Here is a 72,089-nt window from a genome sequence, read left to right on the forward strand (position 1 = left end):
CTCTGTGTCAAAGTTCTAGAGGAACTAATAAGAACAACAAAAAGTTCTTGGGGGAAAAGAATATCTCTCTAACTATTACTCCACAGTTTATTTACTAATTACAAAAGAAAAACTATTTTTATAATGGAAAGCTGATAGCCATCACCTGTTAAATTCAGCATCATCAAGTGGGACTTGTGATGTGATACAGTAAGAGTATTTACTTACTGCTGCCTTTGTGGACTTGTTGCCAAAAATGTTTATCCTGAATCTACACATGAGGAAGTAAGACAATACATTAACAACTGGTAAATCAACATGAAGGTTATGTGGGTGTTCTTTCAGAATTAATACAGTTGATGAAAAAAACTCATTTAGGTTTTACAAGATTTCTATGTAGCACAGAAAAAAAAAAAAAAAAAAAGTGTGATATATGTTTAAGTGTAGACAAAATTAAAACAGAATTCTACCTGATCATCCACTGACCCAAAGCCATATCCCCTATGTGACCTTTATTTTGTCACAGCCATGAACAATATAGCTTTTTCCTGTCTCCATTAGGTCATGACACCATAAAGAAGTAAAAGGACAAAGTACAGCTGACAGAGCACGTCTACTGGCTCAGAAATAAATTAAGACCTAGACGTAAACTCAAAACTTTCAAAACTTGATCCTTCATTTTTAAAAGTTTTAAAGTCCCTTATACTTTTTGACTTGGGGTGGGAGGGGAAAACCTAGGGAAATTCTATTTGAAAAACTAACAGTATGCTCTCATTCTTTAAGGATCTATAATAATAAGACAAAAGCATTTATTACACAGAAAGAAATGAATTTAAATTTAAAAATCATGAACACAATGAAGAATAGCAGCATTTTTTGGTTTTCCTTTATTAAAAAACAGCAAGTCAAAACTTGTTTATATTTCATGTGTCTGAAAAACACTTATCCAGTTGTAGATTTAAGATATATCACAGAATTGTTTCATCTTTCCTAAAAATGTTTTCAGATCATATTTTACATTTTTTAATATCTGCATTCAAAGGAATAATAAAATGAAGAACAGTAGGCTAAATATTTGTTCATCCTACTAAAAAGGGTAATATCCACAGCAAAGGGCAAAATTAATAAAGAGTAATAAGCCTATTATTTATATTTTGTACAGAGGCAAGAATGCAGAGGTGGTTTTGGTCAAAGAGCCATACCATGCTGTGCCAAATAATTCTCAATACGTGCCAACCCCTCAATACTTCCAGATGGTAAAACCTATCAACTTCTTTGTTCTCATATGTATTAAAAGGATTTTAAGGGAAATACTAAACTAATTCTCCAAGAAAAATCATAACATCTAAAAGAAAAAAAATACCTAATTGAAAAGTTTGAAGGTAACTTGGAGGGACCTGCAATTGTCTTTGAAGGAATCCAAATAATTTCTCACTGTAGACTGCAGATTAAGAAACACTAGAAAACTTCTCAATAGCTCATACTAGTAAGAAGGGAAAGCAAGTAAAAAAAAAAAAAAGAAAGCAAGTACCCTGAAGAGTGTCTCAAAAATATGCTTCTTAGGATCCACTCTAGACTAGTCCTCTTAGAATTTGTGAAATCCAGATCCTGACATCAAAATTTCTTCAAGATTCCTGGCTGTTACACGCATTCAGGAATGGGAATCACTGACATAAAAATAAAGAAGGTAAAAGAGGAAAAGGAGAGAGGAAGCAAAAAGACCATCGGAAAGTAAGCACTATCCAAGAGTACCACTTCCTAAATTTAAAACTTCAGATTTTCCATTCAAACTATCTCATTAATTTCATATGCCCTCTACTGGTCAGGAGGGGAATGAATATGATTTCTACAACAAAGGAACAGAAATCTCCAACTTATACGTAAAAGTAAACATATCTAGAAATAATTAATTAGTGAATCTTTGTTGTTTCTATAATTTCATTGTTTATAAATAGAGCAATTGGCAAAGACAATTTTAAGTTTAATCTCAATAGCCAGAGCAAGAGAGATTTTTTTAAATGTACCATCTGATTTATCTCAAGTTTTGCCAACCTTGGCACTACTAACATTTTCAACTAAATAAATTTTGGTTGCAGAGAGTAAACAGTAGATGCAGAAAATTCTAGAATATTCACTGGTAATTTTTTTTAAAGACATAGAAGACTACTGTTTTAATAAAAATTGAGTTTTAAAGTCATTTCCCTAGTGTCTTCAGTTTGTTACATGATCATAAATTAATGTCCTATGCATTCTAGGATAGCTGTGTTCCCGGCTCCTACCCACTAGATGCCAGTAGCAACCCACCTAAAGTTGTGAGACCACAAATGTCTCTAAATATTGATGAATGTTTTAAATCAATAATTATTTAAAAGATTTTCTGAAAAAAACTAATCAAAACATATTTTAGAATTAGTGAAAAATGACCCATGCACTAATGTTCTAAAAATCTTTAATTTTTATATAGCAGGTTCATAAAGAATACTTTATAAGAAGAGTAATCATGGTGAAAATTGCTTAAAAAATTACATGAAATTTGTTCAGGGATGCATAACGTGTATAAAAATGAGTCTTACTTCCTTTTAAAGAGTGTTGTTTGCTCATATATCAAATACATATTAAATCCATGAAGTACATGAGTTCAATCTACATTTGCTGGTTACTTTAATTTTTCACTCAAAGACAAAATCAAAACCCCTGAAATTACGCTTTTCATCATAAAAGAATCTCATGGCTGTAATTCTAAAATACCATCAATGTAACAAATATTCTTCTCACAGACTATAATGAAACATGATAAATATCTTCTATACTCAATTTGAAGTGCTATCACTGAAATTAATTACAAATGTTTATTCTGAAAGATGTTGCTATGAAGTTGGTAGACTGAAATATTGATACTGGTTATTTTTAAAAATTAAACTTATGGAATATCGAGAAAGTAAGTTAAATTAGAACCTGTTGACAATTTATAATATTCCTGAAAAATAATTTTGAATGACAAATAATACTGTGGTTTTACTATAAATTAAGAACTTTAAAATCATCTTCCTTTAGTGCTTTCAACTGTCACACGGTCATAAATCAAAGACACGATAATTTCAAATAATCATGATACTATTTAGGCAGAATCTCATGTGTCAGTACTTTTAATATTGTATACATTGAATTATAACAAAATCCAACTATAACAAGATGTAGCCCCTCTGATCCATGAACAGCACACTATCTTACAGTAAACCAAGTTTATATTCCACCATTAAATGTGGTTCGCCCATTAGTTCACTTTGAGATGGATCTGAAAGCAAACAAAAACAAACATTTAAAAATGTTATCAAAAAAAGATAAATTCAATTATTTCACTCATGAAAATCAAGAACAGTCAAAACTAATTCAAAGTGACAGAAAACAGAACAGTGGTTGCCTGGGGTCAAGGTTCGGTGACTGACTGCAAAGGGACCAATGTAACTTTTTGGGGTAATGAAAACATTCTATAGCTTGATTGGGGGAACCTAGCTGTATGTACTTATTAAAATCCATAGGACTGTACACTTAAAAACAGGTGCATGTGATGGCATGTCAAGTACATCTCAATATAGCTTATTTTAAAAGAAAAAAAAAAAAAAACAGGTTGAAAAGTTCCCCTTTTTCAAGATTCTTAAAAAAGAATTGCCATTCAGTATAACCAATGTCGAAGTTTCCTTAGTGGACTACCTAAGAGACTGAAAATTATTGTATCACATCAGTTCAGCAGTCAATACTCTCCACAACCTGTCACGTCACAAAAGTAGCCTTAGTAACATCTGATAATGCCCAGATTATTAGTAATACACGGCTGTATACATAACAAGCATTCAAAATATAAAACTTTTAAAAAGATACCTGCACAAGAGTATAAAGCATAGTTTTGTGTTAATGAATGAGGAAAAAAATAAGAACCATATATAGGTGTGTTTGAGAGAGAGAAATACACAATATATATACTTCAAGATATACATAGTATGATACTAACTGTATTTAAAAAAGAAAAAAATATATAAACACAAAGCAATGCCAAGTATTTTCGGACTATATATTTCTAAGTAGACACCGGAAAAAACTCTAAAAGGATACAGTAACTAAAACAACAGGTAACTAAGGAATGAGGCAAAGAAATGAGATCTGGATAATCATGAAAAATCTGAGTTTCAGAGGAAAAGCTTTAAATTCCTGAGCAGAGAACATTCATTTATTTAACCACAACTTTCTTTTTTTTTTTTTTAAGTTCTATAAAAGTGTTAGTTCTTTTTTTTATTATTATTATTATTAGTTGTTCAAAACATTACATAGTTCTTGACATATCATATTTCATACATTTGATTCAAGTGGGTTATGAACTCCCATTTTTACCCTGTATACAGATTGCAGAATCACACCAGTTACACATCCATGTTTTTACATACTGCCATACTAGTGTCTGTTGTATTCTGTTGCCTTTCCTATCCTCTACTATCCCCCTCCCCTCCCCTCCCCTCCCTCCCATCCACAACTTTCTTTTAAACTTTACTTACTTTTAAACTTGTGACTTTCTTTACAAAGAATGAGCTATCACTTGCACACTATGAAAACAAGGTATACAAGGTGATTCTATGAGCTCACTTGTAAGTCTGAGGAAGGACCAAAACTCCCCATGAGCCTCAGTTTACTCATCTTAAAGTGAAAGGGACTAGAGTGAATGAAAGGCACTTTCTGGCACTAAGATAAAGCCTACTTTTGACTTTACTAGCACCCTCCTGATAAAATGTAGAGAATTTTCTTGGAGCATTTCACTGAGGAATAAACAAAAATTTCATCATCTCTAATACTCTAATAGACTTCACACAGTGCTTAGATTAACAAACTACTTCCTCATTGTAGACCTAAAACTATTCTAAGTCAGAATTGATGATGAGAATGTGGTGCATATGGAAGAGCTTTAAACACTTACTATGGAACAAGCACTTTACAAATAAAAAAGAAAAATATCAAGGAAGTACTATACAAATTATTAATATATGGTGAGATGACAAAGAGAATGGGGACACTTTAGGTAGTCAAGGAAAACCTCTCTGAAAAAGTGACATTAAAAATGAAAAAAAAATCTGAAAAATGAGGAGAAAAAAATATTCTAAGCAGAAGGAAGAGCTAATGCAAGGTTCTAAGTTCTAAGTTACCTGTATCTTATATAGTTACCCACAAAAGGGAACCACTCAAAGGGAAATGTAGTAGTCTTATTGTGCTAAAAATCATCTACCTCAATCAAGGAGGGATCTTTCCAGCTGAACATCTACCTTAGACAGATGCAAGGAATGAATTAAGTGAGATGCCCACCAGATAGTTAATGACCTTTTTAAACATGAAATTATATCACAATTCACCTCTGCTTAAAACCATTCAATGGCTTTGAGCTGCAATCTAAATAAACTCCAGACTTCTGTTTATGGTCTGTAGGCCTTGGCTTATCTGTTCCCTCTCTAGGTCAAAGACCTTGCCTTATTCCACTCTATTTTGCTCAAAAACACTTCAGTCATGAGATTCTTCTTACAGAGCTCTCAAATGTGCTAGGAAACAATTCTCAATTGGTCTCTTGCAACTCTACAATCCCTGGGAGCACAGATATTGCTCTGGACTCTTCAAGGCTGTTTCTACAGTGAAGCACAGGAGCACAGAGGAGCACAAAACGGGCAGATTTATTGTCCATTCTAAGATTCAAGTACTCTGAATATGGAGTTCTTCTCCAGAAATAAAATACACGATTTATATAGACTGCCTGACCCTCTCTTTTCATGTTTCCCTATGGGAAGTGGGAAACCAACAGAAATGCTGATACTCGGCTACCACTATTGCTATGAGTAATAAATTGTCCTTTGTTTCCAGGAGTCTGATGTATTCTGCCAGTGACCATGAAACCATGGCAGGCTAACTCTAAAAGGATACAGTAAATAATATGTCCAGGGTCTCTCTTCAGAGACCCTGGACATATTATTTCTTCTGTTTAAAGTCTTTCCTCTCCTTTTAACTCAACTAATCCATATATCTTTCAGAATTAACTTGTGTGTCATAGTCCCAGAATTTATCACAATTTCTAGTTATATGCCAGTTTTTTCTGCTTAACATTTGCTTCCTCCGTTAGAAAGAAGATATCTATTTGGTTCACCATTGTATATTGAGCATATAGCCCAATGCCTGACATATATTCAATTGACTGAATAAATCTTAAGTTCTTCTTCCTTTCTTTGTACACAATTACAGAAGCAGATTTTCAAATGAATATATTTTTGTAACTAAACAAAAGTTAATATACAGACCTACCACCATACTAGTTTCAAAGAGCTTAAGAATCCAGGTTTCCTGCATTCAAAAAGTTCCCTCGGGGAAGATTCTCAAAGAGGCTCACTAGACTTCTGTTGAGTCCACAGCATTTCCTTACCGGACATAAACAGCAAAGCAAAACTGTTTTTCTGTTTCTTCTGTACTGCTGGGGCTTAAAGAGCAGAGGCAGTACTGCACAAGATTCTATTTGTTTATCTTCCTCAGGACCAGAAAAAAATAGAGAATACTCCTCATACTGTTCTAGTTAAGTCATTAATCTCACTTGTAATACAATCATTTAGGAAATTTTGTTAAGAATGACACTCTCCTTACCACCTAATGAAACACAAACTAGTTACATCCCACAAATGCTATGAAAACTGAAACAACTATCATTGTTTAAGCCACCAAAGGATTACTGTATGACACAAACACAGCAGACTTGATTCTCAGGACACAGAATGTTTGACTGAAATGGTTATAACCACTATAATCACAAAATTCACGTGAATAATCTTCACTTTAAAACTATTTAAGGACAGTTATTACCATTAAATTTTAACTTCCTGCTGTGAATAAGAACAAGTGAATTCAACTGATGTAAACTCTATGAACATGAAGGATACTGTTTTGTTTGCTGTTGTCAGCTTGTATATTAAAGAGCTCCACAAAAAGATGCTGAATGACACTTACCATTAAGAATATCTTCAAATCCAATAGTCTCATCATTACCCCTCAAAATATCCAGAGAAAGATTTGAGCTTGAAAGAAATGGAAGACGCTGAACCTTTGGGAAAAGCAGGAAAGAGTAAAATTAGGAGAAAAACAAGGGAAAAAGCCAAAATGTATTATTTGATTTCATATTCTTCACTCTTTATTTGAAAAGTTCACAAAACTAAGTAGCAAATTTAATCAGTAAGGGTGGGAAAAAAAAAAAAAAAACACTTCATGTTTTAGTACAAACCAAGTTCTTAAAAATTCCTCAGAGCTCTTTTCAAAATATGTCAAGATATAGAAATTGTAGCTTATATTAACACTTTATCTCATCAGGTTTACACATTTTGAAGTTTGGTTAGTGTCCAGAAAAACTACAGCATGTCTGACAAGATAAGATGAAAAATCCCAGAGCTTAACACCTTGCCTTGTTCCTAATACATATGGGATGATCACATTCCTGAAAAATTCCAATTCAAAAAAATAATAATTTTATATTATATGAAATAATATAAAATGAATTCCAATTAATTTTATATTATTTCATATAAAATGAAATAATGCTAAATGAATTATTTCATTTTATGTTGTTTTGTACAACTCATAGTACAAATATTAGGTATATCCCTTTCAAATAGCGGTGGTAACCAGAAATGTCAACCAAAGTCATTTGTGAAGCCTTTCAAAATATGATGTCTTTCTGAACCAATGTGATCTCTTTTTTTCCAAGTATTAAATACATATACCATAGACTGGTACCTAAGTACAATATAATGGAGAAAGCACGGGGCTTGGAGGCAGAATGCCATTGATTCAAATTCTGATTTTATCACCTAAGCAATCATATAGCTTTGTGCAAGTTATCTGACCCATTCCAGCCTCAATTTTCTCATTCAAAACTTAACAAACTTTAATGTAGCCAAACCAAATTTTCAGTCTTTGTTCTTGTTAGTTGTCCAGCAATTGTAACTGATCAGTGCAGATATTTTTGGATATTGCCAAAAGACTACCAAAAGAGTAATAGGCACAACTTAGAATAAATAAATTTTTTTAAAAAGGCATAATAGGGGGCTGGGGTGGTGGCTCAGTGGTACAGCACCTGCCTAGCATGTGCAAGGAACTGGATTCGATTCTCAGCCCCATATATAAATAAAATAAAAGTCTACTGACAACTAAAAAAATATTTTTAAAAAATAGACAGTTAATGACTAATGACAGTAGGATTTTTAAAACAATTATACCTTCAGAATCTAAGGAGGCAGTTATAATCAGACTTTTCCTCCCAAAACATATATCCAGACTGAGGACATTAATGCTCCTCAATTACTAATGGCCTATAAAATCACTTAGGTCTTTATACTGTGGAAAAAAATTCTCTAGACTGTCAAACCAAAGATTAAAGGAAAGTGGGGAGAAAAGAGGAGGGAGAGGAAGAAGAAAGAGAAATGGGTGCCTATAAATTAAAACAAAGCATCTGGCAGGTAGTTAGAATAGAGGCAGAGTCCTGAGAAGGCATCAAAAAGAGGGATGAGTCATTATGTATCTTGATAAGCAGGAATTACAAAAGTATAGGGTTCAAAAAATAAAAATAAGTTGAAATTCTAGGAGAATATTTTGGATTAAATGGTCTTAAAAAACTTGGGCCCAAACATGAGCAATATGTAGTTGAAATCTGAGTAATATTAAACAAGAAAAGTGAAAAATTCTATGCCAAACATATGTTATTTCATTTAATCTTCAGAATAACCCAATATTATTCTTATTGCTCTCTCCATTTCACATTAAAAACTAATCCAAAAAAATCAAAGAACACTGGATTTACAAAAGGCCTCTAATTTACTTGAATTTTTAAGACTAGAAGGTAGCACCAAGATTCAGACCCAAATTAATTTGATTTAAAGCCTTGCTCTTTTTAGAGCTTTATTCTTGGTAGAAAGTATTCTAAGTAGCTTCAAGAATAACTTAACTGATACAATTGATGGCACTGACAAAATTTATTGAAAAGGACACAATTTTTGCTAGGTCTGAGAAAGGAATCTATATGAATAAGAAAACACATGCAAAAGCCAAAAGGTCAAAGAACATAATTAAGGAATTTCAAGTAGCTTAGGAGAGTGTGGACTATGGTTTGAAGAAGTCAATTCATGAACAAGTCACTGAGTTTTATTTTAAGGGCAAAGTAAGGGGAGTAACACAATCAAATTTGTTTTACAAAGCTTATTCTGGTTACAGTGTGAATATGTTTGAGGGCCAGCAGGATGAGTGTTACAGTACTCTGGATGAGGCACTGCAGATTAAGAGTTAGCACAAGAAGCTGGCACATAACTATAATTCCAGACTCAGGAGGCTGAAGCAGGAGAACAAGTTCAAAGCCAGCCTCAGCAACTTACGAGACCCCATCTCAAAATAAAACATAAAAAGGGATGGAGATGTGGCTCAGTGGTGAAGTGCCCCTGGTTTAAATCCCCAGTACCAAATAAACAACAAAAGAAATCAGCATAGTAGATATGGTGAGAAGATCATGCAATGCACTGGCTGTTTGGGGGAAGTGGGGGTAAAGGAGTTGGGGATGAGGTGCTGAGACAATCAAGGCTAATAGTTCAATTTCTGCCCTAGGCAGAAATCTATCCATGTGATAAGGAGTATCCAAGGAATAATGAGTTATTCTGTATTTATACATGTGAAATTTGAGGCACCTGTAGGATTTCCAATTGGAAAGGGGGGTAGGTTTATAGCTCATGAGAATTATAACTTGGGGAGCATTAGCATGTAAATAACTAAAGCAACAGGAATAGGTAGAAAATAGAGTGAAGAGAGGACCAAAGATGGGGTACTAATAAAATTGGCATTTCAGGGAACGGATAAAACAAAGGAATCTACAGAGAAACCTGAGAATGAGATTTCAGAGAAGGGAGGAACATCATGAAAATGTGGCATTCTTAAAAACCAAAAAGCCATGAGGTTCAAATACTACTGAGAGTGCAAATCAAATTACGGCAAAACAACATCCACAATGCTCAGGAACCAATTTTTCTAATGTAATGGAAGTCAGAATACAGTGGGTTGAATGAATAGGAGTTAAAAGGGCCACATACAGTTAACCTAGGCAACTTTTTCAAAAAATTCAATTTGCAGAAGCATAAGTTTCTATGAAGAAATGTGGTTCTGATATATTTTCTTTTATTTTAAAAGACAAAAGAGATTTTGAATACACGTAAATGCTGTTGATGAGACAGCAAGAAGAAAGAGAGGTTGCAGGCATCAACTACAGAAAGGGATTTCTCTGAAGTAGAATGACTTGATATAATCCAGAACATAAGTAGGGGGCAGTTCTTACACAATTGGAAGGAAGTAATTTTTTCCTTTTCAACAGTTATACCCTGCTATAAACTAACTGCATACTCAATACTATCAGTTGGATACTCCTCAGAATCTCAAATTCAACATAACCCATAAAAAGCAGAAAAACATGAACAGTAAATGCAGGTAAGTTTTCAGATACTGAGCCTGTAAGTTAAGGCAGTTTTCTGTTTAATGAACTCTTTTTTCCTTTATGATAGAGGAATTAAGTTTCTACCCTAAAAAAGGGGAAGCAGAATAAGTTATAAGGGAATAAGGAAAGTAATGCTTGCACTGCTATTGTGAAAACCAAGGAGTCTTTTGACTGGTGTCAACATGTCTTAGACAAAACATAACTAAGCTCCATAAACTCACCTGCTGCACTGCCTTAAATTCCATTTGTAATTTTAGAGGAGCAAATAGACCTTGGATGTTTCTCAGTGTGGAAAAATTCATTTTATCTTGGTTGAGCTGGAACTACAAAAAACAACATGTTACACTCAATACTCTGATTTCAAAACAGCATTGATACATATACAACATAACATTTTGAAGAAAGATTTTAATGTTCATAACTAAAATTAAAACAAAGTGCTTTAATTAGTTTCTTCTAATTTTGGAACATTTCTGAGTATCTTATCTAGCTTACAGGTAGTCTTCACCAGTGTAAAATTATTACCTAAATTTTAGATTTACAAAACTTATAAATTAAGCAATGTTTTTCACATTGCAAAAGGATACTTATAAGACATAATTATATTTCAGTACTTTTGATTAGGAGTATTGCAAAACTGGTAGAGCAAAGAAAATATGTAAATAAGCTTGAGATCCAGAAACTGTCACATACATGACAAACTTAATAGTGAATTTCTAAGCACGAAAGTATATTATTTCAAAGGATTTCAATAAAATAAATAATCACAAATTGTAAAATGTTGTTAATTAAACTTCAATATTTAAATTACGGGGGGGGGGGGGGGCAGAAAAGATGGTGGAATGAGATGAACATCATTACCCTAGGTAAGTGTATGACTGCTCATATGGTGCAACTCTGCATAGTGTACAATCAGAGAAATGAAAAGTTGTGCTCCATTTGTGTACAATGAGTCAAAATGCATTCTTCTGTCATGTATAACTAATTAGGACAAATTTAAAAAATAAATTCCACTGGGGTGTACCTCTAAAAGGCTATTCAATTTGTACTGGTTACTAATCAGCAATTTTATTTTTCCTAGAACTCTATTTTTAGTAAGCACTGATATTAAGAAAACTTGATCTTAATTTAATATGCCTCAGAAAAAATTAACATGACTCTGGATCTAAAACATGGTTTTCCAAAGTGGTTCTTAAGGATAGTGAATAAAATATGCAAACAGACTGCTGCAAAGTTCTGAATGCAATTATGAGACAAAGTGAATTCTTGTGATTGTTTTTTATTATACTATACTCACTTGGAAGATTTGTTTCTAATAATCATAAAAAAATCATATCCATCAAAAATCTATTGAGAGATCAGTGTTTATTTGGGGCATGACTGGGGGCCACAAATACGAAAATGTGAAAAATAAGGTATCTAACAATACTGTTTTAAATTATGTCAGATTGACAAAGCAAAATTTTCAGATGGTCCTTAGGGAAAGGGGTATTTTATGATATAATCTGGGGGTTTTCTTTAAAGTTACCCTCATGATAAATAAATATAATTTCATGAAAAAAAGAATTAACTTATATATATTCTGGTGAATGCATCCAACTTGTTATGTGATGTTAAAAAGCAATTATCAATAAGATATACTCCACGTATGTATTATATGTCAAAATATACTCATGTGTATCTAAAGAGAATAAAATTTTTAAAAATGTAATTATCAATCAACACATAAATAACAAGCATTTGCAAATTTAGGTTTTATGGTGATAACATAATAAAAAAGAAGACACCACTACTGACATCATGGGTCAAATAATTCTTTGTTTTAGGGACTGACCTATGCACTATAAAATATTTGGCAGCATCCCTGACCTCTACCCAACAGACACCAGTGTTAACAGTCCCCTACAGCCATGCCATCTATAAGGACAAAAAATATTTTCTGACATTACCATCTGAAACAAAGATGCAAAATCCCTCTATCCCTGAAAATCACTGGTAAAAACAATAAGGTGAATTATCACTATCATCACTGCAGCTCCAATTATGAAGAGCTGCTAGAGGATAACAATATGCCAAGGAAAAGACCATTCCTAACTCCCTTTTACAGATGAGGAGACCAAAACTTAAGAGTGATTAAGCAATTTGTCCAAGTTTGGTTAATAATGATGATGCCAATATAGTTCAACTACACAACCCATGCTAAAGAACTTCAACAGATAACAAGTACCAAAAAATTTCTAGAGAGAGGGGATGAAGAGAAGACAGTCAGTCATTAAATGGACAAGTGATTAAAGAAAAATACAAAGAGAGAAGACCTAAGCTGAGTCTCCAAAGACCTAAGAAGCTTCTAGACTCTTCACCATTTTGGCCAGTCTCATCATATTTGTCAAAGTGTCTCTTAACATGTATGTAACAGAACAGAAAGTGAGAGGAAAGTGAGAATATAATCTCCCTGAATTTGAGCCTTGTCTTATTATTAATAGCGGTCAGTAAAAATGTTCTTTTCACAACTAATGCGACCTGCTGGCTTATACTGAGCACATAGTCAATTAAAATTGTCAGGTTTTACACAATAATACAATAATATGTGTAAAACCCAAATGCAGAACTTTACACTCACCACTATAAATATTTTTCTTAAAGTTTTGGCCTAGCCTTTTGCTTTATTTTGCCTCCATGATACAATTCAATAATTCATCAAAATGAACTACCCATGTAAGCAATTTTTTTCCCCAAAAACCCAATTTACATGCTTTTTATGGCTACCTTCAAGTCTCTGTAAAATACTTAGCCTTCCTAAGTGTTCGCCAAACTACCTAAGATGCACATAAAGGACAACATCTCTACCAAAATGCTCCCTCTAAAATGATAATTCCTTAGTCATTGCAGTCTAGGTAGTTACCAACCAAAAACACTCACTCAGTCCATAATCTACCACCTTACCCTCAAGTTTATCCCAGGTAGGATAATTTGATTCTTTGATTGACCCACTTGGTAATTAAATTTAAAAAAATGAACAAAGATTAACTTGTTGTGAGTAATGATCACTGTTTACTGGATTAAATGTTCTCAGTTATCTACTAAACAATCTAGTTAAGAACAATGCCAGGGATCAATTTTGCCACAAACTACTTTTGATTAGATCTCTTAGAAAAGTGGAATATTTATCCATCTTTGGTCTACAGGCACTTTTCACTTCTCCACTATGATCCACTATGGTTTCATAATCATACTCACATGCTTTTAAGTCTACTCTGATTAAGATTTAGTAAAGCAATATAATAATGATAATTATATATGGACTATTAACTCTGAGCCTAAAACCTGACTGCATTAAAAGCAAATAGGAGTTCTATTTTCTCATATTTGAACCTCTATTTCATAATTCTATCAGGTGCTCAACTTTTTCTTATAATAAGATTTTTTCCCTTGCTAAAGAGGAAGAAGAGAAAAAGGAATAAATAATCTGTTACCTAGGTGACACTGTATCACATTCCCCAGTACTGAGATACAGTTTTCTTATCCTAAATGTATATTTAAAAACTCCTTAAGCTGCCTTTAGATCATTGTATATGCCATTCCCTCTTTGGGAGTGACCTTTTCCCATCCAAGTACCTGGTGAATACCAACCTAAACTGTTCAAAGGCCCCTATTATATAAAGCCTTCCAAAATCCCTAAGCAGAAGTGGTTGCATCCTGGCCCTCTCTAGAACTTTATGAAGCCTCCTAGCTACTGCTTATCTTCCCTATTAAATTTTAAGAAACTTAAGAATGGGGATTATGCCATAGCCATCTGTGTATACTGTGCCTCATGGATATGTCTCTCAGTAATTTGGAAATGCTAGGCTTGACAAAAAGGTTAAAACTAGAGAAAAGTACTCAGCAACAGCAAAAATGGCAAGGAAAAAATAGTTTTTTTCAAATGAGAAAATAATTATGAGAGGAATGGAAAAATGGACTACTCTTTAGATTTATTCATAAAATAAACAAAAGAGGATGTGTAGAAAGAGAGATTTAGTGAAGCAATATAATGATAATTCAGAAGTCTGTCCTAGAAGGAAAATTAAAAATAAAGATTCATTGTCAAATCCTCACCAGAACTGTAATAAATCTAACAGTAATATAGTAGAGGATAAAATTAAAGACATAGGTAACATACTTACATTTTTTTCTGATAATTCAAGAGGATGACTGGGCAAAAGTTCATTTTTCACACAAGAAAAACTGGAAGAAAAAAATATATTTAAAAGATTACTTCACTTACTACCCACTGTTCAAAAATGCATCTATCAAGGGTCTTACTATAACAGTATGCCAAATGGCTGGGGTGTAGCTCAGTCAGAGTGAGTACTTAGCATGCACAAGGCCCAGAGTTCGATCCCAAGGACGGACGGATACACACAGACACACAGACATACTGACAGACACACATATACACACAATAAAAGTATGTTATGAAAAAACCTGTCCTATATTTTGGTAATAGTTATGGGAATAGACGAATATGTTAAAATGACTGTACAATAAAAGTAAAAAAGTCAAACATTCTATATCATAATTATTTTAAACGTATTCACTATAGATATTGTTGGTGGAGACTTCAATCACTAGACGTAATTTTCCAAAATACGGTGCTAAATAATGCTATATGTCTAGAAAGAATGTAATAAATTGTTTTTATTATCACTACTATATCTTTTGTTACAAAATTATAAGAGATTATGTATGTCCCCAGACACAAGCTTAAGAATGCCATTCTACCATAATAGCAAAAACCTTAAGATCAGATTTTAAAAAATTTAAAAACACAGGATATTTATGGGGGGAGAAGGCATAACTCTATTTGGTTTAGCAGTAAAGTGAATTGCAAAGAAAAACAACTACCAGACACGTGTATCTAAACATATTTTAAATACACAGAAACATAAAGTGCAAAGGGACATAACTGTGAGTTAAAGCTAGGGGGAAAAAAAAACAGCAGCCAATGCTTACTGATTGCTTACTAAAGTTAGGTATTGTTTTAAGTACTTTTCAGGTATTAACTTATTTATCCTTCAAATATTGTTCAGGTATTAACATTTACTTTTCAAATTAAGATACAAACTATGATTAGCCTAGTGCATAGATGAGGACACTGGGACACAGAACAATTAAGTAACCTACCCAAAGGCATATATCCATTAAATAGCATAGTTGGGTTACAAATGTAGGTAATCTGAGTCTTCCATTCATCCTCTCAACTGCTATGTTCTAGCACGCCTCAAATAAAAGTGAATTACTCCAATAAAAAGATAAGAAGAAAAACTGCTCTCTAAGTTACAGTGAAAAAAAAAAAGAAAGAAAGAAAATTCTACCAAAGCATTAATGGATAACATACTAAGAGGATGCCTTATGCTAGGAAGCTACCCCAATAAGATGCTTCTTCAACTATAGGAAACATCTAAGCCTCTTCCCCTTCCCATCTATCTAAGGTATATTACTTGCTATCTCCCAATTTAAATATGCATTAATAACCTATCAAAATATTTAAAGAATTTTGTGGAAAATAATTCAGAGAAACATTTCATTACAACAAAGTTAAAGCCACAATTCCCTCATGTACCCTTTCCGAAGAAGATCATGACTTTCAAAAGGTCCACTTGCTGAAAGTTCTGAAACTGGAATACTGTCTTTTAGTTGAGATCCAAGTCCTCTGGCATTCTACAAGACAAATCAAAAACATCATTAAAGGCAAAATAATTTTTTTCACAGACAAAAAAGAATATGCCTTAAGCATTACAGTAGAGGAACATAGGAGGTAAATAAGTAATAACAAATTTGGGAAAGGACTCCTGACTTGATCTCTGAAGACTGACAGATTAGAAATCATTTCGTGAAAAAATAAGTTAACACTGCTAAAGGGATGGAAATATAAATGAACAAGCTACAAGCAGTTTGAGATGACTAGCTAAATATATATATGAGGCAGAACCAAAGGCTAGCAAAATTTAAAAATGGAAAGTCTTGCGTTGATTTTTACTCTCATATTCGTAGAGAGTCATTTACTCTAAAAATGATAGATCAGATTTGCTTTCACTGAAGAGATCCCTCTCTTAGGTTGCAATATTTTAACATACAATGAAAAAGTTGAGAACAGAATTCTGGAAAATATCATTCCTTAAGGACAAAGAACAAACAAATGGGATTAAAGACAGACAGTACAGCTAAAAAAAAAAAAAGTGGTCACAGAAGATAAAGGAAAAAGGGAATTTCAGAAAGTTTCTACAAGAACACATAACCTATTTTAAAATTTTAACTAATCAGGATAGTGTAAAACAAAAAATTAAAAAGAAAAAAAACAGTGCACTGGGAACTGATATATTGTCATCCTATATATTTGTACTATGAAACTTTTAATTACCAAATATTTTTTAGTATCTATTTGGGCCAGATACTGCGCTAGATGTTGAAGAAGCACAACTACCTCACAGGGCTTCATCTAATGAAGATATATTAACAAGAAAATAAAACATAGTAAATGTTACAGCAGGAAAAGCACAAGATGCTGACTTTAAATTACTGGTTGCTTATATTCCTGCAATTCTGCAGAAAAAAAATGCAAAACAGCTACAGGCAGTTTGGTATCTAATCTTTTCCTATATTAGGAGAAACTATTCTGAGAAACCAGCTTTCTGACTTTTTAATTCATTCGTATACTTGTTTGGTCAGATACTTTATCCTGTTTAGTGTTTTTCATTCTCCCACCCCTGTCCAGCCTCTCATAAGAGATGATTCCAACAGTACTCTACTGGCTCTTGCTACTTAGGCAAACCCATTTTCCAAATATGCGTAACAAGGTTTTCCTAACACACACAATTTGCCTTACCAAAACTGATTCAAACACACACAAAAAAAATTTATTGGTTCATCAATGTCTGAATAATAAAAGTCCAGAACTTAGCCTGGAATTCAAAACCTGCACAAGAGGTTCCCACTCTTCTACATACAGTTAGTCAAGGCAGATCAGGAAAAGAATATTGGAATCTAGTGTGAACCCTCACTAATCTACTTTGGGACTGCTAGCAAAGCACACACTTCTCTGGCCTTCACCACTAGGTAGCTGAACTCATTCCAGGACTAGAGTTGTAGGGTTGTAGCTTTAAAAATGTTAGCTTCTATTACTATCCTACATGAAGTTCTCCTACTACTAAACTGCTATATGGTAAGTGACTAAAGAAAAGTTCTTCTATATACAAAGAAAAGGAATTCTAATTTCTGGGTTCTACTGTTATCATTTTTTCCAATTTCCTACTTTAAAATATCAAGATTAATATTTAAGATTTCTAATAAAATAGCAGAGTAAAACAAATTGGTGAAAACCTAATAACCAGTTAAATCTGGGTGTGTTTATCAAACTTCTTTAATTAGCAATATTGACTAACACAAGCTTTCTAGATTTGGTTGAATGGTCTACCAGTACTGCTGATACCAGAGACAGTGGCAAAGGTGCTTCAGGAGTCTTTCCAAACATCACAACTTTTACACAGAAGAGAAAGAGAAAGTAAGAGATGAGAGAAAGAGGGAGCAAACAGGAGAGGCAAGAGCGGATTCTGATTCTTCCCTCCAACACAGGGAATACTACGAACTAGGAAAAACGTAAAGTAAGGCTGACTTGTCCAACTGCAACCTATAATTGTGGGTTGGTTATCAAGCAGTTAAAAGACAGGGAAGAGGAGGGATAGGTTGGAGGACTCTGGGCTCAAAGAGGTCATCCCTCAGGGAAAGGAATAGTCGGAGGTGACACGCCACTAAACGTTGCTCTTTCGGGTTTACCCTTTCCAACGATCGGAAAACTCAGAGGAGCAAGAGGAATACGATAAAGCCAAACCGCTGCTCGCGGGAAAAGCCTGAGCCCGGCAGCCCCAGACAGCCCCAGCCCGCCCCAATCCAGTGACTCGACAGATCCTGGCGCACGAGGCCGGCCTGGTCCCCAGGCCACAGCCGCCAGTCACGAACAGGCTGGGAGGTGGCGGCCTGTTCCTGCCGGGCCACGGGGCCGAGCCTGCCTGAAATTCGGGCGGCCGAGAGGCTCACTCACCATCTTCACACAGCTCAGGGAACTCCGCTCAGCCTCGTTACCGTCAGTCGGCCCTGCTGCTCACTTCCGTTTCCGGCCCCCCCACATCCGCCGGAAGTGCGTCCGTCCGGGCGAGGAAGGAAGGAGGGCGCGGGTCGTTGGAGGGAGCCGCGCGGTGCCGGGGCTCCCACGCTTGCAATCCCGAGGGGCCCAGGGCCAAGGGCGCAGTAAGGGTGTGGGCTCGGGGGAGAGCGGGGTGGGGACGGGACGTGCCGGAGGAGAGGGAGGACACGAACTCCGCTTTTTTAATAAACACGTACCGTTTGTACGGCATTTAAAGACGTGTCATGTGCTTTTGTAGATATGTCGCATTATTTTATACAAAATCTCTTACAAGTAGGCATCACCTCAGACTGTCTAGCTAGTAAGGCAAAGGCTGGACACAAGGCATTTGCTAATTTATTTTTAAAATCATATATCAAAGACCTGCAATGTTAGGAACTAGGTGCTGAGTCTAAGACCAGAAAAAGGACCAGACTGCATCCCTGGATTACAGGAGAAAGGGGACTTCAAGGTCTGGCCCAGGAAGCGTGAGGACTGACATCTTAGTAAATGTCATCATGATTGACACGCTGGGCTCGTGGAACCACATATCAGCACAATTCTAAGTGCCAAACAGGAATTATATCCTTTAATCTCTTCAACAGCCTTAGGAGATAGATAAACTGCTATTTACAGGTGAGGAAACCAAGACATAAAGAGATTTAAAAAGTATGCCCAAAGACCCAGACTGAGTCCGTAAGCCATGGTCACAAAACTGTTGCTTTCCAAATAAAATGAGATGAGAGGCCTTACACTTTGCTACCATGTAATGGAGATGACTTAAGGAATCCTTGGACTGATAGTCAAAAAACTAGACCAACTAGATTCAGGAGGCTAAGGGAGGAAGATCACAAGTTTGAGGCCAGCCTCAGCAACTTAGCAAGATCCTGTCTCAAAAAATAAAAAGAGCTGTGGGTGTCCAGCATCCCACCAAAAAAAAAAAAAAAAACTGACTAGTTTGGGGTGGTAGGGCATTCCTGGCAGAGTCACCTGTTTTTGTTTTGTTTGTTTGTTTGTTTTTTAATGAACTGGGAAAGAAGTTTTGTTTGGGTAAAGTTCAAAGAGTAAGGTAGAGAGTAGTATGAGATGAGATAAGTGGACAAAGGCAAGTTTTTAAAAGGCTTTTATAGGCCAGATTAGGGAGGGGGGCTTTGTCTTTAAAAAGCCGCTGAAAGATTTTATAGAAGGAGGTGATAAGGTCATAATATGTTTTATCCACTGTCATGATCACACAACTTCCAAAGTTCTAAGATAATCCACATGCTAAATACTTGGCACTGCTGCCTTTATGTGTCTTCCTTCTGGTCCCTCAAAATATCCATGTTTACTTTGAGATTTGAGCTTGAGAGCTCAAATTGGCATGTTTTTCTTCCTTTCAATCATTTCCAGCTAATGAGAAATTTTTTAAACTGTGACTTTAAAAAAAATCATTTTCATGTTTGTTGATTACTCACCATGAAGTCTATGAATCCATGATACTAGATAAAGAAACTGTAGAGAAGGGCCTTTCCCTATACATGAAATGCTCATATTTTCCTAGAGGAATAGACATTTAAATAGGTATTTAAAATACAATGTGGTAAATGCAGAATAAAGGAACTGGGTATGAAATAGCTGGAAACTAGAAGAAAGTGATTCAAGGAAGAGGAACTGGGAAATCAGGGATTTATGAAAGAACGTGTTATAATTTGTGCAATGGAGAACATCTCCATGTGGAACAAGATGAAAGGAGGTTGGAGCAATTGGGGGCAAAAGCAAGGGCCTGTGTGAAATGCTGAGGCATGGGAGTTTTTCTTGTAGGCAACAGAAAAACTTTATTCGACTTAAAAAAAAAAAAAAAAAGCCATCTGGTGGCAGCATGATGGGTGACCGGGGATTGATAAAAAGTAGAAACCGGGGCTGGGGATGTGGCTCAGGCGGTAGCGCGCTGGCATGCGTGCGGCCCGGGTTCGATCCTCAGCACCACATACAAACAAAGATGTTGTGTCTGCCGATAACTAAAAAATAAATAAAAAAAAAAAAGTAGAAACCAGATTATCATTTACACTATTGCAATAGTCCACCCCAAAGACAAAAGGTGTATGTTGGTAGAAAAGCATTTTAAAAAGGCTTTGGAAGGATGAAAAATTAGGGATGAACCAGAGAATGGATGTAATTCTAAAGGGAGCCAGAGAGGAGCCTGCCTGGAGAGGAAGAAATTGGTCAGGGAGGGGCTAGGGTTGTGGCTAGTGGTAGAGCACCTGCCGAGCATGTGTGAGGCACTGGGTTGAATTCTCAGCACTGCATGTAAATAAATAAAATAAAGGTCTATTGACAACTAAAAAATATTTCAGAAAAAAAGAAAGAACTTGGTCAGGGAGGAAGGAAGAAAACCAAACCAAAGTAATATCTTAGAATTTAAAGGGCAAGAAAGTATTAAGAGGTTGGAAAGTAGTTCAAAAGAAAGGTTAGAAAATAGTTCAAAAGTAGCTAAAAAGAGATCATGAAGTCCTGAAAAATGTGCCTTTGGTGATCACAGTGAAGACAGTTGTTTTAGTAGTATAGCAAGGAGAAAAAAGTACAACACACACACCAACATTTATATCCTATTTTAAAAGTTTTGTTGCAGCATTAACTAATACAGGGCATTTCTGGGTATGCTAAATAGTTAAGAGTTAAATTTGATGCCAGAATGACTTGATAGTTTCCGTATACTTTTTTTATATAGTTTGCAGGTTTGAATATTAATAATAACTTCTAAGGCCTGCATATGACAGGCCCTATACTATACTCAGTTCTATATACACATGGTTTAAGTCAATCCTCAGTTACCCAACGGGGTGGGCACTACTGTTATCCACATTTCACAGAAGAAACTGAGACTTGTGTGCATTGTATGAGAACAAGTACACTATTTTTATACTTTTTGTTGTCTTCCTTGGATTTACTGTTAAGCCAGTCTGATGACCTATGTAGGCCAACTGAGGACAAGTTCAGCTTTATTCAAAAACATCTGGCAATAATGTCCCTTCCCTGTTCTACCTCTTTTCTCATTTGTCACCTTTGGCTATCTCCCACTTGGGTCCTTTCCTGTACTTTTTATCTTGCCAACTGAATTTGGGTCTCCTGACTTAAATTTCGGTGCTCTCTAAAGACCTGGGATTACATTTACCTCATTTGGTTCTTTGAGCTCAGTCCTGGGTGCCCAAACTCTATTGTATCCTGCCTAGTTAGACCCCCTCCTGAAGGGTGTTTTGTCCTCTGACACAGTGTATACTTTAGAACCTTCTAGAACTTGGGAGACACTAGAAGAGGCATGAGAATGAGAGGTAAGAAAATGTTCAGAGCTAAGGAATTGTGTGGAGCCAAGGAAAATACAGTGTTAAGATAAACAAATGACTGATGATGTCAACTACAAAATCAATGGAGTTCTGCAAATGACATGTCACTTGTATGGTCCGGTGAGCAAATTGAGTAAAATTATGAGAGCAAAAAGCAAATTCCTAGGAATGATGAACTACAGTACTGTCTTTTATCTTCAGGAGATATGTTCTAAGAAACCAGGAGATATGTTCTAAAACCCAGTGGGTGCCTGAAACCTCAGACGGAACTGAACCTTTTTTGTACTATTTTTCTTTTTTACACAGACCTACAGTAAAGTTTAGTTTATAAATTAGGAACAGTAAGAGATGAATAACAATAGTAGAACAGTTGTTACAATATACTGTAGTAAAGGTTATGTGAATGAGGTCTCTCAAAGTATTGTACTGTAGATTTTAGCAACCTCAGCAGATGATTTTTCTTCTTTTCTCATTAAATCTAGAACTTTCATCTTTTCACTCAAAGGAAGCACTGTATGGCTCCTCTTTGGCATATCTGTCTAGCCAGCATGACTCTTCTTCTGCCTCATGGCCATCTTTAAGTAAAATAAAAGTTATGTGAACACAAGAACCAAAACTGATAAGCAAGATGCCTACTAAGTGACTAACGGGCCAGTGGTTTTCACTGGACAAAGGGATGACTCATGTCCTGGGAAGGATGGTGTGGAAAGGCGTAATATTTCATCATGCTGCTCAGAATGTAGCAAGTTAAAGCTTACAAATTGTTTATTTCTGAAGTTTTTCATTTAATATTTTCAGATTGATTAAGGGTAACTGGAATCATAGTAAGCAAAACTGGGGGTAATGGGGGACTACTGTAGTGATATAAAAATGGAAGGTCACAAAGTTTTGTGCCCCAATCTTTTCAGAAAGTTGTCAGTTTCAGAAAGAAGCAACAGGATTTGGGTTTTGAGTTTTGTTTCATGTGCATGGTGAGAGAGACCAAAGTTTATTAAGCAGATGTTAGAGTCAGTGAAGGGCAAGAATGACAATAGCCGGGAAGGAGAAACAGCCAAAATGACCCAGGTGATGACTTCTCAGATACCCAGAGCAAGTATGAGAAGGGGTCTGTGGCAGGGATGGAGTCCTGAGAAATAGGAAAATAGATGGGAAATATGATGAAGGAGAAGTCCTGAACTGTGGAGAAGGAATATCATGGGAACTATAATCTGATCACCACTGTTAATAGTGATGGGAGAGGAGCTGGTGGCGGCTTCACATTGAAAAGTCACCATGGAGAATATAGCGAGATCGGTAATAACAAAAACTGCTCAGACCATGAGGACATAAATGAGAGTGAGTGACATCGATTCATAAGCAGCAGTTTCACTGTTTTCTGCAGCAATTCTTAGCAACATGGAGTAAGAAGAGAGGGGTCATAAAGCAGACATCAGAAAGAGTAAGCAGGGCAGGCATTTTTGGAGATGATATGGTACCAGGGAGTCAGAAAGGAAAAGGAAAAGTGATTAGAAGGAGTGAAGTCCAGTGGGACCCCTCCCACAGCAACTGCTTCCTGGTCTTCTGATAACCCTTTTCATTGAAAGCCTTTCTACTTGCTTATTTCTCTGGACTGCAGGCTCCTTGAGGGTGGAGAATGATCTGTCTAGCTTTAAATATCCACTCCTTTGGCACAAGATTTTTCTTGAAGGCGTGTTCTGGAAAATAGAAGCTCCCTTACAGAGTGAAGACTGGTAATGAAACACAAGCAGGAGAATCAATGCAGCTGAGGATGGTTATAAAGAGAGGTAAAAGCACTCTAGATTGAAAAATTTCCATGGCTCGGGTTGACTCCTCATCCCCTCCAAAGTTGAGAAAGGGTGGTAAAAGCATCCACTTTGGAGGAAGTAGTGGTTGCATAATTAATGAGAAAGCAGTAATACTGAGGAACAAGAGCTTGGGTGGGCCCTTTTCTTGCCCTGGGAGTGAGGAAAATTAGGAAGAAGAGAAAACATCACTGGATCAACTTTTGAGGAAAGTGGCATCATTTATGAGAAAGCCAGATTTCAGTTAGGGCCAAAAGTCGAAAAAAAGAACTTGTGCAAAGTAAAAAATAAAATAAAATAAAAGAGAAATCTAATGGAAGGAACTAGTGAAGTGAAAGATAGAAATGAATAGTGGGTTCAGAGGCAGGGCAGATAACAGTAGCAGAGGAGTTGGTGGCATAGAAGTCAAGGTTCCTTTATGCCCCATGAACCCTACACACCATCACCTTTAACATTTGGTCACACTGACCTATTTCCATATCACTCTCTTCACTCCCATAACTCTTGAAGTCAGGACTATACCTTAACACTATCATATATAAACATTAGGAAGCACTTAACAAGTGTTTATTGAACCTGGATACTGACCCTCAAGCTTGGCACTACAAGCTGAGGCCTTGACTCTTTGCCTGATTCCAATGGTATCTCCTTCCCATGGATCTAGACTTAAGAGATGGCATCCCACCACAAAGTCCATAATTGTAACATACACTGGTATCAACAAGCACAGACGTATAAGTGATGGAATGAACCGTATTAAAGCATAAGTGAGCCTGACCTTTCCTGCTTCTTGCTGACAACTACTTCTCTCCAAGTCTGCTTGGTCTTTTACCCTCCCAGGCTTGGAGGACAGTTTTCTCAGCTGGATGGATTCCTTTGGGCTTTGGAAGCAGAATGGGATTTTGAAGAGGGATTGGCAGCAGGGACTGGTGATGGCATTCCTTCAGAGTTTAGGATATAAGAAGCATGAGAACTCCATTGTGGGAAAGAGATGGGAAAGGGAGATGATTAGTGTAAAACTTTTCTCTCCAAGGCAGGCACCTAATAATTAGAATGTTGCATGGTGGTGTTAAGTTTCAGAAATCATGCTCCCCTACAAGGTTGAGGAAAGGAGTTTATGTGAACAGTGTGGTACAAATCTTTCTTTTCTTGTGGTGCTGAGGATTTAACCCAGGGCCTTGTGCATGCAAGGCAAGCATTCTACCAACTGAGCTATATCCCCAGCCCCAAATCTTAACCAATAAGATAGTTACTGCTTCGGTGAACCTGAAAAGAATCTGTAAATTATAAATAATGTATCCAAATCTTCTTTAAACAACCTAAATTCTTGCAGTGTTGGGAAAGGTTCAATGTGCTTAATTTAATATCTATCATATTCACACATCTTTCTTTTCAAGTCCCTCCCTATGTGTTACATCAAGTTTATTTGACAGGCCCTTTTCCTTAACCCTAAGGGATGAGTGTTTCATATTTCTTCTGAAATTCTTTGCTGAATACGATTTTAGATGAAGCTGCTTTTAGAAGAGTGTCCTCTGATTACAAAAAGCTGGTTTTGAGACATAAGTACCAGAGTAGACTACTTTGAGTCCAGGTGTTTTGTTTTATTATTTCACATCTGCACTGCATTACACCCAGTCAAGTTTAGCATTCTGTTTTCCATGCTTTTGTGTAGTCCAATTTCAAGTTTGTCTGTACTTAAAGAGAGTGGTTTATATTTTCACTATAGTCTTCATTAGAGGACACAGTTCATAGATTATATGCAATGAATTTTAAATTATAGACCTGTTTATTTTACCATAGTTTCTCCCTTTGTTTGCCAACTGAAATGTAGGGGCTTATAATCATTTTAATATTAGCCCCAAATAATTCAACTCAGAAAGTTAGTCTCCCAAAAGCATCATGTGCAGTACCTTACAAAGCCTAATAGGTATGTATATGTGACTTCTCATGTCCCTCTGGTTTTTGAATACTCATGTCAGTATCCCTGTCCATTCGCATGAATACTTTAGAGTAGAAGTTTTTATAGTTTTGAAAATTCCAAAAATTTACTCCCTGAAGATTGATCAAAGACTTGAGGAGAGAATTTTTGCCCATATTCAAAACACACTAAAAGGTAACCTCAAAAGTACACCTGAACGAGTTTACAGTAATCTCACAAAGAGCCAGAAACTGAAAGAGTCAGAAAACTGAAAAAGATAGCCCTGACATTCTGATTGTACAGTTGGTCTCTTCGACCTCTTTGTTCTCCTTCCTAAAAGCAATGCATGCTCATCGTAGATGACAACAACAAAAAGCAAAAAAGAAGAGGATAGAGAGTACTTGTCATTCACTCCCCAGAGACAACCACTGTGAATGTATTGGTGGGTATTCTTCCAGATGTTTTTCCATGTGACAGTATGTTTTTTTTTTCCTAAGAACTTGACTTCATCTTTTAAGTGAGTTGGGAAGTGGTCTCTTGGATTTTTTTTTAATGACTATGTTATTTATCTATTAAAATATGTCATTCTGGAGCCTTAAAAGCACCCTTCCTTTCCTTTGTTAGGAAGGGAATTACATGTAGGCTATTTACTCAAACTTCTTCATTCTTTTGGGATGACTGGACGTCAATGGCTACAGAATAATTTTTGAGGTATTCTTTTCTGATATCTTGCCAGGAAAATTACTACTCTTAAAATTCTCCATAACCCTAACCATACAATTAGATTTATGGATGGATACTATGTTCCATATTTGTTGTTTTCTCACTGATTCAATGTCTGGGATTGACGCCAAGAACCATTCAGCCTCACTCCATTTATTAAATTGGAGTATACAACTAAGTTTATACAATAAAGTTTAGGGGGGAAAAAGACATGCTTGTTTACCATTCTAAGTAAACCATCTAGAAAGACGTTATTTCTAAAATACTTCTCCTGGGCACAGTGACACACGCCATTAATCCCAATGATTTGGGAGACTAACATGGGACGATCGCAAGTTCAAGTCCAGCCTGGGCAATTTAGTGAAACCCTGTCTCAAAATTTAAAATGTTAAAAGGGCCGGATAGGCAGCTCAGTGGTAGAACACCCTTGGATTCATCCCTATCACTGCTAGATAAATAAATAAATAAATAACCAACTAATCAACCAATCAACTTCTGTAAACTTGCGTTATTGAGAAATAAGAGCTTCATGGTTAATGGAATTAATAAGCTGATCCTCAGCCATAAGCAGAGTTTCTTGCCTTATTCCAAACCATCTTCCATGCTGCTGCCAAAGGTATTTTGTTCTTTAAAAATCAAATCCAGGGTTGGGGTTGTGGCTCAGTGGTAGAGTCGCCTAGCACGCACAAGGCCCTGAGTTTGATCCTTGGCACATAAATGTAAAATTAAGGTATTGTCCACTTAAAACTAAAAAATAAATATTTAAAAATATTTTAAAAAAATAAAATCCATCACTTCCCTCTGTAAAGCTCTGCCACAGCTTCTCATTGCCTGCTCGTGGGATGAATTACAGACTCTTATGAAGGGAAATGGGCTTTCTGTGATCTACTAACCTCATTCCTAAATTCTTTACTCCAGTTATACCAAATACTTGGAATTCTCTGTGAATGTCATGGTGTCATGTCCAGGAACTTCCCCTTTTTTGGAGTGCTCTATGGCACCCTTTAAGGCCAAACGTTATTTCCTCTATGAAACCTTTCCTGACTTTCTCTGCTGTCCTGTTTTCCTGGTTTCTGGGGACAATAGACCCTTCTGCCCCTTTGCATGTATGCATAATTGTACACATTGTACTTCCTGTTTTCACACGTGCCTCTTTTTGATGAACTATTACCTCCCTTCACTACCTTTTGGGAGCTGATTGTCTGTTCATGGTTCTCATCTTTCATTAGGGACATTGTGATAGCCTTTCAGCTAGCCTGCCTCCCTCCGTTCTTACTCATCTGCTCCTCATTTGTTGTCTGCGTCATGTCCAGGATAAGTGGGGCTCAGCAAACTCTGCCTCCGTTTGAAAGGTCAGGTGGTGGGACCTGGGTGAAACTGAGCCCCCAGGCACAAAAATTGTTGACTCCAGTACATATGATGACTGCCTGGTCTTTACACATTCCCAAGAAGGATGAGCAGAGGGCAAGGAGTAGGAGTAAGTGAAGAAGGAGGGGCTGTGAGAAACTAGGCAAAGAATCCATCCATGTAAGGCAATGATCCAAAGAGCTGTAGTTAGCCAGAGTTCAGCCAGGGCTGCCGTCACTTGTCTGGGTAGGGTAGTCCCGGCAGCGTTTTCAGTGGCCTCCGCGAGGTCAAGTTTTGGAGCAGTACTGAAGTTAAACAGAAGCATGGCCCAGTGACCAAAAGTAGTAGCAAAGTTCTGCCTGGATCACAGACCAACATGTTTTCCTAATCACTCACATGTACGTTTATTCTCTTAAATTTTATTCCAAGCATTTATTGCTTTATTTTGCACATTTTTATCTTTAATCCACATGAAATTTAATTTTTGAAAATGGATTAGATAGGAATCTAGTTTTATTTATCTCTTAATGGCTATATTAATATTCTTATTTATTAAACTAATCAATAATACTAAGTAAATAATGATTGCTATAAATTATTATTGATTAAATTATTTATTAAAGTTCATATAGCCACAAGAGGCAGATAGAATTAAAATCTCATGTTAATATAGATTCATTTAGTACTCTTCATTCTAAAGATCTATTTTTTTCCCAATTATGAAACTAACAAACACATATTGAGTGTATATATGTGCCAAATTCTGTCCTAAGTACATTACATATTTTATCTCACTTAATATTGGCAGTAACATTGTGAGTAAATTCTTTTTTAAAAAAAAAAAACTGTTTTAGTTGTCACTTGTCCTTTATTTTTATTTATTTATATGTGTTGCTAAGAATTGAACCCAGTGCCTCACACATGCTAGGCAAGCGCTCTACCATTGTGTTACGACCCTAGCCCACTGTGAGCAAATTCTGTTATTCTTCATGAACTTAAAATGCCTTTACCAAATTAAAAATAAAACATTTGGAGTACAATTGGAATTACATTATATATTGATTTAGGGAGAAATGACAATTTATAAACTTCAATAATATTTTATGGCTTTCTTCATATATCTTAAGCCTGTCTTGTCAAATTTAGCTTTAGGTATTCTGTACACTTATCACTTTTACAAGTAGAATTTATGTTTTTCCATTTTTACCTCTATTCTGACATTGCTGTAAGCATTCTTACAGATACAATAAGGTCAGAATGTGTATTAGCTTTGGGTAAATGATGCCACCGTGACAAAAACCCAAACATCCCAATGGCATACAATAATAATTTCCTGCTCATGCTGACAGCCCATCCCAAGCTGGCTCTGACTCCCATCATCCATACACTGGGCCCCATTGCTGGCAGTCATATGACAGCCCTATAGTAAAGAGAATAGGTTTGAAGGCACAGCAGTTGTTGGTTCATAAACCTGCTACCAAGAAGTATCATACATTGCTTCCCCTCACACTTGATAAACCAAAGCAAGGCACACACCCATATCTGACATTGAAGTATGATGGATTCATGGTTCCCCCACAGGAAAGTCCCCCATATGTGTGCAATATGTTTACTTGTCCATAATATGATGTAGGACAAGGCCTTTTTCTTTAAATATGTGTCCACTGATAGGGTGTTCCAGGATATCTTTCTTGCATAAGCAAAATTTATAAGGCATCATGAATAGTTTCCAATTTGGATCTCTAGTACAGATCCAGAAATTTAAAAAATAATGTAGAAAAACAAAAATACAGAACCTTACAATTTTCCCCTCTTCTTTTACAATTGCTGTGTCCAAACCAATAGCACTTTTCATAACCTGTTTTATAAACTGAAACTTTCTAAGAAAGCATGCAGCTTACTTTTCAGAGAAACAAAAAAATTATTCTTTTGCATTATTATTTATTAAACACACACAGGTGAGTGTATGTGTCTGTGTCATATTTATATTGTGTCCAGCCACATTATTCACTTCGTAATTGTAAGAAGCTCTCTTTAAAAATGTACATTGGGGTTTCTAAATCTCTAGTCATATTATCAGCAACAAGAAAATTTAATCTCTTCTTTCTCAGATTTATATTTTTTCCTTTCCTTATCTTACTACACTTGCTGCAACCTCCAAAAAAATGTTGAATAAATAATGGTGATAGGGCTGTCTCTTTTTCCTGATTTTAGTAGAAGTATACTTAGTGTTTCCCTCTAGGAGACTATCTACTTAATCAGCTTTTTGTTAATGTCTTTGATATTCTAGGTACTTATTTTCTGTGGCAGAGACTAGCTAGCTGCTCACTCAATCCTTTTCCTTAATTCTTGGGAACACAGCTACATTTTCCAGGTGTCCATGTGACTAGGTAGACCCATCCTAACTGAATTTTAATCAGAAGAATTTGAGTGGAAAAGATAGGTCACATTTCTGGCCTTAACCCCGGGCCTCCCTTGTGATTTTCTATGCTATCTCCTCTTCTCTGCCTGTCAGATGCAAAGGACTTGATGTAGAAATCAAGGTCCTAGAAGATGACAGAGTTACTAATGGAAAGAGGTCAGGTCTCTGAACGGGGATAAGAGAGTTCTGTTACTGGACTCTGATGTGAAAGAAAACAAACTTATTGTATGAATCCACTAAAATTTGAGGTTATTTGTAAGAAAAGTTAGCTTATGCTAAGTAATACATCTACCTGTCAGATTCTTTTTTTTATTAATTTTTATTGTTGGTTGTTCAAAACATTACATAGTTCTTGATATATCATATTTCACACTTTGATTCAAGTGGGATATGAACTCCCATTTTTACCCCGTATACAGATTGCAGAATCACATCAGTTGCACATCCATTGATTTACATATTGCCATACTAGTGTCTGTTGTATTCTGCTGCCTTTCCTATCCTCTACTATACCCCCTCCCCCCTCCCCTCCCCTCTTCTCTCTCTACCCCCTGTACTGTAATTCATTTCTCCCCCTTATATTTTTTTTTCCTTTCCCCTCACTACCTGTCAGATTCTTCAGTGGAATTCCAGCATGGTAGAATGCACCTGTAGCTGCTAGATAGTTTTTATCTGGAATGCTTTCTCTACTTTTTCAAATGCCCTTTCATCATCCATTTATGTAATTATTATTCTTTTCAAATAATTTGCTGGGGTAGTAAGTTATGTTGACAGGTTTGTTAATATTGAATTTGTTAATATTGAAACAGTTCTGAATTCCTGGAATAATCCTACATGGTTATAATAAAATGTTCTTTTGTTATTCTAAAATATTCTCTTTACTGAAATTGTATTCAGGATTTTTGTACTGCTAGTCTTAAATGAGGTAGTTATTCTGTGTTTTCCTTCATTATACTGTTTTTTTTTTAAAGCAGATTAAAATATTGCTGGTTTTGTGCAATTTAACCTCACTGAGCACTATGCTGTGTACTTCTAGGCTTCAGGAGGAAAAAAATATATGCTTTTTGGGCTTAAATTATACTCTTTGCTCAGGCATTCTGTTGCATCTAAAAACAATCTTAAAACCATTGTTTCTCCTGTGACATTCACTGGAACACTGTACAGGAGTAAATGCTCAATAATATTTTTCAAATTACTTCTGATCATTTTGCATCATGTACACAGGAGAAATATTTTTGTCTTTGAGTCTATATCTAAATTAATGACTAGTAAGAAGAAATAAATCATTGACTGAAGATAGTAAGAAGAAATAAATCATTGATTGAAGACAGCTTTATGATATGATTTTCCCTTCAACTGAAAAGCTATTGGGAAAACTGTATTTCTTGAAATTACTTTTTAAACTTGGTGTTAGGTACAACTCCTATTCTCATTTAAACAGAAGTCTTGGGTCTTCAAACTGAAATGAGGGTCATTTCTTTGTTATTTTGCTTGTCGGTGCTCTTGTGCCTGCCAGTAATTTTCCAGAAGATTCATTTTAGGAAGCAAACACTGTGAGAATATATTTATCTTATTTGGACGAAGTCATTCAAGTGCAGGAAAATAATTATTTCTAGTAGTTAACAGCTGTGGAGTGTCTGGTTTATGTGTATATATAAAAACTCCTATTTTGTTTGAATGTCTTGGTAACATAACCATTAAAAGGTCAGCAATTCTGTTAAAGAGTGCAGAGTATTTGGCTCTAAGTGCTCATTTGAATTGTGTCTGCATAAATCTGCACACTATATTCAAGTGATCTGCACTTGACATTTGAAAAATAACATCCCACCAAATTACTCCAAGCAAAGCTTAATAATTAGACACCAGTTTAGATTCGTATATATTTACTTATTATTTGACAGCATTTATCAATAGCTCTCCTTCCTTTGACAGTCAACAATGACCTTATTCATTGGTTTCATCAACTATTTATTTATCTTAATTTCATGTAATTTTTCTTTTTGTGTTTTTACTAGTATATTATAATTATACATGATAATGAGGTTCACTGTGACATATTCACACATGCACATAACATAATTTTTTCAATTTCACTTCTTCTCTCTCCCTCAGGGTCCTGTCCTCTATGTACTGGTCTCCCTTCCATGTATTTATTTTTTTATTTTGCCAAATATTTACTGATTGAAGTGTCTACTAGGCTAGCTTCTGGGGGTACTGTGCTTGCCAGACATGTTTCCCGTGCACATGGAGTTTCAGCCTAGGTAGGGAGCACACAGCCATTAAAAAAAAAAAAAAAAAAAAATCAATTAAGAAAGAATAAAACTGACACTGCAGCAAGGTCACAAAACAAAAAGCAAATGGCCCTCAGAAAGTCAGAAATGGTCTTCAGTGAGCTCCCAAAGTCTTCTCTTATCTGACGAGGAGAAGTTAACTGAGTGAAGAAGGGAGGAAGTAACATCAGACAAAGGTGGAGCCTGGCGATTACAAGAAACTAGAGCAAGGCCCGTGTGGCTGGAGCAGAAAGATAGGCTGCTGGTCACAGGGTCAGTACGTGCAGGGTCTTGGAGGGAGAGAGGCCAGAGTATGGTGTGGCTTAGAATGGTGAGGAGGCTGGAAAAGAAAGGCTGGGAATAGCTTGAGGATGGACTTGAGAGCTTTTTAGAAATGAATGATGACAAGATTGGATGATGGATTGCCTGGAGGGACTAGAGGAAGATGCAGAGGATCACTCCGATGTCTCTACTTTGTGCAACTTAAAGGGTGTTGGGGCTTTTGCTATTACACAGAACACTGGGAAACTACCAGATTGGGCGGGAATGGGATAATCTTGAATTTTACTTTAGATGTGTGGGTTTGCACCTTTGAGATACCCAAAGGAGGTTCTAAGTTAGAGCTGGATGGACAGGTTTGAGGCTCCTGTGTAGAGGTGATAACCAAAGTTCTGGGCATAGGGACAATCCCCCAAAGAAAGAATACTATATAAAGACAGGAAAAAATTTAAATTAAAATAAACAGAGCTAAAAAGGAGAGGAGCAATCACTTAACAGTTCTCAGAGTTCTCCACTGAAAGCAACCCTAAAAACAGAAGAAAATGAATATGAACCAGGGTGAGGATAGAGAGGTTTAAAATCATGTGGGCATGATTTTAAACTGTTGGCTGCAAGACTATAATTCTTGTAAACCCAGGGAAGCTAGAAGACAGGCCAAAATTGCCTATCCAATTAGCAGTAGAATGCTGACATCCTGGTTCTGATGATTCCTTACCATCTTTCAACCCATCAAAAAACATCACATATTAAACACAAATTAATAAGCAAATATTTATCAAATACCTATTAAGTTATCAGATAATGTTCTTTCCACCATCGTGTGGCCATGTCAGACTTAACCGGAGTTTTATGACCCATTGGTACAGTCTGAGGTATGGGAAATACGAGACTCTTATTCTGTTACGTTGTAGTCTGTACTCACTGAGACAAACTAGTCATTCTTAGGGAGAAGGAGGTGATTTGGAAACCTGCAGTCTGGCATGGGGTCTGAGAGCTGGCTCTTGTGTTAATGACATTCCCAAAGTGCCCATGACTGATGTCTAAGTAAAAGGACCACCCTCTTTCCTCTGTTCACCCAACACCCCCAGACTTGATGTACTCCAGTCCTTGGTGGGTCAAAATGCCACACACGTTTTAAACAACTAATGTAGTCACGTCTTAAAACAGGCAACACAGCCTCCCAGCAGCCATCTCATCGCGATGTAGATTGTAGTTTGCCCTGTTGGTGAGAACAACTGCAGCTGGAGTGTTTGGATTTCCTTCTACTTCTACTACATCTCTGGTCATAAAAAGGGGGGATCTTCATGGAGTTAAAGGTGACTTTTCACAGGAATCGCGTTCAGTATTAGCACAAAGGTTTTCCTTTCTTCAGCCACTGGAGAACTCAACTCAAAGGAAATGATGGTAAATCCCATCATCAGCCTCTTCTGCTCAATCCCAATAAGTCCTGCACTTCAAAACTGCTGACCCCAAAAGGATCCATAATAGCTGGGCACAGTGTCACATGTCTGTAATCCCAGTGGCTCCTGAGGCTGAGACAGGAGGATTGCTAGTCCAAAGCTAACCTCAGTAAAAGTGAGGTACCTAGCAACTCAGTGAGACCCTGTCTCTAAATAAAATACAAAATAGGGCTGGGGATGTGGCTCAGTGGCCAAGTGATCCTGAGTTCAATCCCCAGTACCCCCCAAAAAAAATCCATAAAAAAGAGTATGTCTGCTTCACCCCCCCCCCTTTACTGAAAGCAACATCAGAAGCAGTCTAACTTCCTTGTACACTAAGATGCATATGAAAAAGTGAGTCACGCCAAGCTTCTATCTTTAGTTCATAGAAACAAAGCACTGAATCATGTAACTTGTCAGGGAAGACCCAGATATAGTTTGATCTAGATAACATTCATATTCAAAGAAACTGAAATTCTATTTTTGTGGTAGAGTTATGGGATTAGCACTACAGCTGTCTACTCACTGATACCTTGGCTGATCCGGATGTGACTACGAAGAACCTTCCAACAGAGATATGATGTGATCATCTCATAACTCAGTCTACCCACATTTAGAATCAGCCACACCTCAGGTCAGAGCTTGTCCCTTACATCAAGATCTCGGAAGAAACTTGACATGGGGAAAAACAATCATAGACTCAGTCTACATAATAATGATGCCAGGGCAGAAAAAAAGTACTTTGTAAAGTAATATTTTCACTTTATTCCATTGGTCCAGGTGTCTATTTTAACAAACTCACATAGACACATTCGTCTGATCTTTGAGGAAGGTGCCAAAAACATAGACTGGAGAAAAGTTTACCTTTTAAACAAATGGTGCTAGGATAACTGGATATTCGTAGTAGAAGAATGTCTACATTCCTCTGTCTCCCACCCTGCACACGTCAACTCAGAGTGAACCAAAGACCTAGGAATTAAACCAGAAACACTGTAACTGTTAGAAGAAAACATATTGTCAACACTCTAGCATATTGGCACAGGCACTCACTTCCTTAAAAGACTCCTAAAGTTAAAGAAATAAAACCAAAAAAAAAAAATCAATAAATAGGATGGGATCAAATTGAAAAGCTTCTGCACAGCAAAGGAAACAATGTGAAGAAAGAGCCTGCAGGGCTGGGGTTGTGGCTCAACAGTAGAGCACTTGCCTCACACGTGCGAGACCCTGGGTTCGATCCTCAGCACCACATGAAGATAAATAAGTGAAATAAAGGTGTTGTGTCCAACTACAACTAAAAAATCAAAATTAAAAATAATAAAGAGCCTGCAGAATGGGAGAAAATCTTTGACAGCTTCTCTTCCAACAGGGGATTAATATCCAGAATATATAAAGAACCCCAAAAAACTGAACATCAAAAAACAAAATAAAACAAACAAATGGATTAATCAAATAACCCAATCAATAAACAGGCAAATAAACTAAAGACATTTCTCAAAAGAAGAAATGCTAATGTCTATCAAATGTATGAAAAACATGTTTCAACATCCTTAACAATCAGAGAAATGCAAATCAAAACTACACTGAGTTTTAACCTCACTCTAATTAGAATGGCAATCATCAAGAGTACAAGTTACAATGAATTTTGATAAGGATGTGAGGGGAAAAGTATATTCATACATTGTTGGTAGGACTGCAAATTATAGCCATCTTGAAAGCAGTATGGAGAATCCTCCAAAGACTAGGAATGGAACTACCGTATGACCCAGCTATCCTCGTCCTTGATACTTATTCAAAAGAACTAAAATCAAAGTACTGTAGGGCTACATGCATACCAATGTTATAGCAGCACAATTTACAATAGCCAAGTTATGGAACCAACCTAGCTGCCCATCAACAGACGACAGATAAAGAAAGAGTGGTATATATGCACAGCAGAGTTTTACTCAACCATAAAGAAGAATGAAAATTTTAATTTGCTGGTAGGTGGATGGAACTGGAGAACATCATGCTAGGTGAAATAAGCCAGACTCTGAAAGTCAAGGATTCAATGTTTTCTATCATATGTGGCAGCTAAAGAGAGAGAAGGAACTAAAAGAAAAGGCAGGGAGCTCTTATGGAAATAGAAGGGAGACCAATAGAGTGGAGGAAGGTGATCAAGGGGGAGGGAGTAGGGGATGGTGTGGGGAAGTACTGGGAAGTGAAATATACCATACAATGCATGTCCACGTATAAATATATTACAATAAATCCCACATATAATGGTAAAGCACCAATTAAAATAATAGAGTAATAGTAGAAGGAGATCAGTAGAATAGAGCAAATGGGTCAGGAAAAGAAAGGAGGGAGGGTAAAGGAAAGTACTGGGGAAGGAGACTGAGCACATGATGTGCATGTGCAAATATGGCCCAGTGGATCCCACTATTCCGTATAATTATAATACGTGAATAAGAATAAAAGATAAACATAAATAATAAAAAGAATATAGAATTCAAAATATCATATTTTCAGTCCATTGGAAGCCAAATAAGAACCTACTTAGAGAACACATTGAATAGGTAAAAAAAAAATTATTAAAATGAAAATTTTAATTTGCTGTAGATGGATGGAATTGGAGAACATCATTCTAGGTGAAATAAGCCAGACTCAGAAAGTCAAAGATTCACAATATTCTCTTACCCGATCTAAACTCAAGTCTTCCTGTAAACCAAAACAATTCTTTTAGAAGCCTGATCACAATCTGTCCACCAAAAATAAACCAGTACTGTTTTCCAAATCCTTGCTCTGGAGTTGTAGTCTCCTACTCTGTCACAAATACTTTTAAAACTTTCTTTTATTGGGGCTGAGGGTGTATCTCAGTGGTAGAGCACTTGCCTAGATCTGGGTTTGATCCCCAACAAAACAAAACAAAACAAAACAATGTTCTCCTGTCATCTCTTAATACACATTGAACTGAATTCCCTGCTCTCCTCATGAGCATGCAATTATAAAATGTCAATGAACAATCATAAGCATTTTTTTTATCTACTCAATAGATGCCATATATAGGTTATTATTTGGTTTCCAAAGACTGAAAAATTATTTTAAAAGCGTTTCATTTGTTCTACAACATCATTAATGCTATTATGATTATTATGTAGACCAAGTACATAACTATTTTTCCCAATGTTGGTTTCATAGTTTCTTCTCAGTTCTTGATGAGAAACTTTTTTTAAAAAACTGTGCAGTAAGTTTTAAAATAAAATAACCACTAAGCCCATTTTACCACTCTGTCATATTACCTACTTCTCATTAAAGTAAATTAAGAAAAACAAAGTAATTTGCTGATCCGATGCATTCCAAAGCTATGACTTGGAAAGTATCCAGTTCTTGAAATTTTTGTATCACTGTTCTCCCAATCACAAGAGGTTTGGTTTTTTTTTTTTGGTTTTGGTTTCTTGTTTTTCACAAGATTTCCTAAAGCCCCAGGACATTGTTTATAATACACTACAATTACATTCAGGCCTATGCAGAGTCTTAAAGAATGATAAGTTCAACAAAACCTCTTCAGCATGAATATTTTGTCAGGTCTGTATTTTTCAAGGTCACTTTCTCTGCTTCATGACCTTCTTCCTTCTTTCACTGCTCACAGCATGAGACTGTAGACTATCTATAGATGTGCATTCTAGTAAGAACTTCCATAGCATTCCATGAGATGATAACAGAAAGGAAATGAGCTGGAAAGAGAAGTTATTTCCCCATGCTACTACCTAAATGTCTTTTAGTTTCTTTGTGATTGATGTAAAGACTTGGATGCGTATCCTTATGAATCATACTAACAGTTATTACACACTGGTTTCTTTCTAAGTGCCAGTCCCTGTGTTAAGCTCCTTGCATGCATTCATTTAATCCTCACCACAACCTCTCAAGTGAAGGACTATTTATATTTGCCATTTTGCAAAATGAGCAAATGAAGATTCAGAAAGAACTTCACTGACTTGGCCAGATCATGAAAGCATATGAGACAGTTTGTCTGGTTCTAGAGTTTAAGCTCTTAGCCGCTTTACTGTACTGCCTGGATAGGACATTCAGAAGTGAGATGATAAAAATCCAGAAATCACTATCTAGCTATGTGTAAAATAAACATCTATTGAAGCTTTTATTAAAGAAAGAAAAGCAAACATTTAGAAGTTTTGTCGTGGTGACACATATAAGAAAAACAAAAAGAACTTTTGACTCTGTTTAAATAGTATTTTTGCAGGACTAGATAGGTCCCTGCAAGAGCTACAGATGGAAATGACCAGATATGACATCACCCAAAGTGGCTTTGCCTGATTACAATGGCCCCATAAAGAAAGAGACTACCATTACACAAATTCATCTGTGTGTGTGTGTTTGTGTATGTGTGTGTGTGTGTATTAGTTATTGGGGCTTGAACTCAGGGGCACTATACTACTGAACTACATCCCAACCCTTTTTATTTTTTTAATTTTGAGATTCCGTCTTACTAAGTTGCCCAGGCTGGCCTTGAACTTGCAATCCTCCTGCCTCAACCTCCTTAATAGCTGGTTTACAGGTGTGCATCACTGTGCTGGGCCACACATCCATCTCTTACAGGCCACTGTAAACTGGATTGAGAATATATTTTAATCTTGCCTATTCTGCCATGTCAGCTCCTAACTGCAAATATCTTGGGGGAAAGTGAACTTTCATTATTAAAAAAAAAAAAAATCAAAAACTATTTCTTCCCTTCTTTACCAAAGTTGACATTAAAACCAGTCCATCATGAGTGGGTGAACTATGCAGTCCATGATGGATGTAGTCACCACTTAGTACTGCTCTGATGATATACTACTACTCATGCTCAAAGTAAGGCAAAGCCCAAGGTATTTCTCTCCTCTCAATTTTAAATCAGACTGAATGACATGCTCAAAAATGTCATTGGCTTGAATCACATGCTATCTTCAATCAAATCTCAGCATTCCATATTCCTAAACACTGCAATGCAACTTCTAAATGTCAAAAAGGAAAATTTCCCAGCTCTGTGAATATGAAGTGTAGGAAGCCTTTGTCCTGATGGGGGTGGGGACAATAAAAACTTCTAGTCTCTTTCAATAGCCATCTGAATCCCTTAAAGTGAAAGTACTTGTTATTTGTCTTTAGCAAATAAAACAAACAGCAATCCTTTGATCTTTAGGAAGCCCTTTCTTGTTGAGGTAACATTCTGTCTGACTTTAATGTTTCAGCATTCATTGTATATTTAATTATTTTAAAAAGTTTTGTTTAAAACTATTAAACTTTTTCAGCATTTCAGATAAACATGGGCAGGCTTTGTTAAAGATTAAAAATAAATTTCACACAAAACCGCAAAATGTGGCAAAGATAATACCACATGGGGTCGGTATGTTCCAAAACATGATTCTCAAGGGGCCCCTCTCAGCACACTGCCCCATTAGAATTCTTGTTCTGAAAAGTTTCAGGAAGCCCCTGACTGTAACCCACCCTTTCCTGATACTGGTGAAAGTACGAAAAAAAAATATTACCACCAAAGTTAGAAGAGAAGAAGCATCTCAATACATTAGGGAGGCATGTTTGTCTGTTTCCAGACTTCCAGCATTTTCAAAATGTTGATCTAACCTTGCAATGACTTTCAAATGGGGAACACCTGGAATGGGCCTCATAAAAACAAATACATTGACGTCTCTCCACAGACATGCGATCAAACCACTGCTTTTAATTCAGTTTAAGAAAACTTGAGTAGATCCTGTTATTACATTAAAAATATCTCTTCATTTCAGACTATCAGACATTGATTGTGATGTTTTATAAATAAGATTTCCTTTTTGGAAATATTAAAATAGAGAGAGGCCTGGGTGTGGTGGCGCACACCTGTAATCCCAGCAGCTTGGGAGGCTGAGGCAGGAGGAGCCACGGGTTCAAAGACAGCCTTAGCGATTTAGCGAGGCTTTAAGCAACTTAGCAAGACCCTGTGTCTAAATAAAGTATTTTAAAAGGGCTGGAGATGCAGATCACTGCTTGTGTGCCCCTGGGTTCACTCCCTGGTATCATAAATAAATAAACAAACAAACAAACAAATAAGACCGTTATGCAGAATACAGGTATGATGATGTGAGGGAAAAAAAGAAGTGGGTCACATTAGATTGGGTAGAGAGAAGTGATGGGAGGGGAGCGGAGGGGAAGGGGGAATGGAAGGACAGAAGAATAAAATAGACATTATTATTGCTATGGGTATATATGTGACTGCATGACCAATGTAATTCTGCAACCTGTACACTCAGAAAAATGAGAAATTATATCCCATCTGATTCAAATGTATGATATGTCAAGATCATTGTACTGTCATATGTAACTAATTAAAACAAAAAAAGTAGAGGTAAAGAAAGAGGTTTCCCTAGGTGACTCATTTTTCAGGCTTATTCCTCAGAATCTGGGAATGATCATTCATTTATCCATTTTACTCTTATTTTCAATTTCAGTACATTTTCTCTTTCTGTAGTTGGGTTTGGGACTAAGATGTCTAAAATGTTCATGCAGTTCTCTGAGAGGACAGTAGGTGGCAATAAAAAGCCATGGCTCTTAACCAGATTTCTTTTCTGGAAGTTCCCAGTCGGATGGCACCAAACCAGTTTTCTTTTCTGGAAGTTTCAAGTCTGAAGCGTTATTGGGATGGGAAGAGAATTCTACCTGGGACAGAGAGACAAACTGGAAACCAGAAGATGTGGGTATCTATTCTTCCATTAGACATCCACATTAATGACTAGAATCTAGCTTCTGACTTTTTAGTGGAAAACAATCCTACTCCAATTCAGGTTTTACTCGGATTAAGGAAGTTAAATATTTAGATCCAAATGGACACTTTGTCAAAGGGCTTTATATACTCCATGCCAATGATGTTATATCAAATACACCATGTTGTTTGCTAAAACTAAACAAAAATGTGCACATGTGAATTCAATAAAGTATAAAAAGTGGCTTTTAAACGTTTAGAATTACAAGAGTCCTTTTACAGATTCAGTCCTAGTCTCAGATTCCTGGAAGGAAATATTTTCCAAAGGGAATAATGAAATAGAAATGGTTTCTAGGTTTCTCTAAGAGGATAGTTAGAAAATGGATTACCCAAAGATGTAAAGTGGAACTGTAACTACGGTACTTAGCTCAGGGTGCAATGTGATAGGATGTCAAAGAAGAATGCCATCCGGGCTTACTGGAATGAAGCGGGATTTACTAGCTATTCTTTCCCAGGATCAAAAATTGACAATTGGTTGGCCTAAATGAAATTGTTGCAATTTGGACAGGGTTGTGGGAATAAGAAAGAAGACTTAAAAAGCACCAAGTTTAAGCACATTAGTGTTTTGGCTTTGGGCCACCATACTGTCTATGAAAAGTAAAGCTAAAAGCAAATTAATTCAGTACTAAAATCTTTATAAAAACTGGAATTATATAATCTTGGAATTAGAGAGCATGTGTTCTGACCTCTTTCCAAAAGCAAGTCTTCTCAGAAGAACATCTCTGAAGGAAGACTTTCCAGGAATTTTCCGGAACACTTTGAATAAAGAGGTTCTGATGACTTTTCAGAACACCTTTATTCATTCTTGAACTCCTGGTTTCAGCATTTCTTAAACTGTGGGGGTAGGATTCACAGATATTTTCTTGGTAAGAGTTCTAGCTAACTTTTATTAATGGCAGATTGGTTTTTCTTTTTTCTTTTTCTTTTCTTTTCTTTTCTTTCTTTTCTTTTTTCTTTTTTTTTTTTTTAGTAGTTGTTAGGTTTACAGAGAAATTGAATGAAAAACATCGAGAATTCCATACACCCCCTTGTCTCCTTACCCACACTTCCTTTTTTTTTTTTTTTTTTTTACAGGACTGGGGATCAAACACAGGGCCTTACACACACCAGGCAAAAGCTCTACCACTGAGCCACATCCCCAGCCCAACTGCCCCTATTTTTAACATCTTACATTAATTTGTACTTTTATCACAATTGATGAGCCAATGTTAATGCATTTTTATTAACTCAAGTCCACTCTTTCCATCAAGTTTCACTCTGGGTTATAGATTCCTATTGACAAGTATCGTAAGCATTTTGTACCCAAGGACCACCCTAAAATATTTTTCAGTGCTTACTTTCGTTTCTATGAAAGTTGTTCTACTTTAATCGAGATGAATAAGAAAACAACGGAGTTGGACTGAATAGGTAACAGATGATGTCACTTTTAATGAAGGAAAGTGACATCACAGCATGCCTCACAAATGAATCTTGCTCTGTGATTCAGAAAAAGAAACATGTTTGGTTAGGGTTATCACAAATCCTTCAAAGTCCATGCCTGCACAGGACAGATGCCCCTGGTAGCTAATCCACGCTCTGAATGATGGTTTTGTTTAAGCAAAACATCACCCACTAAAATAAGGTTGTTTATTTAAATATTGTCGATGTGATAACTTTGTTATTAATTTATACATTTATAAATGAAGTTTATAAATTTAACTTGTAATTTATATAATAGTAAACATAAGGACTTTGTACCTCATTGTATGTTTGTTCAAATTTTAAAACTTTATAGGAAAATAATTCCTAAACCCTGGAGAACTGCATAATGTTTTTCCTTTATCAGGGGGTCTGCACATGACTCAGATTTAAGAAATGCTGCTCTAAGTGTTAAATAGTTTTTCCCTATTTGGAGTAAAACTGCCTTCCTGTAAATTACACATACTTCTCCCAGCTCTGCCCTCTGAAAGCTTATCCTTCCTCTACACAAGAGCCCTCTAAGTGTTAAATGTAGTAACTGCTCAATCAGAAGCCTTCTCTTTTGTATTTTAAAGGGCTGCAGCAGATAAATATAGACTGGATGTATGTGTGACTCCTGCAGTGGGTAGGGATCTGGTTACAACTCTATCTTCTTCTCTTTTCCAGTGATTGTCACACACCAGAGTATTAACATTTATTTCTGATGTACCGGCTGCTCTAGTTTGGATCTGAAATGTGCTCGTAAGGCCCATGTGTTGACAGCTTGCTCCCACCTTGGTGCTGTTGGAAGGTGGTGGAAACTTCAGGAGATGGGCCCAGTGGGAGAAAGTTAGATTGTTGTGGGTGTGCCCTTGAAGGGGATGTTAGGACTCTGACCTGTTGCTCTCCTCCCAAACTCCATGAAGGGATCAGCCCTGTTGCACAGTGCTGCCGCAGGCCCCAATCAACAAGGTCAAGTGACCAACTTCTGAAACCATGAGCCAAAATAAACCTTTCCTCCTTACAAGTTGTTTACCTCAGGTACTATGTCACAGTGATGGAAAGTTGACTAATACACCTGCCCTCCCAAAAATGTAAATGGAGTCAGTCTGGCCCTGAACAGTTCTTAGTGAATTCACATCAACTCTTCAGAGTTCTTTTTGGATTTCTTTCCTGAATGCTCACAGTCTTGTCCAAAGCGGGTTTAATGGAAGAGCTTACAGTTTCTGTAATACAGCCTGCTCCCGTTTGGAAACTGGAACCTTGTGACCAGTGTTCTGATAACTCTGCCATTCCAAAAGATTTATCAAGGAGAACCGAGTGTGGCTTCTCATGTGACTGTTCCAAGTGTCAGTTATAATTACCTGGGTCTTCAAGCAGGGCTTTCTGGAGACAACTGCAAGTTAAGGAGTTACTCTACCTTCCTCTCACTGTCTGACTGCAGCCATGTATATCCTTCTACATGAAAGGGCTCACCTCCAGTGTCCTCCACTGTGGCCCTAAGAGGGTCTGGTGGGACCCCAAAGAGACTCGTGAAGTTACCAGCTCCCGTTAGCAGATTCAGAAGCTGAGCTAAGATGGGCTGGTCCTCTGCAAGCCTGTACCTATTAATTCCTGGGCTTGATGCAGGAAAAACACTTGGTCTTCCAGAAAGCCAGGCAGAGGGGCACCGGTAAGTGAAATGGAATAGCCGATGATGGATGAAATGTGGAGAAGGTAACCTGGGGTGGGGAGGAGGTAGCTTATGCAGGCTGAGGATACCGGGACTCTGAGAAGATTGACACTGGGTATATCAAGTCTGTACCCGAGGGGGATTGTGTTCAAAACCAAGTGGATTCTCATGGACAACATCCACAGGCTGAAGGCTGGCAAGTCCCACAGGAAGCCCTGGCCAACCAGGATGAGGCCTGTGGATTTAAGAGCCAGGAAGCACACGTCCAGGCAAGAAGGTGGAGGTCACGAGACTTTCTCCAAGGAGAAAAAGGCCAAAAAATAAAGCTCCCCTTCTTGTGCCTGGACACAGTGGCCTTGGTGATTGTGTCAGGCAACCACTGAGATGAAGGAAGCCTTGACCTGCTAAAACAAAGCAAAACAAAGAGTGGTTGCCTAGAGCTACTGACGCTCCTATTGAGGGCCAGCCACTCGGAGACTCCAGGTAGGTGGTGGCCATAGGTCCCGCAGAATTGGGGGAGGTATTAGCTGGTTGCTAAGACAGAAAATAAGGCGCCTATGTCAAAAGAACCCATATTTATAACCTGAAAGGTCACAGGGGATCTTATGCCCAGAAGTGAAAGCCAAAGACAAAAGAAGAAATGGAAGTCCAGTGACCTGGAGAGGAGAGAACAGGCTGGGATGAAGTCGAAAAAAGTTCCTTCCAGTAGGAAGTTGAGAACTGAGCTTGTAGAGGGGAATCTGTCCTGGAGACCCATTTATACTGGGTGTCGTGTGTGTGTGTGTGTGTGTGTGTGTGTGTGTGTGTGTGTGTGTGTCTGTGTACATGTGCGCCTGTGTGACCCAGAGTGGGAGGCAATGTCCCACACAGGCCAAACCTACACAATCTAACCCTAGATGGGCAGGACAAAGGGAATTAAACATTCTTACCCACTATCTTTTCAAGAGCATGATTTTGACTTGTGTTTATAATTAATCATGAGACGCTTTAGAGGAGACTACAGGTTTTGATGCTTCAGAATCAGGCTGTCACTCCTGTAAGTCCTTGGGTGATGAGGAAGGCAATAGGGGAAGCCAGAGTCTCCCAAACAGTCTGGCAATTCAGGGATGATGCTGGGTATGCTCCCGATGACACAAAGATGCGCCCATGACACAGAACATGAATTTTGGAGCCCGTCAAGCTTGGATAAGAGTCTTTGCTCCAATATTTACTAGCCTTGTGACCTTCAGAAAGTCACTTGACTTCTCTGTTTCATGGTTTCTTCCTCAGTAAAATAGGAGGATAATTGTACCCATAGCTCATGGGATGGTTATAGAAATTAAATGACTTAATATAAAGTACTTAAAGATTTTTTTTGTAAGAATTCTTGAATTTTAAAGAGTCCATCCATAACTTAACTACAGAGGAGGCTGGGAATGGGAATATGTGGCAAAGAAGAATGGAATTAGTGCAAGTGACTGGAATGAATCACATTATCTCTGGGGTTTTCTCAGGACTGATTACTTGGGAGCAGGGACTCTCCAGTAGACACCTACATAAAATTTGTGCCAGCAACGAAGAAAAGGGTGGGTGGGAATGGCTAGAAGAGAAACTGCAGATTATCTAACATTCATCTTGACTTGTAGGCGCAGCCCAGAAATGCACTGAGGCCTCCTCAAGCTGAGATAGCTGTTTAATGGCCAATCACAGCAAAATCCAGGGCTCTTATTTCAGCGTGAATTTTGGCACAAAATGATTTGATAGCTACTGTCTTAGTCCGTTTTCTGTTACTGTAACAGAATCCCTGGAACTGGATAATTTATAAAAGAATCAGGTTCATTTGGCTAATGGTTCTGGAGGCTAGGAAGTAAAAGATCAGGTAGCTACATCTCAAGAGAACCTGGTCAGTCAGCTCATTGCAGAAAATGAGACTCAGAGGAAGAGAAAAAAAAAGGGGCTAAACTGAGTAAATAGCTAACTCATTCCCATGAGAAAGGTATGTAAAAATGTGGATGTGTAACCGATGTGATTCTGCAATCTGTATTTGGGGTAAAAATGGGAGTTCATAACCCACTTGAATCTAATGTATGAAATATGATATGTCAAGAGCTTTGTAATGTTTTGAACAACCAATAAATAAATAAATAAATAAATAAATAAATAAAAGGCATTAATCCATTCACAACACCTCCTGCTAGGCCCCACCTCCCAATACTGCCACAACATTAAATTTCATGAGTTTCAGAGGCGATAAACAAACTATAGCAGCTATCTATATGCTTCTTGACTATAAAGGCCCTGGGTACAAAGTTTTGTTATACAAAATGTATAGACCTTATAAATCCTGAAGAACAAAGTACTACATAATCTATTGCATGATCACATACTGGCAATTAAAGTGTCACCCTAAATAACAGCATATATTGTATGGGTTACTTGCTTATGACTTTCAGTGTTCATAATTCTCACTCACCTACAGTATTCCACTTGACTGATCAGATTAGAGAACTTGCAAAATTTTCAAGAGCACATAGCTTTGCAGCTCTTCCTTTTAAAGTTTGGATGAAAATAAGCTAGCCCTTTATTGCCAAAGCACCCATTCCATTTTGAAACCACCTAAATAGCCAATATTAAAGGGTTAGTTAAATTATGATTCCATTATGAAATATTATGCAGAAATTAATCTCATAAGTGTAAAGAGTGTGTGGCAACCAGGAAGTGTTTGTGTTGTAATTAATGTTAAGTGAACAAAGCAGGATAGCAGACACTCTGGGTCCGCCCATGTCACTTAGGGCTCTCAGTGTGTTCCAACCACCCCCAACTGTGGACACCCACGTAGCTGAGGAATTAACTCCCCCTTCTTTGCCCCCAGCAGACCTCAAACAATGACCATGGGGAGTTGACACATAAATACCCTAGCATCACTCTTAGAATAGGATAATTTTGAGGTGCAGGTTTTTGCAATATGTATGTCCCTCTATTTCCTTGGGGATTAAACTTTTATCATGCAATAAGTACTTTCTTTAATGGTTGCTTTCCCTCCCTGCATTTTTGGTTTCCCCAGAACCCAAATAGGGTTATCTGTGCTTCCTTAATAAACTGTCTTCTCAGGAGTCTTTTTCTCAGGGTCTGCTTCTGGGAAAAATCCAAGTTATGACATGCTGAGTAGGAAATGGAGACCATATAGATGATGTGTGTGGACATGGGCTCAGAAGGAGCCCACATCATGGTGGGAGTTCAATGAGCATGACAAGCATACAAAATATTTGTCTGCTCTACTTCCTGAACCTCCCGTCAAGTTGTTACCTAGTTTTAAAATGTTTTTGTTAGATATTTTTTTAAAAATCTGTGTATCCCAAATCCACATGCACAGAAAGCTAGAAACAGAAGTGAGAAATAGTTTTTGGACAAATGGGCTGTCCCCTAGAATGGTCTGTCACAAGGAAGAGAGGGGTTAGAAATAAGGGACAGTGAAGTTCCTAGAGCCAGACAGGGCCACATAACCTCATAGAAACTAGACTTCAATCTGGTCCACAGCTAAAATCCATATATATTCAAATTTTATGTTTTTAAGTGTTCTAAGATACAAAATGCCTATTTTTTTAAAAAAGCACAAACTATATATACAAATGCATGATGTGTTCATTCCCCTTCTCCCCCTAAGTCCCAAATACCTAAGCATTTTCTTTGAAAAATTTCTTTACACATAAGTAAATTGATTTGTTCTAAAATCATGATTTATAGTTTATATGATCAGAGGTGCCTTTGTGTGCTGACCTGTTTTCCACATAAAATCTATTTTTAACCTGAGGAAACAGGTTTAGTTATCTTGTTTCTAGGAACATTATAGCAGGCTATAGAAGGTAACATATCACTGTGTTGTTCCATCCTTTCTTCCTTAGAACTTTTGATTTAAAAGAAAAGTACATACACACACAGTTAATCCCATTGCAAAGAGATTGAAAAACAAAACCTAGAGCAAGACAGATTGTACATGTAAAACCAAACTATTTGAGCATATGGTCAGAGATAAAATATTGTACCCACAATGTTGTTTTTTGAAATGAGAAGGAGTGGATAGTTATGCATCCAAGAGGATCAGTGATTTTATTTGAAAGGCTAATTAACCCAACATACAAGTTTTTCTTCCTGGTAGGCGAGAGTGGATGGAGTAACTTTCTACCAGCAAAATGAGCAAGAAAAATGTGCTCCTTTCCTTCTACCATATTTTTCTCATAGGAAGACTGATACAGGCTGTTTAATATAGTGACGAGAAAGCCCATGTTTTAGACCTACAGTGATCTGGACTCTAGTCCTTTGGTCAAGCACTTATTGGCTAGGAGATATTGGGTTGAGTTACTTAACTTCCCTGGGTCTTTCTTTCTCTGTAAAATGGACAATATGCCCAAGAAAAGAAGACTTTCATAATATCAAAAAATGGAAACCAGCAAAAATGCCCATCAGCAGACAGTATGGAAAAATTACAGAACAGAGAAAATGAATGAATTCCAGTGACATGTGGCAACATTGATAAATCTAAGAAATATGATGATGAGTAAATAAATAAGGTTCAAAATAAAACTAAGAAATAGGCATTTAGGTATGTATTATAAAAATAAGGAAATACAAAATTCTAGATAATGTTGCAGGTGGGAAGAGCATGAAAATGGGATGGGAGGGGCATAGAGGAGGTTAAAGATTATTTGTGGTTTAGTTCTTGGATTGAGCCATTAGTTAGTTATCCAAAATATGGGTAAATAGGTAAAAGATAAATGAAAGAAGGCCATGTTTGGAACAATGCCCTGAACCAAGAACCATGGTTATTGCAGTGCTGGTGCATCTGAAGGGGAGGGAGATGAAATAGTAAATATAGTACCCACCACATGGAGTTGATAGAAAAATTATATGAGAAATACACATCGAGTACTTAACATAATGCTTGACAGTGCATTGTTAATAGACGTGATCTCATTTGCTCTCAATTTAATAGACATTATCTCAATGGCTGCTTTGCAAGACAATAGGTTTCAGACTATTTCAAACTTATGAAAATGTCTTCTTTATTTAGCATGTATCAGTTTCTTCAAAGCAAGTTAAATTATAAAGTTGTGCTTTCGGCTCAGTTCTGTACATATTACAGATGACTAACACAGATCCCTGAATTCAACCATTCTTTGAAAGTCTACAATGTGTCAGATATTGCAATGAGTTCTTGAGACCTTGGTGAGTATACAGAGCTTGTGTTTGCCATTGAGGAGTACACGGGATGGTGAAGGAGTAACCAACAATGACAGTCGTGTGACCTAATGACAGGACTCATTCTGATAAATGCATTAAGCCATTTTGTCATTGTGAGAACATCATAGATGTCGATGTACTTACACAAACTAAGACAGTTATGGCATTACTAGGTGATGTAGTCTTAGGGCACTTAGTCCTATTTGCACTCCATCATTGACTGAAACATTTCAGTACAGCACAACATTAGAGTAACAAAGGAAAGGAACACCATGAAGATGGGACCTGGAGTCACTGATCCACAGAGGAGCAGCACAGAGAGGTGGGGTAGAGAAGGGGGTGGCATAGATGGCCCTGGTTGTTAAAGGGCCACAGTCCTAGCTCCACATCTTTGGGCAAGCGACGAGCTCAGGGCTGTGAGGCAGAACAAACAAGTTGGCATGAATCAAGCATTGGAGCGTACCTGGCATATTAAGCTGGTATAACAAATGAAACAAGTTTGCACATTCTAAGAGGCTGGCCCCCACTTCCATTTTTATCTACTACACACAAACACCTCTTATCTGTAAAAATGGGTTGATATTTTCCCCTCCTCTGGAGTTGAGAAGCATTGAATGAAGACTGTGTGTTAAGTGCAAAGCACAACACGACATCCACAAGGTCATTATTATTAACTGTTCCCTTCACAACAATCTCAGAGAATGATTAGCTAGTCTTTTATAGTCAATTCAAGGAAATGGTGCTGGGTGCCCTTTCTGCATAGCAGCCCCATCGCAGGAGGATGGTGCAGAAATAGTAGAAGCCTCCACCTTCACTCCCTCATCCCCAGACTCCAGCAGGAGCCCTTAACACCACAGATCATGGACTCCTTTCCAACTCCCAGGGCCTGACCAGTGACAGGGCACTTCAAGACTCATTTGGGGGTGTTTTTGATGGGGAGAGCCACAGATGGACTCCCTGCAGCCAAAGGTCACAAAGGTCTCAACTACCATCCCTTCTCTGCCCACCTCCACTCCCACCTATGAAAGACCAGTAAGGAAAATGTGGGTGAATTGGTCCACAAAGTTGAAAAATATCTCCATAATGTAAGAACAGCAATACCCTGAGTATAAATGACAGGTGTGATGAGCATATAAGCCCCAAATTAACCTATCCAACAAAATTGTTAGAGACATTTGGCTGTAATCACTGAGACACTTTTCATTCAATAGATGCTCCTTAGCATTGTGGTGCTTTATCTAGACCCTGTATAAAGAGGTATTTGCTGTCGCTTATCACATAATCAGTGTATGAGATTACTCATAATAAGCTTTTAAGTGCATTTCTCTGCTTATGTGCTACGCACTATGTGTAGTTGATTGGCTGGGGGGAGGGGGAGCATTAGCATATGGAAGATGAATACTTAACCACCACAGGATGGGGATCTGACTTCTTAATTCAATACCAAAATAGGACCCTATTCTTGGCTCCGAAGCTGAAAGGAGTTTGGCTAGGAATGTAACCTCAAACAAGGGAAGAACATGTTGAATCTGCTTCTTCTCCATTACTGTGAAAAAAGTGTTGATAAGTTGTACAAATGGTAGGCGTTTTTTTATAAGCACCCTTTGCATAAAAGGCAAAGCAAATGTTTGTTGAGTGAGGAGTGATTGAAGTTTAATCCTCTAGCTCCAGAAATGCCCAGCACATCCCAGCTACTTGAGAGCTATCAGGCCAGTGACTCCAGGTGTCCCACCTCCACCCCCAAGTTACCCAGCCCCAGGACCTACAAAGGACAGGAAATTGCCTTTGCCATTAGCCCCACTCTGCCCCGCCTTGACTTTGATGTAAAATAAAATAAAATAAAAGATTCGCCTTCCCTCCACATCCCCGAATATCATGTTCCCACTCAGCACACACACAAGCTTTGTAAGATTTGGAATTATCCAGCCCTTTAATTAAACCTGCGCTGTCATATTAAACTTGATTCATCTTACCGTGCTCTTGATGTAATGTCTCTTGTCTGCACAAGCAAGTGGAGCAGAGCAGGCAGAGCTGCGCGGTGGGAAGTGCTTGGTGGTGAGGCTGGTGAGGCAGGGGAGGGAGGCTGGTGCTTCACCCTCAGCGACAACCTCCCTCCTCCCTAGGGCCTGACCATTAAAGTGGCAGGTCCCATCAAGATCACCTCTAAAGCTGCTGCCAAAGGACCCAATACACATGTCACCCGTGTCTATGGCTGTTAGCTGGGTGCCTCATTTGTAGAGAGGAGAGGAATTCCACAGACTTGGCCATGATGGCGGCTCAGCTCACAGGCCCTGCCTCCTGTTTCTTCTCCAAAGGGAGACTGTGGGTCATGCTGGTGCAACTAACTCAGTCACTTCTAGATTCAACTTTTGTTTTAGAGAAGCCACAGCCACTTCTACACATCCCGAGCTGGGGAAGAGCACTGGGGAAGTCCAGTGCCCCCTCAGCATGGTACTCAAATGCTGGGCTCCACCGTGGTGCCCAGGGCTTTTCACTGGGAGTACTCACCCTGTGCTTAGGGACAAACCCTGAATGTGAGCATCTCATGACAGCCTCCAAACTTATCAGGGATCTCTATCCGTGTATTCTTTGGTAAAACAGACTGTACCCTTCTTAGGGGCCCATCAGCATCTGGACCCCAGCCCCATTCCCTCCAGTTCCATGTTCAACTCAGCTGAGCTACAAAACAGCTCTTATGTTAGCTTGAATCACCTCCTGCCTGATTTATTTGTGGTGTAATTTATTTATGATATAACATAAGCCAAGAGGAGAAGAAGCCCCTGGGAATATAAGGAATAGGCCTCATTCATTCTTACAGGAAATTTAAAAAAAAAATTTTAATTGACACATTATGATTAAACCTATTCATGGGTACAATATGATATTTAGACACATACATACAATGTGATCAAATCAAGGTAATTAGTATATTCATTACCTCAAAAAGAAAGATGAACTTATAGATGGTATACACAAATATGCAAAGAAATAGAATAATAATGATGAAATATGTAAGCTTGAAGATTACAAATGAGACAATGGGTAGAATTAATCTGGGTTGCAATCTGAAGAGAGGGAGGGAGGAGAGAATAGAGATTCACTTGAACAATGGAAGAGAAAGGCATCCCAGGTCTTGGAGGTGATTCAGATGAGTGTCCATGGATCGGAAGTTGACTGTGAGGCTCAGTGGATGGGGGGGCACAGGGCAAGTGGAGGCAGGGAATACTATCAATCAGAACCAAGTTGCCCAAAGAGAGTGTAGGCGAACACGGAGGCTGTGGATAAGCAGCTGGAGAAATACCAGAGTGGGACAGTGTTGACTTCGGTTAGGGAGTTGCCCAGAGAAATAGAATAACATGGGAGTTGGAGAAATGGCCACAGAGAGTTAAAGACCACTCGCTCCACAGTAGGGATTGGGGAAGGGTATGAAGCTGCTGCAGTTGCAAAGCCACCAGGGCCTGGCCTTGGGATTTTAGATGGGATTCTGGGGAAGGAGAGGGATGGCAGGCTGTGGGGACTGTAGCTGCTGTCCTTGGCAACTGGTGGCACGCAATAAAACTGGAGAGGCATACAGATGACCAAGGCCTCAGACTTGCGGAAGTGATAGGACACTGGCTCAGCTCACCAGGACAGGGAAGTTGGGCAACAGGGAAGGCTGGGCAAGGGAAGGGTGGGGAGCATGAGGTCTCAGGGCTACTTATATTCAGTGGGCGATGTCCCAGAGCCTTTGGTACGTGACTTACAGAAGAGGAAAGGCCAGGGTGTGCACAGGGGTAGGAGGGTGGTGGGAGGTGGGAGGCAGTCATGGGCTGGGTGAGGTCAGCGGAGGAGTAAGGAGTAGTTCTCCCTCCAAAAACAAAACAAAACAAAAACAAAAAAAAAAATAGCACCACACTCAAAAATGAGAAATCAGCCAAAGACCTCGTCATCTCTGAACTTCCATCTCTGAGCTTGGAATGGTAAGGACAGGGACCAGACACCACTGTCTCATTTCACTTTCATTTGGTGTAAAATGTGACATTTGCGTAAGCATTGACAAGGTGGCACGGTTTACTCACCAACTTGGATGAAAATCCTAGATCTGTAAGGAAAATGGGCACCTTATTTAGCCTTAAAAAGGAAGGAAATTCTGACACGTGCTCTGATATGGACGGACTTTGAAGACATTGTGCAAGTGAAATAAACCAGGCACAGTAGGACAAATACTTTATGATTCACTTCTGTGAGGGACTTAGAGCGGTCGAAATCAGAGACAGAAGGTAGAACGGTGTTTTCCGGAGCTGGGGGCGAAAGGAAGAGTTGTTGTTATAATGGATACAGAGTTTCAGTTTGAGATGATGAAAATTTTCTGAGGATTGTTGCACAATGATGAGCAGACAGCTGACACTACGGGACACTACAAAGTGGTTAAGATGGGAATTTTCATGTTATATGTATTTTTATTTCAATTTTTAAAATATCCAAGATCTGGTCTTAGGGACCACATATCTTACACTTGCACAGGTTGACTAATTTCTTAAGAGTTTCAGTTTCCCATTTGTATGACGGGCATAGGATACCTGCTCAGAGATATTCTGAGGTTTAAAAGGTAGTGTCTGTGTGAAGCTCCTAACATACCACCTAGTACATAAGGGGTATTCAGTTTTAGTTAGATTAAATCTACTCAGTTGAGTTCCCAAATCATCAAAATTTGACTGGTTTTCTTTTAATGACCCAGACCTCTCTGGGTTCTTACCACTGTATCTTAGTGCAGCCCACACAATACCAAGGACAAAATGATTCACAGGAACAACTTTGAGCTGATACCCCCAAAGGATTTGTAATAGGGCTCCATGAGATGCGCCCCCAGCCTTCCTGGTTTTGATGGGAGGAAGGCCCCAAATAAAGAAGTCACCCTTCTTGTCAAAAGACATTAAATATAATCCCTCTGACCACACAATTTAGGAAGACGTCGAATGCAACTGGTCAGAACGCTGGGTTCTCAGATGTGCAGGGCCTCAAAATCAATGAAATACCCTTTGCAAAGAAGAAGACATCACGAGCATCAGGCATTTTGGTGATTCTGTGGAAAGGAAGAACAAACTTCCTTAGGAATAAGATTGCTAAATATTTAGTGCTTAAAATGAAACTGGAACAGGTCCCAGAGGCAGGCCTTACTGGAAATATCCTACAAACTCCATGGCGGAACACACTTCTGAGAATTACCTGAATTCGGACACCCAGGATGTAAATTCATACCAAACAGAACAGAGCACATTCCCCTAACTGTCCCCTTGGCAAAGTTATTTTATTTTTTTTTAAATTCCTTACAGAGAAGAATGTGGAAGCTAATGTCAAAATGCCTCTCAGGATCACCTGTCGTTTTACATAAAGATCATAGTTAACTGGAAGTAACTGGATTGTATTATTTCATAGCATGGGTTCAAACACTCTAGGTACTTCCTTTTGTTATCTTCAGAAAGTCCTGGGCTAAGGACAGCCTCCAGCTATTATTAGAGTGAGATACCTGCGCAGGGTGGACCCATTCTGACTAGTGCAGTTCAAATTCTGGTGCCCAGAGTTTCCAGGTAAGCAGCAACCCTCATACAAAGTTGCCTGGGTGTGCAGCATGTGTAACAATAGTGCACCACACCCAGAAAGACAATATGCCAAAATACTAAGACATCCTACCCAGCCACTGTGTCACGTAGAACACGCATGGCCCGGCACAAGCTAGTCCCTCTTTAGGTGTCAGGTCCCTTGATGGGGTCCGTTGTAGGCTCACTGGATACTTGCATATTGCTCTCAACTTTCTTGGGCTGTGTTCTTCGGCTATCTCGTGGTCCTTCCTTGCCTTGGATGAAAACTTGGCAGTAAAGATGGAGTAAGGGGCTTTGGCATCAGGCAGAACTGAGCCGGAATTCCATTTCTACTCCTTTTGCAAGCTCAGTCTTTCTGAGCCTCAGAACACTGCATCCATGAAGGATCCAACAAACAACTTCAAACTAAATGAAAGAAGAGACCACAAGGGACAGGGACTGCTCCCTAAATGCTAGTTGCTCCTTCTCCCCCTCTTTGCTATGTCACCCCCTCATTTCCCATGATTCCTTGCTTCATTCCTTCTAATCCCCAGAACCTGCTGTTAGGCCTTGACCTCTTTCTTTGATGAACACTCTCATGGACACTCCCGTTCTCACACACGTCCACAGATTATCTGGTAAACACCCTTCATGCTCACAAAGATTTCATCTTCCTTTACACACATTCTCCCCTCATCAGTTTCCCCCCTTTGAAAAGGAAACAGTCTGGCTCCTTCATTTCATGCTTGTCCCAAATGACTTCAAATTAGGTAAGTGAATTGCTGAGACTTCAGCCCTCTCTCATGGGGCTCTCACCAGGATGTGGGTCCTTTGCATTGCATTTCTTATCACTGACATACCTGGTCTCCAGGGCAGGCAGGATCGTTTGTTTGATGTTCCCAACCTCTGGGCGTGTGAGGGGAAAAGCACGTGTGTTTTCTTGAACGTGTCTGTTTTTCTCTCCTAAATGCCAGTACCCATTTTTAATCTGGACCCTGCATGCCATTTGTCGTCAGAGGCCCAGCAGGACAGTTCAGCCCCTACGTGCACTCTGGCCAGCTGCCCCTTCCACCTCAGCATCCTGCCCGGGAACTTTCTCCTAAGTAGCCCTGGCTAATTAACTCGACCTGAACCCTGGGTTTCACAGCTACGTGTTCAAATGAAGGGGCTGTGGAGACAGCAAGGATCTCTCTGCTTCCTGCAGAGGGAAGATCAATCTCTCCTTCCCCCTTTAACTTGCAGTTGACTTCCTCCAGGAAGCGGGCGTTCCTTAGAATATGTCAGAAGTCCCAGTTAAATATTGGCCTTTTTTTTTCTCTTTTTTTTTTTGCTACACGAGAAGTCTAAGGATTTTTAAAAGTGCTGAAAAGCAAGCACTTTCCCCTCCGCCTTGCCCATGTAATTATGTCTGGCTCCTGTTGACTTCTTGCTGACTTAAAACGTGTCTCTGGTTTGTGGTAGTCTTCTCTCATCAGTAGGATTGAGGTCCTTGTCATCTGCAAAGCTTATTTGTTCTCTCTCATGCTCAAAACAAAAGCATGTTGCTGTTTTTTGACTGAGGCCTGCCCTGACATTTAGGAATCACAAGATGGGCTATGGGTCCCCTGCTGTCAGTTCTGGGGAGAAGATGGAAGCAGAGGAGGAGATTTGATAAGACCTGGGGCCCAGCCTCCTGCAGCTTTGAAAGAGGGTGTGCAGGGGAGCTGTGGGGGGCCCTGCGGGGCAGCCCCTGGTGAGTGCTGCTTTCTCCACAGACCTCTCTGGACACATATGGTTACTGTTTTTGTTTTGACTATTTTTGATTTTTTTAATGCCCTCATGGTTGAAAGGAAAAACAATTTTTAAAAATGACCTAATCTTTGTCCAATGTTATTTCATGGGAAATCATGAACCTCATGAAAGCTCAAAGTCAGAGCTGGGCTGGGGCAGGGGTTGGAGATTTGGGGTTAAGAATCCTCCACGCTGTGTTTAATAACCACCCGAGTAATGTGTGATCTGCATCTTGGTTGCTCCTCTGCAAGAACAAGCATTACCATAGGTTGGCTGCCAGGTTGAAACCAAAAGAAATTTTAAAATATTTCAGTGAAAAGATCTACATAGATTATTATTGCACTAATGATAGGCAATATGATATAAATGATGTTCTTTTTGTGAGGATATTTTATTTTCACAAAACCTCTTAGGTGGGTACTGTTACTATCCCTCATTAACCGAGGAGGGGTCAACGTTTAGGGAAGTGAAGCCAGGGGAGACAGGAAGGTTGCTCCTTCGCTGGACCCTAGAGGTTTAGCCCTTACCCGATACACTACTGGTTATGGATGCCTCTGTATTGATTTATGAATCATTTTTTCCTAGTTTGAATTAGTGCACTATAGTTGTACATAATGGTGGAATTCATTGCTATACATTCGTACATGCACACAATATAACAATATTATTTGGCCAGAGTCATTCCCCAGGATTTCCCCTTAACTCATAAATTACAAAGCTAATTCACATTCCTGTTAAAAGAAATCCACACAACAGAAATATTAAAATACCGAAAAGGGGTGGGCAGTTGGATGAACATCCATTTGGATTTCTTTCAATGTGTGCACACCGAGGACTGTTTAGACCAAAGTTAGTTCACACTCTACGGATTGTTCTGCAGGACAGTGACATCTTCATTTTTAGCTGGAAGCCATATCTGGTGCTAAGTGTGAACCCTGCACTAGAATTGTATTTAAGCCCCCTTCCTATACCTGGCCATGTGTCTTTAAGCAAATTACATAACTTCTTTGAATCTCATCTTTAAAATGGACCTCATGCTATTCAAATTCCAGGGATCTTACGAAGTCAGAGGTGATGGATATAAAATGCCAATCACATACTAATTAGGGGGTATTGTCATTTCTAATAAATGTTTTAAATTCAAAGGCATTTTTTTTATTCTTGAGCAACAAAAATATTAGATTTTTCTCTTGACTTGAACAAGATGGATTATAGTCAATAAATACACTGTCAAATAGATGCTTTATTCTGAAGAATTCTCAGTGGGGTTCATTCCTGTTTTCTTTTCTAAATTAGTGTTTTTCAAACTTGGATGCACATTAGAATTATATGGTAAGCTTGTGAAAAACCCAAATCAGATTCGGCTACAGACCAACTACATCAGAATCTCTGCTCTTGGGAGGTAAGAGATCTTTTTTCTTTTTTGAATTTTATGTTATTTTTGATATATAATAGTTGTACCATATTTGGTATGGTGTGATGTTTCCATATATATATATATATACTTTTTAAATTAACATATACTACCTGTATATTTTAATGGACATTTAAAAATTTCTTTTAAGCACCAATCTTTGGCTTAAACTCAACAAGTGACCCCAATATTTAGATAAGCTAGAGAATCACTACTTTATAGGATATACTCTGTGATTTTGAGAAATAAACATATAGACAAGAATAAAATGGATGAATGTGCTTGAATCAAAGAGTTTATTACCTTTTCCTTATTAATATAGTAAATTAATATTTAAATACATGTGCAGAAGGAGTCAGATAAATTAAGTAGAGTATTATAAATTATTAAGCACATTCTATATTTTTCATTACAAAAGTTGTTTTGATCATAGAAAGTATTTAGAAAATTTTAAAGAAGAAAACAATTCAGCCATAATGCTACCACCTTAATATAAACATATATTTTTATATAAATATGTACATATATATATATATATATATATATTTACATACACAATTTTATATTTTTATACAAATTTTTGTTAGAGTGTAAGCATTGGTATATTTCTTTTTTCTTATAAATAGACTTTAAAATGATTTCCATGGCCCAACATTGCTTGATAGAGAAACTAGCTTCAGGCTCAGATCTCAGTAGCCAGAGGATCCTGCTGTTTACTGGCTAAGTACAATTCAATTCCCTGTATTTTTGTCCACGGTGGGGAGTCTTCGTTCATGTAAACCCTTCTTATTATTTTGATTCATTCTGTCTTTCAGATTGGATAACTGAATGGGCAAGTTAGGGTGAAGACAGAGATTGTTGGGATCAGGAGAAAAGGAAAGAGAGCAGTTTCTGCAGAACCTGTGATGCTGTATTAGAGTAATTTGCCCTCTGTGATAAAAGTCACACTTCTTAGAACATCTTTACAAAACATCAGGGAAAGTGCCCAAGCAACAAGTAACCGAGGCCACTTGTGGAAGGAACCGAGTCGCCTGGGAGAGGATTCGCCTAAGTCCTTCCACCCTTATTGGCACAACACAATCTGTTAAAACCATCTACCTTGTAATGCCAGTAACCACCTGAATTGTCTCTTCTCTGGGATAGTGCTGTGTTTATACATGTTTCTCCTTTGCCTTTTTATACATTTACCTTGTAATATTAATTGTGCAAATAAACAAATAGTTCTTGACCTCTGGCAGCTGACTGACACAGGTGTGCGGAGGAACCAAGGACAAACAGTAGACGATTTGCTTGGTGCCAGCCACAGGCAGGTGTATTAGAGGGAACATGTCGTGGGAAGAACATGCTTAGACGGGGCGGGGTCAAGGGAAATCACCTTTCTTTCCAAGGGATTTCAGGGAAGGAAGGAAGATTGCATAGGTTGTTTTGAAGGCTGAGGAGACATTTGTGCAGTGTGGGGGAGGAAGGACGGTCCAGACAGTGGTGGAGGGGACTTAGAGCAATACCACATCTGACAAGGAACACAATCTCAGAAAGTTTCCCTCTGCCTTTCCTTTATTGTAGAGTGAATCTGGTGGGAACATAAGACAAGTTTTGGAAGAGCCTCAAGCTGGTTGGCTTGCAGTTATTGACCACCTGTAGTTGACCCCTGGAAGACAGAGTCTTTAGTCGGCTTTGGTGATCTGGGAAGATGGGACATTTATATCTATAGTCATAGTGGAATGAAAGGCAAAGGGAGAGCGGTGCCATTGAAAAATAGGCTGGGCCCTTAGGCAACCCAGGGCTTCCAGGTGAGGGGCCTGAGATAGAAGGGCTGGCTCCTGATCCATCTTGGAAAAAGAAATGGTCAGCCAGTAGATGGGAACGAAGGAGAAGTTCAAGAATTAAGTCAATGTCCCCCTGGATAGCCCACCACTGACTAGTCTCTGGTCAGGTTCTCACTTAAGCATTCGCAGGTTATTGTTGGCAGCATAAAGAACAAAGGTGGCATCCCATCCTCAGCCATTTTCACGGCTCCCTAAAAGTGTCCCCTCACTAGGCACCTTGTCATTAGCTGGCTTTTTGCAGAACTCAAGACATTTTGCTATAGGTTGGTCCCTTCAGTCTCACCTCTTACTGATTTCCTTCAGCTCTTATTGCAACTTGCAGATATATTATGTCTTTGTCTGTTTTCTTGTTTTTTTCTCCTTATACCTCACTGTGAGTGTGGGGAATGGAGCAAGCATGTGAGTTAATTATCTTCAGGAATAGACAGTGCAAGGCGCATAGGAGGAAGTCAATGCATATTTGCTGAATGAAAGCATAAATGAAAGATTAGTAAAGAAGAAATTAATACATGAATAAATGGAATATATTATCTTAGTTGAGCACATGATTAAACTATGGGGAGAATAACGCTTATCTGAAATATATGTGATCCTTCAGAAGTGTTTTGGATTTTGAATTTTTTGGATTTTGGAATATGTGCATATACATAATGGCATATCTTGAGAATATCTCCCAGTCTAAATGTGAAGTTCATGTGTTTCGTATATACTTATTTATAGAACCTGAAGATGACTTTACATAATATTTTAAATTTTTTGTTAATTTTATACGTAAAAGTTTGTATGCCTTGAACAATCAGACTAGTGGCATCACATCAACTCTTGAATTTTGCAGCATTTCAGATTTTGAATTTTCAGATTAGGATGCTCAACTGTACTAATCATTCTCCTCTTTCACTATATCTTCAGCCTTATCCTGTACTCGAACCCTAGCACTTGGGGTCACTATTTGATTGATGTCTACCTACCAAGAAAATATGATCCCGTAGGAAGGAAACCAGGAGTAGAAAGCCAGCCCCTTCAACCCTGCACAACCTGGTCCCTCTGGCCTCCTCTCTGTTCCTTTGTGATACCTTCCAACCAAGATGACAACCTTTCAGATCCAAGGGTACCATGCTCCCTGGGGTCTTTGCATATTCTGCATCTTCTGTCCTCTTCCTGCCTCTGCCTTTGGGCCCCCCACAACTGCCCTATAACATCCTGTGTCTCTGATTTCCATTCTCAGCTCATTGGGCTATAACTGCATGCTTTATTAGGCATTCATTCAACAAATATTTATTGAGCATCCATGATGTTTTTAGGCACTGTCCTAGGTACTGAGGAAATGGGAGTTCACAAAAGGATAGACAAAAATCCCTGCTTTTTGGAGCTTACCCTTTAGTGAAAACAAATAAGTAATTTATAGGATATAGAAAAGAGCTTTAGAGAAAAATGAAATGGGAAATGCAGAGAGAGAGGATTGGTGGTGGGGAGCTATCCTAGATTAAGTGGTCGTGAAAGGCACTAATAAGGAAATATTCAATCAGAGACTTGAAGGAATCAAGAGAACAAGACACGAAAATAACTAGAGGCATGAGGTTCAGGTGATGAATATAACCAGTGCAGAGGCTGAAGCTGGAATGTGCTTGATATGTTCAAAAAACACTGAAGGGGATGGGGTTGTGGCTGAGTGTAGAGCACTTGCCTAGCATGTGTGAGGCCCTGGGTTCGAGTCACAGTACCGCACATAATAAAATAAAGGTCCATTTACAACTAAAATAAATATATATTTAAAAAAAAAGAAAATAAAAAGGAACACTGAAGGTGCCAGTGTGGCTGGAGCAGAGAGACCACATCACACACCACTTCAGGGTGTAAGCTCCACGAGGTCAGAGGCCATGTGTCTGATACCTCACTTAAATGCTTCACATGGATCAGCTTTGCGTGATCATTATGGAGACGGAGAGAAGGTGTCTTCATTTTACAGAAGAACAAGTTGACAGATGCAGGGGAGAAGTAACTTGTCCAACATCACACAACAAATTTCAGAAACAAGCAATGAGCCCAGGAAATGGTGAGTCCTTTGTTTTTAATGCCCTGCTCTTAAGCCTCTCTTTAGCCTTTGCTCTCGATGGCTTCTTCCTCTTCCTGTCCCATCATGGTGGGATGGTACAAGCACAGTACAGATCAGACCTCAGATTTAAGTTATGACACCCATTCAGTATATTTTTGGATCAAATGACAACAACCATGCCATGTTTTTTTTTTTTTGTCCCCCATCCCCACCCCCGGGTTGGGGTCAAGCCTACAGAAATGAGTGCAAGAACCAATTACAGTGAGAAGGAAGTCTCTTGTCAAGGAATTCCTGACCCACGAGGTTCTAAATGGACCGAGGAAAATACTCCTCACTAAGAGGGAGACTGGTCTTAAAAGGCAGTTGTGCCAAACAAGGGGACACATGGAACTTTTTGTGGAAAATGGCAGCACAGTCCTTGGAAAACTCTTGTCACGCTCTACCTGTGCAAGACACAGATGAAATAAGAGTTCAGGGTCCCAGCAAGAACAGCTGCACCCACCTAAGGGATCAAGATATGCCTCCAAAACCAATAGCTATTGATTCACGAGCTGGGAATATAAAGGACAATTGTAGCTGTTGACACAGGGCCTTACCTCCAAGTCCTCTTTGGTGAGTTAGGAAGGCCAAGGTGGAATGGAAGTTGGTGAGATGGCTCGCCTAACGGGACCAAAACCGTATTCAAAGGGTGTGTGGAACTTGTGAAGGTGACTGATTCAAGCCTTGGTGAATGTCAAGAGTTCCCGGAGAAACCCTCTGAAAGGAACAACAAGAGCATTTCCCATCTCTATCTCCTTCCCTCTGGAGATTCTCTAAAGACAAAATCAAAGAGATGGAGGGCAGGAAGTAGGCTTTATCCTGTGATCTCACTGGGGCTTCAGTGCCCACAGGGAGGCCTCTTCCCTGCAGTGATAAGAAGTGCTGCTTTCTTGGGGATCTGAGTGGTCCTTGCAGCTTCTCGGGCTCTTGTCAGCAGGATGTTGGTAGCTTGATCAAGGGCCTGAATCATAATCTCTAGGAAATTCTAAACCAAGGAGTTGACATGAAGGCAAAAACCGTGGAAGAACCCATCCCCCAGGCGAAGGCAAACAGCGTGTGGGTGCAAGATGTGTGGGCCAGGCCCTTACAGCATCCCACAGGACTCTAACACCATACTAGATACCCTTCCGGCCCTTTCACCTACCTTCCAGATTTTCTGTGAGAACACTGATAGCCTTATCAGGAAAGGATGTCTGAGCATCAAGCCCTCTGAGGAGCGGGAGCCCTTTAAAACACGTCAGGAGCAAAAGAGCACCACCGGAACAAGACGTAATGGGAAAAACTGCAACATCTGTCTACATGTGGCCTGAAGACACTGCAGTTAGAGCAGGATGTGGCACCATCAATTTAGAGCTGATTGCCAGAAATCCAGTCACTCGGACCACAGCATGAACTTTGTGGATTTGAAGCCCAGGGTGTATGCGTGTGTGTGTGTGCGTGTGTGTGTTTGTGTGTGTGTGTGTTTGTGTGTGTGTGTGTGCGCGCGCGCGTGTGCACCCACAAAGAAATTGAGAGACAGTAGTTAATATCAGGGAGTCACGTTACACTTTCAAACACAATACAATGTGGGATTTTTTTTTCTTTTTTAAAAAATGTGGTTCTACTGATCTTTGGTAATAAAGAGTATGGAAGTAAGAGGAAACCCGGATCTGGTTTTGGCTTTGCTACTAATTGAACACTGTCCAGCATTTCAATTTCCTTGGGACCACACCATCTGATGCCTTGGGCTAAACATCATTGGGAAATACAAAGAGGAACCATTCAAGGCATCTGTACTCTGGGAACCTCATCCCAAATGAGGAGATGGGCCGATTTCTAAAACTGAGAAAATAAGGGAAAGGGTGGTAGATGAAATTTCTAAAACATAAAGTGCAAAGTATTTTACATGAAAATAAAAGTAAAGCATGAATGTAGTAACAAGGAGATTAATTTCAACTGTCAAGATATTTTAACATGTAGCTTAGTGATAAAGTGACCCTGGTTTCAATCCCCAGTGTCATGGAGATATAAGGTTGAGTGTTGATTGGGAGGGGAGGGAATGGGGGAGTTATTCTTTAATGGATACATTTTCAGTTTTGCAAGATAAAAAGAGTTCTGTAAATGGATGATGTTGATAAAAGCCTAGAAATATGAATGTACTTGATGTCACTGAAGTGTACACTTGGAAATTCTTCAGATGGAGCTGAGGGTACATCTCAATGTGCTTTATCTAGCCTGTGTAAAGCCCTGGGTTGAATCCCTAGCATTGGAGAGAGAGAGAGAGATAAAAAAGAAAATTTTAGATTATGTGTATGTTATCACAATAGATAGAGAAGGAAAGAAGAAAAAGGAGGAGGAGGAAGAGGAAGGGGGAAGGGAAAAGGAAAGAGGAGGGGAGGAGGAAGAGGAGACAGAAAAGATTCATTCAACATGGGCCGTCTATGGGGAGAAATACATTTTGTCTTGAAAATGACACAGTAACATGTAGTGTTCGTGGCAGTAGATTTGATGCTATGGATGCAGATCATGGGACTCTCCCAGCGTCATTTGTGCTATTGGGATAGAGAAAAAGGCAGACAGATTCTTATGCCATTGAGAAAAGCCCCATAGTGTCCTGCAGCACTCCTTACCCATGACACAAGCAAGCAACTCTCCACTCAAATGTGTACCAGGTGACTATCCAAGATGGCACATCTAAATTCGGATAATTGGAGGAAGGCTGAATAAAGGGACCCTACAGAGATGTGAGTGGGGCTCAGGGGAGGTGCAGGAATAGAGTAGTGTCCTGGAGCTAGACCTATAGGTGAGGGACATAAACTTTTGACTTTTCCAGAACATTTCTCTACAGATGAAGGGCTGAGTGGCATAGTTGGTGGCTCTCTTGAGAGGTACATTTGGTGAACGGATGCAGCCAGACCTAAACAATCTGCAGGGAAGGAACCCAGAGGAAAAGCAACTCTGAACTTGTTCCTTCCGTCTGGGGTTCCTGCCAGGCTTTGCCATCAGGCAAGACCCAAATGGAAGCCACGGCTAAACGACCTTTCTGATGTCACCCAGTGGCTCTCTAACTTCAGCATCTCTCAGCATCTTCTGAAAGGCTCTGTAAAACACAGATTTCTGGGTCCCACCCAGACCAGACTTGAGAAAATGCATTTTTAATAAGCTCCTAGGTGGCCTGGGGACCTCACTTTGAGAACCACTGATGTAGTCCATAGAGGTCAATCTCTCCAAAGAAAGCAGAAGAAAGATTGAAAGTAGATAAGGAAAGGCAGGCCTGTCAAATTAAAGGTGCAGATGGACCCCATGTTAGCATCACAAAATTAGCAGCCTCAGTTTCCTCACCCATAATAAGAGAGATCTAAAAGATGCCTTCTAGCTCATTTTGTGATATCCCATAGACCCGAGACTGTGGAACCTAAAGCCCGCCCCTGGCCTCCCAAGGGTCACAAGAATGCACCTGCTTCTCCAGGTGAAGCAGTTACAACTGCTGTAGACTGTGTTGTGTTTCATTGAATTGCTATTGTATTATGTGAATGAATTTTTTTAATGTCTTCCACTTGTTTTTCCTGTTGGATTTAAAGCTATTTGGGAAAGGACACAAACATTTGACTTTTCCAGAACATTTCTCTACAGATGAAAGGACGCATTCTCTACATCAGATAAACTGTGTTTCAAACTAGAGAGGCCCCATTCAATTTGTGTAAAATCCAGACATCAAGAAGATGATTTTAAATATTATAAGAGAATGTACCTACTTAGTAAAAGTTCAGTGGGTTTATACTAATTCTACCTGTAAAATTGCTATTCAAGGGAACTTCTGAAATACTTTTCCCTTTTCAAAAGCCCATTTGCAAAATAACAAAAGACCTCAGTGGTCCTCCAGGTCATCCATGACTGTTTGCACATGTGTGAGCACCAAATGTTTACAAATGTCTTCACGGGTATTTGTTTTTGTGACCCACATATTTACGGTAATGCAGATGATTTACAGACATGGCTGAAAGGGTTTGGAAAATTCCCATCTGTTCCTTTGGTTCCCTTTTTTCTCCATTCAATTTTTTAAAAAAAATTTTTTTTAACTTTTCTTAAATTCTTATGCAATGGCTTGTGGAAAATAGATACTCTCACAGCAGTTGTAAACTGGAACCCTTAGGAATCTTAAAACATCTTCCAAACAATCGTTTTGCTTTCTTTTCAGGGTATCTTTGACCCAGAAATTGAAGCTGCTCTTAAATCACCGATTTGTGTATTCACTCACTGATTTGTGGCTGTGAAATCCATCCATGGCTTAAGGACACGTCAGTCAGTCATGGCTGCTGGAGAGGTTCTCAGTGGGTATATGTCCGTTTGGATTCTGAGAGGTTAAGAGTTTCAGGTGCCTTTAGGGTAAATCTTTCATTAGGAGCTTTCAGAAACCTGGGCCTGTGAATAGCCTGCCTCTATAGATCTGTTTGGTTCACTCATAGAACCTTCTAGAGAACCTGCAGTGTTCTGCAGACTTTTCTTGGTGTGAGGTAGGGGCTCCTCATGTCACTCCCATAAACTTGCACTTGAGGAGCCAGACTACAAGGCAATGAGTTCTCCCAATGGACTCCTAAGGTCCCTGAGGACAGAAGCTGGGTTGGTTGATTCATGTTTACACACCCAGTTACTAGCACATCCGGCCTTCTCAATAAATATTTGCTGACTGAGTTCAGTATTAAAAATAAACAAAGACCTGAGGGAGTAGGGAGGAGGGGCTGCTTCATCCTGCCCTGGCTGGGGTCAGGGGCCCCTGGAAGAAGAAGGGAGAGGGCCGCCATGCATACCTCGTCCTTCAGAGGAGGCCCGGGGGCATCCAGCCGCTTTCTGAGCTCTTTGCTCTATCTTTAAAGGTTCTGTTAAGTTTTGACCAACAAACAAAAGAGACAAAGAAAACAACTTGAATAGTGTCCTACACATATTACCTCAAATTGTGAGGCGAAGAGGCTGAAAACGTCTGCAGACCTTTTCCATAGAAATACCAATCTTTCACCTTGCACTTGACTCCTTAGGAGGGTGACACATCAAGCCCAATTTCTCAGAACTTCAAAATTCACTTATGATGAACTGAAAGTGACCTTTCTGAAGAGTGTAGAGAAGATGTTAAATCAGCTGCCATCCCATCTGCCTGCTTCTTTTTCCAGTATTATTTTTCCTTGGGTATAAGCCTGGGGTGGTGCAGAATATGAGGAGATGCAGATAAATATAAAGAGAATCAAAAATCCAGATTTTTTTCTTTTTCTTTTTTTTGATAGGAAGAAAAAGAAAATTCCCCTATTTACAGTTTTCTAGAAATTTCCTGATTCTGGATTAGGGAGGTCACGAGTTCTGTTCAGCAAAGGGAGGGGGAATAGTTCAAAGGGAAGTGTTAGGAGGAGAAAGAACTTTGTCCATTTCTCTCCTCTTCCTCTGAGCAATCACAGACTCTTCACATCCTCGACAACACTGGCTATTGCTAAGAGAATACTGGTTCCTGGAGCCAGTTTGTACCAGTTTCCAAAGCCAGTTGTTAAATTTTCAGAAATTTTGCAAATTGGCTGATAAATACATCCATCATCAAAAATTAATTACAGACATATCGATTAAATAAATTATATTAAAAACAAATGTGTTAAATGCTCAAACTTGAAATATCCTAATAACTATACATTTCATTATTTGTTGTGCTTTGGGGTTTATTCACGTCTATTACACTCATATGGTAGAGATACTAGAGATGATAATCTCCTCCCCAACTCCTTGCTCAGTGACCTCAGTTAGTTACTGGAAATTGGTTATGGTGGGTGAGTTTACCAGGGAAATTCGCAAGCATTGCATACCAGAGCTTTCCCCTTCGTCCCCAGACAGTCCATTATTAGACAAAACTAGCACATCACTGTATAGGACCCTCTGGAGTCTCTTAGGAACAGGCTTGCCTGTGTTCCCATAGGCCTTGGGGGTGCTGTGGGTATCCAGCTTAATGATCTCTGAGGATAGATATCCTGAGCAATATTTGCTGGACCAGATACTGAGCCTTCATTATGGTCCAGTTGTTGTGTACTGGGACCTTGTATCATTCTGTAGTTAAAATATGTCATCAAAGAGAAAACAATTTCAAATAGACTTCTATCAGCTCTGTTGAGACATAATTCCTGTGCCATACATGCTTTTCAGAATACTCAGGGTTATGCAACCATCACCACGATCAAATTTAGATTATGCTCATCATCATGGGGGATCATGGTCCATTTCTTCCCAGTCTTTCTTTTCTCCTTCAATTTCTAGGCAACCACTAATCTTTTTTTTTTTTTTTTTTTAATCTGTCAATTTGTTTATCTGGACATTTCATACAATGGCATCATATCATAGGTGGCCTTTATGACTGGCTTCTTCCACATCCAATAATAAACATAAGTATCAGCCATGTTGCAGCAAATATTGATACTTCATTCCATTTTTGTTGCTGAATACTATTCCACTACATTTGTTTATGTTGTCATCAGTTGATGGATATTTGCGTTGTTTCCACTTAGGGCTATTATCATAATGCTGCTATGGACATTGATCTGCAAATTTTATCTGTACATAAGTGTTCATTTCTGTTAGGGGCACATTTATGCAGGAATAGAAATGCTAAGTAATATGATAATACTGTGTTTAACAATTTAAAGAACTGCAACAGGTTCTCCATAGAGATCACTATTTTATATTACCACCTGCAATGTACAAGGGTTTTAATCTCTTCACATCCTCGACAACACTGGCTATTGCTTGAGGGTTTTTTTTGTGTGTGTGATCCTCATGGGTGTGACATGGTACCTCATTATGGTTTTGATTTGCACTTCCCTAGTGACTCATGACATTGAGTATGGTGTTTTTGGCCATTTGTATGTTTTCTTTGGAGAAATATTTATTTACATTATTTGCTTTTTTGGGGGAGGGGGGTACTTACCAGGAATTGAATGTAGGCATACTTAACCACTGAGTCACATCCCCAGCATTTTTTATATTTTATTTAGATACCAGGGTCTCGCTAAGTTGTTTAGAGTCTCACTAAGTTGCTGAGTCTGGCTTTGAACTTGTGATCCTCCTGCCTCAGCCTTCAGAGCTGCTGGGATTACAGGCATGCAGCACACACCTGGCATATTTGCATATTTTTTTAAATTCTTTTTTTAATATTTGTTTTTTAGGTGTAGATGGACACAATACAATGCCTTTATTTTTATGAGTTGTGAGGATCGAACCCGGGTCCTGCCCGTGCTAGGCAAGAGCTCTACCGCTGAGCCACAATCCTGCATATTTTTAAATCAAGATGTTTGCCTTCGGGGCTGGGGATGTGGCTCAAGCGGTAGCGCACTCGCCTGGCATGCGTCAGGCCCGGATTCGATCCTCAGCACCACATACAAACAAAGATGTTGTGTCCACCGAAAACTAAGGAAAAAAAATATTAAAAATTCTCTCTCTCCTATCTCAATCTCTCTCTCTTTAAAAAAAAAAAAAGATGTTTGCCTTCTTATTATTGAATTGTGATAGTTCTGGGTACAAGTACCTTAAGAGATACATGGTTTGGAATTACTTCCTCCCCCTATATGATTTGTCTTCACTTTCTTGGTGGTTGTCCTTTAAACCACAAAAAAAAAAAAAATTAATTTTGATGAAGTCTAATTTATTAATTTTTTCTTTTGTTCTTGTGATTTTGATATCATATCTAAGAAGGTTTCACCTAACCCAAAACCACAAAGATTTACTTCTATTTTCTTCTAAGAGTTTTAGGGTTTTTGCTCTTAGATTGAGGCCTAGGATATATTTAGAGTTAATTCATGTATACAGCATAAAGAGGCCCAGCTTCATTCCTTCAAATGTGGATATCCAGTTTTCCCAGCTCCATTTGTTAAAAAGAATATTCTTTCCATATTGAGTTGTCTTGGTGTGGAATAGACGTTCATGTTAACTTACATTTTCACCTGATGCTACTCCTAATTTTTTTGAACATGTATTTCTTTGCTTTCAGCCTTTCTGGCCCTGTAGCTTGGACCACATGACTAAGTCTTTCCATAGGCCACTATCTAAACATACACCCTGGCATATCTGTCTCCATGCGTATCTGTCAGGATAAACCAGGCACTGTAACAAACAATCTCTACATCTCAGTGGCCCAACACTAAAGGTTTGTTTCCCTCCCCTTGTAGCTCAGGGCACGTTGGTTGGGGAGGATATCTGTGGTCACTCAGGGCTCAGGCTCCTTCCAGTTTGTGGCACTGTTGCAACTACTTCCTCCAACTATGCAAAGTGTCATCACATGTCCTTTGAATGATGTCTTTCGAATCACACAAAAAATTAATTTTCATGAGTCTATTTATTTTTTTTCTTCTACTGCTGTGCTCCTGATATCCTATTTAAGAAGGTTCTGCCTCATCCAAGACCACAAAGACTTACTCCCATGTTTTCTTCTAAGAGTTTGACCAATTTTAGCTCTTGAATTGAGGTCTATGATATATTTAGGGCTTCACAGTCCTTCAATGAATCCTCTGGATCTAGTCAGCAGTCAAGAGACAAATGAGAGAAAACACGGAGGAGCTCTGGGAGTTGTTTCTAAGGGCCCAGCCTGGGAATGGCACACACTCCTCCTCCCTTTCCCCTCCCCAGAATGCAATCACACAGCCCCAAGCGGCTGCAAGAGAAACTCACTCTTTACCAGGAGGCAAAGTAATTGCAGCACTATTCACAATAACCAGAAGAACAAAAAAAAAGGGGGGGGGGAATCTAAGTATTCATCAATGAATGAATGGATAAAGAAAATGTACATATACCCAATGGGGTACTACTCAGCCATAAAAAGAAAGAAATCCTGCCATCAGCAGTAACATGGATAGAACTGAGGTCATTATGCTAAGTGAAAAAAGCCAGGCACAGAAAGACAAGTACAACATGTTCTCAATTTTATGTGGAATATAAAAAAATTGATCCCCTTGAAGTGGAGAGCAGAATGGTGGTTACCAGAGGCTGGGGAGAGTAGGTGGGGGAAGAAGAGAGGTTGATCAGTGGGTGCTGAGTTATAGTTAGGCAAGAACAAGAAGTTCTGGGATGCTATTGCATAGCAGCATGACTAAAGATAATGAAAATGTACTGAATATTTCAAAAACCTAGAAAAAAGGATTTGAAATGTTTCCACTGGAAAGAAATAATCATGTTTGAGGAGCTAGATATGTTTACCTTGATGTAAACATCATACAATGAATGCATGTATCAAAACATCACATAGTACTCCATAAATATTTTTAGTTTTTATGTATCAATTTAAAACTTAATTTAATTAAACATTTTGGTGAAGACCAGCAGTATCTGTCATACCTTCTGCACCATCTATTTAAGAATTGTGTGCACATGCCTGGTGGCTCTGGCTGGCTGCACAGGTCCTTCACCTCCAGTTGCTTTCTGGTGGAGAACATCCCTCTTCTCTGGTGGCTCAGACTCAGCTTGTGAGCCCCTGTGGGAGGAAGTTGCTGATTTGAAGAAAAGCAAAGGTCTGTCTGAGCGGAAGGGAGAGCAGAAGCACCTCAGAGTGAATGGGAAATGCAGCAGGACCTAAAATTCCAGGAGGAGGAAGCTGGTTTCCTGCAACTTAAGCTCCAGGGGACCTGAAAGCTCTGTAACAGCAAATCTTCAGGTATTGGGTATGCTAAGGTCAGGGCCTATGTTACAAATCTGGGCCTCCCAAATGCTCCTTTATTGAATATCATAAACTGATCGTGGACAAATGCAGCCTGAAGACTGAGGGGGGGTTCTTCTCTCCAGAAAGAACCCCTAAAAATTAAAGTTCATAGCCCTCTGGCCAAACTCTTCCTTTGTCTCCTGGTTATAGGAATCACTGATTTTTCCTGGTCTCTATTGTACTCTGCTGAACCTGAAATCCTTCCTTCTACTATGCCGTTAGTGGAGTGGAGAAGCAGTGGCCACATGACTCCCAGGCCTGTCCACAGGAAAGGAAGAGTCCCTGAAGGACCTGGGCTCTATCCACAGTGTGGGCCTCCTGCTCATCTGCACCCAGGTTCTGGCTAGCCACACAGGACAGTGACAGCACCAGGTCTCCCCTAAGCCATCTGCTTGCTGTCCTTACCAGCCCAGTGCCTTTGGCTGTTCCCCTTGGGG

General features: G+C 38.5%; 1 protein-coding gene across 1 annotated transcript; it reads right to left on the minus strand.

Annotated features, from left to right (window-relative positions):
• Positions 1 to 3,109: 3,109 nt before the first annotated feature.
• Positions 3,110 to 18,678, minus strand: Pomp (proteasome maturation protein). Its single transcript, XM_076872061.1, has 6 exons — positions 18,591 to 18,678; positions 16,116 to 16,213; positions 14,677 to 14,737; positions 10,735 to 10,836; positions 7,000 to 7,093; positions 3,110 to 3,274 (listed from the first exon to the last, which is right to left on the minus strand). Exons 1-6 carry the CDS (start codon positions 18,591 to 18,593, stop codon positions 3,207 to 3,209), a joined length of 426 nt encoding a protein of 141 aa, XP_076728176.1. The 5' UTR covers positions 18,594 to 18,678; the 3' UTR covers positions 3,110 to 3,206.
• Positions 18,679 to 72,089: the final 53,411 nt, after the last annotated feature.

Source organism: Callospermophilus lateralis, chromosome 12 (genome assembly GCF_048772815.1).
Source record: "Callospermophilus lateralis isolate mCalLat2 chromosome 12, mCalLat2.hap1, whole genome shotgun sequence".
Taxonomy (NCBI): domain Eukaryota; kingdom Metazoa; phylum Chordata; class Mammalia; order Rodentia; family Sciuridae; genus Callospermophilus; species Callospermophilus lateralis.

Excerpts from the sequence above, each read along its gene's own strand:
- Pomp (XM_076872061.1), bottom strand. Across the intron at positions 10,837-14,676 it reads TTGAATTATCAGAAAAAAAT|TTCCAGCTCAACCAAGATAA; the intron begins GTAAGTATGTTA and ends TGTTTTTTGTAG. Across the intron at positions 7,094-10,734 it reads AATTTAAGGCAGTGCAGCAG|GTTCAGCGTCTTCCATTTCT; the intron begins GTGAGTTTATGG and ends CTTTTCCCAAAG.